The sequence below is a fragment of the Quercus suber genome, unplaced genomic scaffold, assembly GCF_002906115.3.
Source record: "Quercus suber isolate HL8 unplaced genomic scaffold, Cork oak 2.0 scaffold_568, whole genome shotgun sequence".
Lineage (NCBI taxonomy): Eukaryota > Viridiplantae > Streptophyta > Magnoliopsida > Fagales > Fagaceae > Quercus > Quercus suber.
The window spans coordinates 8,500-69,447 of NW_027070013.1; the positions used below are offsets into that span (position 1 = coordinate 8,500).

A 60,948-nucleotide genomic window follows, 5' to 3' on the forward strand; every position below is an offset into this window, starting at 1 on the left:
ACAGACAGACACTTATTGAGTCAAACAGGACACCATCACATTCAGATTACACAACTCACGAGCCCTCAATGTCATTTAATGCCTTTCTACTACGATTATAAAATTACCTTTGGTCATGGTGTGTGACATAAGAAACTGGCTACTAACAAGTTTTGCAAAACTGTACACTAAAATATCCACTGCATAAATTATACAACGCCTTTGGTCCAGACAGCCAGAACTGCATGGTTGTCACACAAAAATCTTTCCCATAGTTTTAAATCAAAGGCAACAAGAAATTGCTTTCTAGTTTCTACTATACATGCTTTTGAAATAATCAAGATTGTATCCCGTTTCCAGCTGCTGACCACAAAGGAAGCACTCTTCCATCGTTCGAACTAGCCTTTGTATTTGAACCTTTCATTTCAAAATCATAATCATAGAAATCTAGGTCATCATCTATGCATTGGTTGTAGGAATCTGGCTTCATACCATTAGAAATCTCAGTAGTTTTCTTCTGCTCCGTTACTGCTCTTTTCTTTGATCTACCAGTACTTCTGGAAAAGTCATCATCCTCAAAGTTAGTATTTTGGTTGCTATTTGAATTCCTTCTCCTCTTCATTGAATCAGTACTGTCATTGCTGCCGCTGTTGTTTTTCTCTGTCTTGTAGTATTCGTGGATGGTAGACTCGACGGTTTCAAGTATCCGATCTCCGTACTTGCTTACCTTAGCCCTGAATTAAAGCCAGAAAGTTAGTAAAATTGACTCTGGAGTAACCAGGGCTTCCAACCTCACAACTTACTTGCCAATGCCATTGATCTCAAGAAGTTCTTCCTTTGTTCTGGGAATTCTTTTGCTGATGTGCTGCAGCGTAGCATTACTAAGTCGAGAAGGGGGGTAAAAGCAACTTATTAGGACATATATTAAAATAAAGTGGGATAGAGATGATGAACAGCAATATATAAATGTGTATAAAGACAAATATTGCATCCTGAAAGAATTGTAAAAAGTCAATGAAAATTTTAAGTTTGTATAAAGACGAATATTGCATGCTGAAAAAATTGTAAAAAATCAAATGAATTTATTTTGCTTCCATGACTTTTCCCAAGCCCTGCAAAAGTGGGAGTGGTGCACTAGGTACAACCTTTTATTCTCATAAACAAAAATAGTCATAAATGGAAAACATTGTGGAAGAATAGGAAAATGGCTAAGAACAAACCCAAATATGTGGTATGCCATGACCCCCTCCCCAGCTTCTTTGACAAGAATAGTTCGGAGCATTCGCAGAGCTGAATACAGTTTGGCTGAGAGATTCTGTTGTAGAACACGTTGGTAGAAAAATAAAATAAAACAAAACAAAGAGTTGATTTAGCAGTTAATGAAAGTCATAAATTTCATAAAGCAGAAGATTGCAAAGGATGATGGGTATATGCATATATATTGTTAAATTACCAATTGACCCACAAGCTTAAACTGTTAGAAAATGGTGAGTTTAATCACTTAACTATAATTTTAACACTCCCCCTCACTTGTGAGCCTAAACTTCCCCTTAGTAAGTGGGGGTCCAACAAGTGGAAATTTAACATTTTAAATGGGAGGTAGAGCGAAGACAGAGATCGAACTAAGGATCTCTTGCTCTGATACCATGTTAAATTACCGATTGTCCCACAAGCTTAAGCTGTTAGGAAATGGTGAGTTTAATCACTTAACCATAATTCTAACATATATATATATATATATATCTATGGACGTGTATGCATGTATAATATCCATCAAAAATACCAAGTCTACTTCAGGTTGAGGCTCAGCAGGAGTGTCAATTCGAGGAGGACTTAGCTTCCCAAATGTCAATGAGCCTTTTGCTGGAGTCACTCCAGATTTGCTCAGTTTAACCACTTTCGCAGAGGAATGGAATCTACAAGGTATACAAGGTGTCAGTGCATGAGATTGTAGCAATGCATGTCGGTTAAACAAAACTTTATTGGAAATTTGCTTAGGAAATAATCAAAGAGGATAACAGATCGCAGATAAGCACAACCAAAAACATTCTCATCAAAACAAGCTTTCTCTGATCTAGTAAGTGTTAGATGCATTTTTTTGTCCTTAAATATAGCTTTTATTAATCTAATCTTTCAATAACAAACTTAAGTCTTCACCGAGACACACGAACCAATTTGCTAAACTCACAATAGTACTCCAAACGACATGATGTAGACACAGCTGATCAAGGAACAGAGCAGCTATGGCCCTATTTCCTGGAACCCAACAGAAAGCCTACAGGAATTTGGCCTTTCAGAAGGCCCAAAAAAAAAGAAAACAACAGGATACAGAGACAATTCATCTACACCATGTCTTGGTGATTACAAAACATCCAGGAGAGGATCCAAGCAAGAACTTTATTTGAGAAACTAATATGATAACCTGGAAATCAAACTTTTAAAAGGTTGAATTATACCAACATGGCCATAATTTGTTAAACCGTGTAGGATAGAGTAAAAATATTTGACGAGAAACGAAAAATAGAATAACAATAAAGAACTAAATTACAGTGATGAAGGCATAATAAAGAACTTCATTTCACAGTAAAAACCACACCTTCACCATTACTGCCTTTCAGTGTAAAAAAAGCCATGGCCCCTTGCTCTCAAAATTAAGGTCAATACCCCATTTTCTTTCCCATACAGAAGTATGTTGTGAAACATACAACACATTCCCAACATAGAGACAGAGTCCAAAATTGCACAGCCTAGTAGCAAAAAATTTTAGTAAAAATAAACAAAGAGGCATCAATATAGATTTCAATCAGCTGTTTGCGTGTGTGATACCCTCACACCCCAGATTGTGCAGATTTGATTGGATTAGATTGTTTGAGTGTGTGTTGTGCAGGTGCGTGCTGAGTCCCGCATCGGGTGTTTACTAGATATATCTTGGGATTATAAGTGATTACAAGGAGCTCCAATTGCAATTTTACTAATTCATTTCCGCATGTTACTTGATTACAAATCTATCATAAACCAAAAACAACTAGACCCGGTCAAAGACTAAAGTGCCTTTATCATGAAGAGACAATTGAGACAAGCAATAAAGATGGACACAGAAGCAAGTTTTTAAGCATTCAGAGTCTCGAATGTACCATCAAGGAGACACAGCAACCAGACCACATGTGAAACATATAATATGTTAATTCAACTGCATTGGTGACTTGCAGCATATATGAATTTTCTATGGACAAGCCATAAACAATTAACTTCATTATCCATGACATCTTATCAAAAAAAAAAAAAATTTTTTTTTTTAAATCCCTTCATTATCCATGACATGAGAAACTAGCAACAGTATGACCAACATAAAATGCTTTTTGAGCAATTAACACCCTAATTAATTACATATAACCAAAAAATGAAATGCTAGTAAAATAATTATGAAAGGATATAACAGAGTCCACAGATTTCAGAAATAAAAGGTATTGGACATGGGTGCAAGTATGCAACTCAAATTAGACATTTACATGTCATGTTGGCAAGCATCTGACTGACAAAATTTTACATATCATATCAATACCATATTCACACGCAAAAAGACTTGCTAGACTTGGCATATATCAGATTTACAACTAAGCATGACACAACAGGGCTAAAAAGGACCTTAATATGATTGTCTGCCCGCCAAGGAAGAGATTTTTAGCTTTGGACTCGTTCACCTGAACAAAATTTAAAATAACACTAAACCTTAATACAAGAAATTAAAACAAAGGAAGAAATTTTATATGCATAAACTAACCGTAGTGGGCAACATCAAGGAGCAATTTCTAACCCCTTTCAATCGAAGTCATCTCATATACAAAATACAGAATGAAAGTCTAAAGAAATTACAATTACCTTCAATATTGATGATACAGATCCATAAACATCACTTTTCTTGACATCTTCCACAAGGAAATCCTCAGTAACAAGATGACGCAATATACGGGAAGCTTCACCCTTGTCTAGATGTTTCCCAGCTCCATGCAGGCTTAAAGTCTCATGTCTGTGCTTCTTGACCTAGTCGAAATAAGCCGGACAGAATTAAATAATAGAAAGTGACATGAACATAGAAAGCAAAGCACAAGTTTTATAAGAACGTACAAATTGGCTTAAGGATCCCCTATAGACTTCTAAAATATGAGATGATGAAAACTGCTGCCCCATTAACTTCACCAGTTCAACCTAGCAAGACAAATAAAAAAGTGATTAATGAAATGATAAGTGAATTAAAATGAACTACAGTATCCATAAAAAGGTGTAACTAAAAGACAAAGATGCTCAAACCAATTGCTTTGCAATGCCTGTGACATCCTTCTCAATTAAACTTTTATTCTTCAAACAATTGTCACAGGTTTTTTTACAGTTTGCAGAATCGAACTTCTCTCCAAAATGAACAAGCTGTAGAAGACGTCGACAATCAACATCATTTTCACAATAACTGACCTGAAACAATTTGACATTAGTTAAGAACATTTTCATTCAAATCAATAGGGTATTAGTAACAGACAAAAAAAAAAAGCTACAATGCAAAACTTATATCAAGTACCATGCGCAAAATATTTTCGGTATTTGTTTCCAGTATCCTCCCTGAATTAGCAGTGTTGACGCGATTATATCCAGATGTCAATGGAGTTTGCTCTGCTACTCCTAGGCTAATCATATGCTTGAGTCTTATCTGCAAAAAAAGACAAGTGGGGAAAAAGAACCAATAAAGACAAAATGTTTAAATACAAACTCATTGTTCAAATATAGAATTAAAAAACTCAACAAGAAGTATGAGTTTTACTACAGTGACTTACATAGTCACTATAACTGTAATACAACACACAAGATGACCGCTGACCATCTCTACCAGCTCGGCCACACTCCTGAGACATAACAGTGAGACAATGAGCTAAAAGAATCATTAAGCTGAATTTAAAAAGTCATCCACTGTTGTGTTCAATTCTAAACTACTGACATAAGTATCACTGTCCAAGTAGTGGAATACTTGTTATTAATTACCTGGTGGTAACCTTCAATAGATTTTGGGAGAGAATGATGAATTACAAAGCGGACATCTGGCTTGTTGATACCTGAAATGCACACATTACTATTTACTACATTGTTCTTTGTAATTAATCAAAAGGCAGCAAGCAGCGAAAGTCAATGATACCCATTCCAAATGCCACCGTAGCACAAATTATATTGATTTCATCTTTGCTCCATTGCTTTTGGGTAAAGGCACGTTGAGCTGGATCCATGCTACCATGGTAGAATGCCGCTTTATGTCCACATTCCTGAAGAAATGATAGACTTAAGCAAACATGAATCAAAAAATTAAAAAATACATTATATTTTATCTTTGGCTCACCCCTTGGCCCTCCACACAAATTCCCTGTAGCATAATAGTCAATTTGATGGTTTTCAGGGGTTTGCCATTTGTTTCTTAACTAACACCTTTTATCTTATCACTATTTAAGTACTCCAAATTTAGGTCCTCCCTTTTTTTTTACCTTTCACACACAAACCAATTGCTCAAGAATGTGCAACATACAAAAATAGCACAAATTAGATGGATAAACGTCATTTAAACATGTTAAATACAGCAAGCACATTTGATGAACTCAAAAGATTGTTTCAATGATTTAACAACTATGATTATAATTTCCAATACTGGAAGAACTTATTAGTCAAAAATAATATAAAAGTCCCTTCATCAGAAGCAAGCACAGCTATAGCCAAATTTTCAAATAGGTGTGTCATGTTGCACTTGCACAGTCCCACATAGATGACCATAACATAAGAATGTATACAGGACAATCAATTTCAGTAAACACTAGAAAGCAATCAAGATCAATCTAGTATGACCATAATATCAAAAAATTCAATAACAAACAGATTCCAAGCAAGGCAATAAATTTGCAAAAATTTCAAAGCTAAAATAGACTAAACAAGCAATATTCAGACCTGCAATAAAGTAAATCAAAGAAAGGAAGACGAGAGTACTAATACGTTATTAAATCATTCATGGTATCACGCCCTTCTTAAAAGTACTAAAACACACACCCCGCCAACAAAAACAAAGTAATGATAAGATAGACTGACCTGTAACTTTTCAGCTACTTTTTCACAGTCCATTCTTGAAAGACAATAAATTATTCCACATTCATCAAAGTGGTTTTCTTTGATGAATTTGTCAATGTCTTCCACACACTTCTTAGTCTTGGGGATAACAGAATACCTGCAATGCTCACAGTGAGTGATGAATTCTATTTTCAGTGGGAACTTCTAATTTATTTTTCTTTTTTCTTTTTTTTTTTTGCTAGGATGTGAACATTTATTCAATACTAACCATAAATTTGGGCGATTAAAACTTTGCCGGAAAACAATGCAGTTGACAAGGCCTAGAGCCTGCACAACATCTTCTTTTACACTGGCTGTTGCAGTAGCTGTTAAAGCTAACACAGGAGTATTTTGGAACTTCTGTTTCAAGATACCAAGACCCTGGACATTTTGCAAAACAGCTTAGCACTAAGCAGCAGCTATATTACCTGCAGCATGAAGTTAAAAAGGTTTTAAAAGCCACAACCTGATAATCTGGTCTAAAATCATGCCCCCACTGGCTCACACAATGAGCTTCATCAATAACAACCCTGGCAAGCAATTCCCGAGCATGTAAACTCTCCAGGTGCCTCAAAAGAACATCACTTCTGCATTCAAGAAGATTGGTTTCCAAAATTAACAAAATAATGAAAAGCAAAGAAACAAAACTTCAACTGCACTTTTCAACTCCATACTTTGGTCTTTACAATGTCCCTTCTAAAGATCCAGTTTGTACAATCAACTCTAATCTATGAAGACACAAAACATGACAGCACAAACACAAACAAGACATGACACAATAAACCAAAAGACAAGGGAGACAAAAGAGTACAAAAATACATATTTATTTATATTCAAATACCACGTGCACATCAACACACGCATGTATAGAGTATCATGCATATAATATTTGTGCTACTTTGTAAATCATTCCCAATATATAATTTTAAATAAAATATTCTATATTCATTATTTATAAAAGGAAGACAAGATAAATCACATATAACCCAAGGTTGACTCAAAGAACCATTATTTAAGTGGCTTAGTTGATGTTTAAAAGTGAATTAGACCATCAGATCACGTTTAAGTGTTTAATATGTCCAATTCATTGCCAACTTTAAAGACAGATAATCAGATATTCTATTGCAGGTCTATCTTAAAAGTCTCCGGCATGTGTAGCACACAATAAGTGGGCACTTAGACATATCTGTGAACTGTTGCTCCATAGCTCCTAATTTTAGAAAGAATGACAAATAACCCTTCTCCTCCCCCCTCCCCCCCCCCCTCCCCCCCCCCCCCACCTCTGTCCAACCCACCCACAGACAAAAAAGAATGCCATCAAATGTATTGGCTTTTTCAAAAATGTAATTATCATGTGATTTTGGGCTACCATTTCAATCAAAAACACCCAGATTTTGTAAAAATAGCATTACCCTAATCTACACTGCACCCCCACCCCCCTCTTCAAATTCCACCATTACATCCTTTATCCAGCAGCACTCTCCGTATAACATGACAAACCTATAGCATCTTCATACCATAATTTTCAGTTGTGAATCCCATTGCTCCATTGCCTCGCTCGCTAACACAATAAGACCATCACTTATATTCCTAGCTGCTGCCATCTTTCAATTGTAACATAATTGAATTCCTATCCTCCAATCTAAAATCCAAGGATCACTCCATCTCCCAACTCTCCACACAACAACCTAGGCTCACTATCATTATTTTTCCTGGCCACCGCCATCATTATTGTCCATCATTGCATCATCATCACTTAACCATTTTTTTCAAACCCCAACAGTCAAACTACAATCATCAAAACCACCATCAACCAAATTCAAAAGTCAAAATGAAATATAATTCAAAAATTAAATCTGAAATGATTTTGGTTGTGCTCCCTGCATCAACCACCATCACATAAACTTATGACCATGAATATTCACCCTAAACCCATCAAAAACCCACAAACAAAACCACCATCACAATCCATTAAGCTACATCACTGACATGCCCTAGTCTAACATCCACTAACATTACCATTGTGGTCAACTTGCAACCACAATTGTGTAAACACTGAATGACACAGCAAACCATTATCACAGACCACTTAGTCTAATTTTAAATTCATATAAGATCCTTTGTTCTCTTCAATTTCTCCACTTCCTTTAATTGGAAGTGGAGGAACAAGTACCTAGGAAGTAGGAACTGTATTGAAGAATCCGTTAAAGAATTAGGATCTAAAATCCATATAATCAAGAAAAGAAGAGGACAAAGGGACACTGCCAATCACCAACATCCAATCATACAGAACCTTGAAGAATGGACTTCAGCTTTGCTTTAATTGGGTTTGTTAGTCATTGTTCTATTGGTTGTGCAAAAATGATTGAAGAAAAAACTAGGTCATGGCTTTAGCTAGTTTAAATCTTTGGAGATTAAAGAAAGCTCAAGAATGGTTGAGCTACATCAACAATTGGGGAAAAGATGGCTAGTTCATCTTGGACTACTAGAAGTGTCAATTTGTCCTATATTTGTTATAAATAGCACGCTTGTCCATTTCTAGTGTTTCTTCATCAAGCAATAGTCAAGTAATGCAGCTAAAGTAATAGGACATATCAGTGCATGGTTTTTTGCAAAATAGTAATCATGAAGATTAAAAAAAACACTCACCTGGCAACTTTCTCTGGTGTCACATATAATAGCTTGTATTTACAGTAATCAGAGCATAGCTCTCTAAGGATCTCCTGCTGTTCTGTCCATTCCATATTGCCACTTAAGTAAGCAGCAGGTATGTTCGCCTAAGTGCAACTCAAAGAGAAAAAAAATGTATATCATTCAATAAGCAGCACATAAATAGTCCAGATGGCATTGAAGGCTGCAGACGTCAGTGATAAAGCAAACATTACCTGCAATAGATGCATTATCTGATCTTGAATCAGTGACACGAGGGGAGAAATTACCAATGTTATACCTGGACAGATAAGAGCAGGGAGCTGCAAGGAAAAAAAACCAAACAAAAAATTCCGAAGTGTAAACTCCCATAATGCAAACGACAAAAAGTTAAATTTCCCAATATTAACAAGGGAACCCTACACTATACAAGTCGCTTGATCTAGAATACCACTAAAATGAAGCAAATAAGAAAATGAACAAGCAAAACAGGCCAGAATTATCAATTATGTACTGACCATAGATCAGAAAATTAGAAACAACAGATGACTGAAATCATTTTTAAAAAAGGGATCAGTAAGGTGGCACAATCATCAAGATGTACTGAGAATGAACAGGATCTTATTACCCAGAAATTGAAGAAGAACCATGATCCATAAGATCCTTGCAAGCTTTTTTTACCTGATATGTCAAACTCTTTCCCCCTCCAGTGGGCATTAGAACGAAAACATCACAACCACTCATTGTAGCATTAATAACCTCTCTTTGGTTGGGGCGAAAAGAGTGGTTCCCAAACACTTTCTTGTTATTGGCCTGAGATTGGAAGGATGTAAATAACCATCAGGATGACATCCATCATCCATGCAAATAAGAAACTTGAAAATAATTCAGATAAGCACCTCCAGCTTCTTTGCCCATGGGAAGTTCTGACTACTCCACTTTTTGTCATTAGAACCTTCAATATAATTAACTTCAACATACTTAGGAACATACGGTTCCCTTTCCAAAGGGCCTGATGAAACATCAAATCTATCTACAGAGGAGAATGAATTCCACCTTTCATTCCCTCCCAGCTCATTATTCAGATTTACCTGGGCTTCAAATCTCATTGGCGTCTTGAAAGCAGCTGCTTGAGGTGTTTCATATTGAAATGACCTGATGGCTGTTGTGGATGTAGAATAATGTGATCTTTGTCTTTCCTCGTCGACTGAATTGGCACGAAGATACCCATCAAGCTGCTGAATTTGCTTATTTAGCTGTGACCTAACAATAAACAAACATTAATTGGCTCATACCTCTTAGACAATGATGATTAGTGTATTACAAAAACATGAAAGAGTGCTATTATGAAACAACAAAAGGCAATATAAACCATTCTGCATGAATTCACGTATTCATCATATTCTATTATTTCTTTGTATATTCAGAATTTCACTTTGTCATTTCCTCTGAACAGATCCAATATATGTAGCAAATAGAATATTGAACAATAATTACAGATCAGGTGGGAAGCAAACCTATCTTGGCGAAGCTTCTCAATGTGCTCTGAGGTGAGTTCATTAACATTATCAAGCAGTTCATTTGATATAACGATTAGCATGTCCTTCATTTCCTGCAAATGAGTCGTAGCTTCGGGGCACAGTCCTAGCTGCATTACGACCAAAAATCAGGCATATGAAGCTGACAGTATACTAAAATGGAGTCACAATTGATAAGAAAAAATATGCTACACCTACCTTAAGACCATGACTGCAGTTTGAGCACAATTCCAGTGGCAAACTACTTTCATCTTGCCTAGAAAAATTATCTTTATCTATAGTTGGAGTAATGGGCGGCAGCTTAGAAATTGATGGTTGTGGTGTGCAAGTTGATTGGTACCGTTCCACTATATTGTCCACATCAATATTCTGAACCCAAAGGCAGTAAATGAGACAGGTGAATGCACAGAAATCAACATTGACATCAATAAAGCCAAAACAACATATGACTTCAGATACATAGAAATATGAGGACTACTTCAACACTTAAACCAGAAGTACATGAAATAATTTTTAACCAGCGACCTGGATTCACCAGAAACAACCTATGAAATCTTCATTTGCATACGTTCATAATCAAAACAGCAAAAAATAAAAATCACAACTTTCTTTAAAAATGTAATCCAACAGATACCATATTACAAACAAACTCAAATTTAGCTACTTGATAAGCGCTATTTGATGCACTTGAAACTATGCCAACTTTCTTTTATTGGTAAAATTTTGCCAACTTGATGATATTTAAACAATTAAAAACATAGAGTTCCAACATGAATTACTCCTAACCAAGTTAAATTGATTAGAGCTAATTCAGGTTATCCAAATTTCATTGTAATTCATAAACAACAGTGATATGAATTACCTCAAGTATGTCATCATCATCCAGGTTACCAGCAAAAATTCCTGCAGACTCTTTTACTTGGTCAATATGAACAGTATGATTGTTGAATGATCTATCCAAATTCTGAGAATGAGAATTGTTGACTATTGATGCTCTTATCTGACTCTTTTCAGCTTCCATGGCTCTAACATTACTTGATGAAAAATTATTGCCCATGGACCTTCCGGGTTGACTAATCTTGCTGTTGGTTTCGCTGAAATTTTTATGTGTTTGCATACCTTCCAAGCTTCTTTCAATGCTAAATGTGCTTTGGGAAATAGTTCTTCCTCCAACACTGTGAGATACATTATTATGAAGATCCTTAACCTGTACAGTTTTTCCAGGTTTTGTGTACTTCCTGCAAGAAATCTGAAGATTGGAAAGAGTATGCCAAGCCTGCCAAAAGTTTTCCATTGAAAATTTATTACCAAATTAGAAGAAGTTATGAACAAATATGGCCATTGAATGTCTATAAATGGATAAACAAGTTAAGAACATTATCTTTTGATTGACTTAATTATAAACTGAAACAAGAACTAGAGTTTGTCAACACCAAGTATAATAACAAGATCATAAACATAAGATTTTGTTATAAAAAAAAAATATAAATAAATAAATAAGAGCACAGGGCAAGCAGTTTCAACTACAAAATGAATTAGAAAAAGAACTACTAGCTAACACAGTTCAAATGAAACATTAAAAAACATATTCACTGCTATAAATCAATTTAATTAGAAAATTAGGACAGTTGAAAATGAACATAGATCCTGCCTAACAACTTTACCTTTTCCACTTGTGCCCTCTGGCTCTGCAACCTTGCAATATTTTGACTTTGGAAGTCCATTGCCCTGAAAAAATAAAGATTTTATTAAAACAAATATTAAAAGTTTAACAAAGTCTGAATAAGTCAACTTTGACACCTTTTAGTTATAGAAAAAAATTAAACAGCCTCGCATAAAATAAAGGAAATTTTTCCACAAAAAAAAAAAAAAAAAATGGTGATCTCTTTGTGTTAATGGAGTTTTTTTATACAAGTACTTGTGTTAGTGGAGTATTGTCTTACAGTAACCAATGAATTGTGAATTCTAAGGAATAAGAACTCAAGAATTTCGTATAAGGCCTTTAAACTTATAATGTCAATTGCAAACCATTAAAAAGCATGACCATGCAAAAAACAAGGAATCAGAAGAAAATGAGCCAACACGATAAAAATATTGTTATTAGGTAAAAGGTATTCACATTTTTTCTAAACTGCAATCACAGAATACCAAATGTGCATCAAGTTTTTGTATATATAGAATAACGTACTCTAACAACTGCACAGCCCCGATTCCCATCATAAAAATATGCATTGCATCAATATATAATCAATTGATAAAAATTCATTTTCTATGGAAGAGAGATTATAGAGTGCACTACAAAATAAAAATAAAACAGTGTGTTTAATGGTAACATACCGTGCCCACATTGCTCCTTCAGCACCAGGTTTTTGTGAGGACAACGAAAAAAGGAAATTTGAACTCAAAAACTTATTTTGGCTTAAGAAATTATCATGTGCATTAGCATGTTGTGACAAATTAACTTTAGGTAGGTTATCATCACATTTGAGCCTTTGACCTGAATTGCTCTGGCTGCATATAAATAACAAACAATTAACTACACAAGCTAGGAAAAAGGAAAGGAAATTGGTGCAAAAAAAAAAAAAAGAGAACAATTATAACTCTTGCCTCATGTGCATTTCCATAGTCATTGATAAGCATATTCGCCTACCAAGTTAACAGTTCCCCATTCTCAAAATCCACATATTAATACAAAAGCCTGCCATATAAAACCTCCTCAATAACAAATTTCAATGTACTACAAAATAAAGGAATTCCAGTCTGCAAGTAATTTTGAGAAGATACAAAACTAAAGTCAAAATTGAAAAACCCAAGGTAACAAACTAATTGAGCTAACCAAAGTAGACATAATGAAACGGGAATATTAAAAAAATTTACATAAAACCAAAACAAGAGTATTCAACCACTCCCACTCACATCCACAAATGAAAAACTGGAGAAGACATCCTCATAAATATCAAGTCAAAGAAACATGTTCTAAAAAGAAAAAGGAAAGAGCAAGTTGAAATAACTTCTAAGGAAAAGTAGTGATGTGCACTAGATAATTATGACTTGCAACATTATCATCAGCGATTCACAAATTCATGACTCATGCAGACATGCAGTTTTCACAAATCCAATGAATGAGGCAAGAGCAAGATTTTTTTTTCTTGGATAAGTAATAGAAATTTATTGAAAATGGAAACAACTACTCTATGTTCACAATTATGAACATAAAGCACTTTGAAAAAAAAATACAGGCAAATTAATCAGAAGATCTAAGAGAAAGTAGGAAATCAAATTACTGATTACCAAGAACTCTTTAGTCCAATATATCATTTGTGCATTTAACTTATGGATTTTAATTTTAGCCCTTGGAAGAACCAAATTACTGATTATCAATTCTTATCAGAAAACAAAGACCACAGGAAGATGATAAGATTTTTGCATCTTATCAATGATATGGTCGCAATATGGCATCTCTAACTAGTTTTACTCCAACAATTCTTCATTCAATTTCTGTAAGATTTGCAAATGCACCAAGCCTTCTTATCAATAACAAGACAATCTGGATCAAGTTCAGTAGGCCCAAAGAACACTAGTTTGTAAGAGTTTTAAACAACCCAGCCCTCACAAATTTTACCCTTAAATACTTCATCTTTTCCATCCGACAACTCCTTATCAGAAAAATTCATGATCATAGGTCAAGCCCATCTCCAATGTATATACAAACAGTTGGATTACACGCTCCCTTTGTTCTTAACAAGCACGCCAAATTTAAGGAAAGCTCTGGCTATAAAAAGTATTGGGTACCAAAAACAAAAACTTAAAATTTAAATATTTTACGATATAGTTACTGATTTCTGACCATTTGAATATTTTGTCAAGTGGTATAACATTCATAAAAGTTACCCTGAGTGTAACTCAAACCCAACCCTATATAAATTATACACTCATAACCACATTTCTCATTTCACATCCAAACTATGTATATATCCCACTTAGCATAGTTCACATCACTCTTCTTCTAATTAAACAAAATGGGTATTATAGAAAACATCCCTATACATTTTCATTTTCTACTAATCCTCCATTAAAACCAAGTTACCCACAATAATGACTATCCACAGAGATATACAAATTCAAAAAAAATACAGAATCAATTGGGGCTCTGAATCCAAACACGGCGTATTGAAAACCCTAAACAAATATATGTGTGTGTGTGATGTGAAATGAAGTAGAAACCCTAGAATTGAGGGATTGAAGTTGATTACCTTTGGAATGTGGAAAATCTTTGTTAGGGCTTATTGTGTTTGCTTTTTTTTTTTCTTTTTTTTCCTTTTTTATAAATAAAAAAAATTATATATTATTCTCAACAACAACAAAAAATTGTATTGGTTTGTGTTTCACAACCACAAAATTGAAGGTAGCCTATTTAGCATTATGAATATTGTGTTTTATTGAAATTATTATAGAAAAAAATATAAATGAGAAATAAAATAAAACGATTTTGTTTTTGTTTTGTTGAAAGTACTGGTAAAAAAAACTACTATCAAGGATTAAAAAAAAATTATCAAAATTTGTAAGGATCTTTTTTTCTTTTAATCATAAACTTTATATTTCTTAAACTCAAGTATTGAGGATATATACTTTGACCCTATATTCTATTGTCTTAAATCACTTATTATGTATAAAACGTTGGACCATATATTGTATTGTCTCAAAAATGAATTGTATGGTGATTTTAACTCTGAATAAGTTATATGTAATACCAATTTTTATCCACGAGTGGTCACTCATTATTATCCACAATCATAAAACCCTAGGGATCCCAAATAAAATTAATCATTTTCCCAAGGGAATGAGAAGATCAATTAGCATCCATTTTATTCTTGGAAACCCACGAATGGACCATTTCTCCTTATGGCTTTCACCACCTAACACCCTCCCTAATTTCTACTCAAAAATCCTAAAAGTCTACATCCCAAAACCCCAAATGAAAACCTCCATTTCTACACTACTCAAGATTAAAAGCATTTGCATTAGTCTTTGCAAAATTTGTTGTATAAGAACCCACTTTTTCTATTTTACACAATCACTTTTTAAAAACACCCACATCGGATTATCTATTATACATTCTACTTTATTTAAATACTCATTTTATTCATTTTGTTATTATTGTTTCACTCTCTTTAAAGATAACTCTCAAACTGCTACTTCTTCTGGTCTCTTTTCCCAAACCAAAACCACATCATCGTCATCGTCATTATCATCATCTTTTTCTTCTTCTCTAAACTACCCAGCAAAATAATGCAAGTCATACTCAAATCAAAACCATAACCTCACTGCCACCAAGCAACCCCAAGTTGTAGCAACCCATTACAAGCACCTTCAATCCCTTACCATTCGATGTTGCACCGCTATGGTCCTCATTTGATTTCATCTAGGTTTTGGTTAATTTGGGTTTTGATTTCATCTAGGTTTTGCTTGGTTCTATAATGGATTGTTGTTAATTTTAGTTTTGGGGTTTTTGTATTTGGGTGATACTTCCTTGACAAATGGTTGAGGCTAGGCCAAGCGGTGGTTTTGTTATTGGGTTAGGGCGGCAATTTTGTACGAAGAGAGGAAGAAGACAAAGGGTAAGAGAAAATTGAGGAAGAAGGCGAATAGAATGAGTCTGTAATGAAGTGAGAAAAAAAGAATCATTTGCAAATGAACAGTAACTGTGGATATATGCACAAATACTATATATCCATAGTTACTGTAGCAATATTGTATATATACACATCTTTATAGCCACTAATGTGGGTACCTTTTGGGCCAAAATATGTATATGTGTCCACTTTTTCTATTTGAGACTCGCTGATGTGAGTGCTCTAACATAAATCCCTTTTCCTAGCTTTTGGCTACCTCATCAAGCTCAAAGAAAACTCTTTCCTGTAATAACTTCCTTTTCCCCGTTTTTAGCCACCAAATACATTTACCACCTCAAACTCCAAATCAACCTTTCCAAAAAAATCCCCGGCAACAACAAGAGAGCAAAGCCACAACCAAGTGAACCTAACGGGCCAAGCTACATTCCAATCAACACTTAAATCCAACCCACTCTCAACTTAAGTCCAACCCGTGTGACCCATTGGTTTGAACCAAGCTCTCTCAAAACAAGCCCACATTCAATCTAACAAGCCCACATTATAACTTTCTTAAACTTAGTTTCTAACGTTATTTTCCCATATCCAAACTCTATAAACTCTATAAGCTAACATATAGTATATAAAAATACTATAATTGGTTGACTAATTCAAACATATTCAAGAATATTTAAAAAAAAAAATGTACACTTTTATTCCATAGAATATATGTAACATGTTACATTAAATTTAAATTTATTATATAATTTAAGAATTTTTGAATTGTTTTTTTTTTCTTTTCAAATATAAGCATTGTGGGGCCTGGAAGTCTGATAGCCTTGGCCCATTTTGCACCCGGCTCAAGGCCCATGCCGAGGATGGAAAATTGCCCGAGGACGTTGTGTCGAGGCCTGGGCTGTGAGGATCACGCCGAGGATGATCCTGTCCTCGGCAGACCGAGGACAACATAAAGTGGGAGAACAAGCCCAGTATAGGTTGTCATCTACACAATAAATGCACTCACCTAATCCCCTGACCGCCTTAATGGAGATGTGACTCCTGTACAGGGTAACCTTGGCCACTACAAATCACATGATTACTGATAACATAGCTGATGGGACGGATGGTCAGGAGTGAAGCTCACGGATGATCAACAGGTGGAAGAAAGGGATGGTGAGAAGATGGCTATATAAGGGGAACCAAACAAAACAAAAGAGGAGGCCCCTGAAAAAAGGGAGGATCCTCGGACGAATGCCGAGGAGGAGCCTTGGTGAATAATCTTAATGTGCCAACCTTCAATGGGGGAAGGGGGGACCTTTGGGCGTTTTTCGTTTGTTAGGGCCTAGTCCTTAAACTCACTCTCTAAAAATTTATTGTTTGGGCTTATTGGACCGTTTTTCCTTTTGATTTCATAAGACATATCCAAATTGAGTCCCTACAATTGGCGCCGTCTGTGGGAAGGACTAGGGCGTTAGCAGGCGCAATGTCTAGCGATTTCCACCATTGGGGGCTTGCGCAAGCTACCCCGAAAAAAAAAAAAAGAAAAAAAAATGAAGAAACAACTAACAAGAACGCTTTTGCACAAGAAACGATCATCGCAGGGAAGTAAGACATTCGGAGAATAGGAGAAGGAAACAAACACAACAAAATTTTATTAATCGAAAAGCAAATACAAAATATAAACAGAGGCTCAGACAGGCGTGTTTTAAAGCTAAGGCTACAAACAGAGGCCCAGACAGGCCTGTTCTAAAACTAACTTCAGGGAAGGGGGCTGAGGCAGGCTTGTTTTAAGGTTGCCAACGACCCCCGGGCCTGTGCGGATGGTGCCGACAAGAAAAGAGGAGCAGATGCATGGACACCTAACGATCCCTCCCCATGATGTTCCCTTGATTCTCTCTTAGCCCCACGTAGGTTGGCCGTTGGAGACGGCAACACCAGGGCACCAGACATAACGTGATATTGCGAGCTTCCACCGATGGACGGGCCAGGCACAGGTCGCTGCCGATCTGAGGGACAGGCATGGGTGCGCCTCGGAGGAGGGCGTTACATACTTCAGGGACTTTCCTCCTGACCGCCATGCATAGCACCATCGTGATGACGCCCAACCTCTGCCGCGCCGAAAGTCTAGCGCGGGCTACAGCCATAACGGCTCTCAGCCGAGGAAGGAGGACCTTTGGCCTGTGTGTCCTCATTCCCACCCAAGGCCGCCCCATATCTCCAAACCCTTGTCACAATCCTGGTAGGGTTATTGAAGGGGCTCAGGGAGCTGAAGGGACGTGTTTCTTGTTTTGTTAGAGGGTTCATGGAAAGTGAGAAGGACATTTCCCCCCAGAAAGCCTTATATAAAGGATGGAGGTTGGTGGGAATTGATCCACACGGAGTTCGAAGAAAGGTTTATCAGCGGTATTAATTCTGACCAAATTTCTAGGAGACTATAGACCGCTGGATCTGCATCGATTCACAAGGATATTGATGAGAACGCATCTCGTGCATCGAAACGTCAAGCGCGCAATGCGAACAGTCAAGGGACGCCTCGTGATTGAGGAGGACGGAAACTTGAGCTGAATGTGAGATTACTGCCACTTGTGAGATCAGAAGTCCGAACCACCCCTGCCCAGGGCACCGCGGGGTTAAGGGTCCGACCAGAGGATGAACTACTTCCGATGAAGCGCAGCCGAGGACGTCATCATGCCAAAAGTAAGATTCCGAGAGCCGAGGACAAACTCCTTCATTCCATAGAGAAGTGTTAGACAAAACCAAGGCCTTGCATGGTCCTCGGACCTAAGCCTATGGGAAAACTAACCACTCAACTATACCTGGGTACTAGATAGAACCAAGGTCTTGCATGGTTCTCGGACTCAAACCTATGGGAAAACTAGCTACTTATAGAAGAACAGAAGTGTTAGACAGAACCAAGGCCTTGCATGGTCCTCGGACCCAAGCCTATGGGAAAACTAACCACTCAAATATACCTGGGTACTAGATAGAACCAAGGTCTTACATGGTCCTCGGACTCAAATCTATGGGAAAACTAGCTACTTACAGAAGAACAGAAGTGTTAGACAGAACCAAGGCCTTGCATGGTCCTCAGACCCAAGCCTACGGGAAAACTAACCACTCAAATATACCTGGGTACTAGACAGAACCAAGGTCTTGCATGGTCCTCGAACTCAAACCTATGGGAAAACTAGCTACTTACAGAAGAATAAAAGTGTTAGACAGAACCAAGGCCTTGCATGGTCCTCGGACCCAAGCCTATGGGAAAACTAACCACTCAAATATACCTGGGTACTAGACAGAACCAAGGTCTTGCATGGTCCTTGGACTCAAACCTATGGAAAAACTAGCTACTTACAGAAGAACAGAAGTGTTAGACAGAACCAAGGCCTTGCATGGTCCTCGGACCCAAGCCTATGGGAAAACTAACCACTTAATTATACCTGGGTACTAGACAGAACCAAGGTCTTGCATGGTCCTCGGACTCAAACTTATGGAAAAACTAGCTACTTACAGAAGAACAGAAGTGTTAGACAGAACCAAGGCCTTGCATGGTCCTCGGACCCAAGCCTATGGGAAAACTAACCACTCAACTATACCTGGGTACTAGATAGAACCAAGGCCTTGCATGGTCCTCGGACCTAAGCCTATGGGAAAACTAACCACTCAACTATACCTGGGTACTAAACAGAACCAAGGCCTTACATGGTCCTCGAACTCAAACCTATGGGAAAACTAGCTGCTTACAGAAGAAAAAAAGTGTTAGACAGAACCAAGGCCTTGCATGGTCCTCGGACTCAAGCTTATGGAAAAACTAACCACTCAAATGTACCTAGGTACCAGACAGAACCAAGGTCTTGCATGGTCCTCGGACCCAAACCTATGGAAAAGCTAACTATTTGCGGAAAAACAAAAGCATTAGATAAAACTGAGTTGTGGTACGGTCCTCGGATTCAAGCTTAAGGGACAGCTGATTGCCTCATGAGACTAGGTCCAGAGCAGAACCAAGGTATTGAGCCAAACATTAAAGTATAACAAGTAAAAGGACGCATCAATCAAAAAAAAAAAAAAACTAAAGGCAAATTATTGAATATATATTTCAAATAGAAAGTATGTAGTTTTATTACAATGTCGCTGAGGCAAAAAGCAAAATGAAATGGAAAAGAGAACAAATAAGAGTGTCCTATGCCATTAAAGCGGGGTGGTCTAACAAGATGGCTTACTCCCCCAACTCGGTAGGCAGTCTGTCTTGAGGAGCCTGTTGAAAGGCTTTGACTAACACCTAGGGGCCCTGACTCGGAGGGGTTACTTCAGAGGACCCTCCCACGGTAGGAGGAATCTGAGGGACAGTGAAGGTGGCTTGGGAGTTAGCAAGAAGCCTCACCATATCTTGGGGCACTTCTTGACCGTCGGTTCCAGCCCCCTCCAACACTCCAAGGGGCTCAACCTCCTCAAAAGGTCTGTCAGCTGAAGATGTGTCCTCGGCAGCTTTGGTCTGACTTTCACTTGCCGCTGGTAATGTAGACTTCTCCTCAGAAGTAATGGGGATGACCTCGCAAATTGCGATGGGGTAATATACTCTCTCTGCCCGCCTAAGGTCAGACGAGGCATCAACCCCCGCTTGGTTGAGGGCTTTATTCTAGGTCTGGGAACAAAAGCGCCTGCACACTTCAGGGACTTAAGCCTTGAAGGTAGCTTCAGTCTTAGCCACCCCCTGAGCGAAGGCCTCCTCTTCGGCCTGTTCTACAAAACGCTCAGCATCTATTCTTGGGAACACAGCCTCGTCTTTGGCCCTCACGGCCTCGTCCCTGGCATACTCGGCAATACCCTTCGCCCCGACTACCTCGGCCAACTTTTTCTTCAGGTCAGCGATATCCTCTTTGGCAGCCCGCAGTTGGCCCTCGACATCCTGCAAGCGCTTTGTCTGATCCTCAGCCTGCTTCGTAGCCGTGGCTAGGTCAGAGGCCGCACTATCTCTAGCCTTTGTTATCTCCTCAAGATTTTCAATCGTCTTTTTGAGATCTGCCTTAGATCTCTTAAGGGTACTTATAGCCTTCAAGAACTTGTCGCGCTCCTACGCTAAAGCGTTACTCTAGCCATCGACCTCCTCATCCAGCCTGAAAATAGCCTGGATAGCCTGCCAACCGAAACTAATACGCCGTAAAGGGGAGGGGTGGTGCTAAGCAATAAAGTTCAAACAAAACAAACAAGTACTAGAGGTCTTACCATGCCCAGGTATCTCTTAAGGTTGCAGGCAACTTCTGGCCCACTCATGCTCCCCAGCTCAGCCATGTCGGCAAGGAGAAGAAGGGATCTCTCCAGGGCATCGGCTACGCGAGCTCTCTCACTACCTCGGGATTCCCGGATCGTAGCGTCATCCATCAAGGGTTCTCCGTGGAGCATGGCAGCAGGCAGCCAGGCCTGGGGCTCAGACTATTGAGCGATTTCTTTTCCTTTATGCCGACCACCAATCCTCAGTTGTTTAGAAGGTCGACTTGCTTCATCCTCCCCTGGAGAAGAGTGGGATCTGCCCCCATCTACTGGGTCTTTGCCCTTACAGGATCTCTTTCTTTTTGGGTCGGAGGATTTGGGCTGAGAGTCTGAAATTGGAAGGATAAATGACGACTTGGTCTGTGCAGGTGAAGGCTTAGGTCCTGGGAGAGGAGGCTTGGACTGTAACTCCCCGGGCACACTTCTCTCAGATTTACCCTCAAGCAGGTCAAGAAGGCTGATTGGGGGCTGCCTCTTGAAACCCATCTCAGTTTGGGTGCCAACCCTCGGGGGTTGAAGATGGACCTCGGACAGGTGGGGATCCCCTAGGTCACCAGAGGGGTCCTCAGACTGGTAGCTCGGCCAAATACATCAAATTCATCTTCAGATGAGCACAGTTCGACCACTTCTTCCCCCTTCTCCGAGCTCCCTTCCTCGGCCTGTGCTGCTTGATGGGATGAGGAAGAACCTGCTAATGGGATGCCTACCGGAATAGAAGTTCCTTCGGAAAATGAAAATTCGTTCTCTACCACGGTAATTTGCCTAAGCCGAGGATCTCGGGCCCTGATAACGTGCTTTGGGACCAGAAACAACTTCTAGGCCGGATTACATCCGAGGATCTTATGGGCAGCTCTAACCTGATTGTCGGTCTCGTTCAGAAAAAGCTTCATCCTAAGAATAGCTTCCAAGTCCTGCTTGTTAACCAGGCGAAAATGACGAGTAAAGGCGTGCGGATCTGAGAAAAGATGAACAAAACTCCTATAATCAATCAAGCAAATGAGATATACGACAAAGAAAAAAGAAAAGAAGTTAGACCATCTTCCACCTCAAATGCCCTACTGGCTCCCCCCCTCTACCGTCGGGTAGTGGAGATCGTCGTGCCACTCCCCCGACACTACGAGAAAATCTTGAGTCAAACCCTTACTAGAATCAAGGAGGCACTGGATAAGCCGAACCCTATCGTCCCTCATCTTCATGTAATATGACTTACCTTTCAGGTGCTAAAGATTGTAACACCAATTCACATCATGGTGGGTTAACCTCAACCCCATTGTCTCATTCAGGACATCTACACACCCTAGTATCCTAAACATATTAACGGCGCACTGGGTAGGAGCTAGCCGAAAATGCCTAAGGTAATCTCTCATCACTGGCCTCATAGGGATTCTCATGCCTCCCTCTATGAAAGCTACTATGGGAATCACAACTTCGCCCTCGTTCCTTTTAGCGTACCACTCTCCTTCTTCGCAATACCTCAAGCCGACATTACGGGGTATCCCGTAATCAGCCATGAATTTCTTTATCATCTCTTCAGACTCAACTAATTTCTTAAATTTACCCATCCCTAGCAACGACTCAAAGACCCAAAAGAGAGAGAACCAAAGGGGAAAAAGGAAGTAGAGAGAGGTTTGTGCTACAGAGAGAAGGAGACTTACAGAAGTGGGAAGATTCTCCTCGGACAGACTCTTTATGCCAAAAAGAGGCACTGGTCAGTGTGGAGATTGGACTAGATTCAGAGTGTGCGCGTCGAAGCTCTTGAATGCACTAATAAGGGGACCAAGCGGTTCAAATGAGTACTTATACTCTCAGTCAAAATTAATCAGGCGGAACTTTCCGGCCATAAAGGCAAAGAAATCCCCACCGATTGATTGCCATCACACCGCTGGACGTGGGGAACATGGAGCCGCGAAAAATTTAATGCGAACGCGCGCCGAATATCGAGGCGCTGTCCATTGGGCAAGCGAAAAGACTCCAATGCTAACGTCAACCGATGTTAAGTGAATCACGAAGAAGGCCTAGGGATATCAAAACCCTCCTCCCTGTCTGAGGATGCGGGCAACAGGGTTTTGAGGGGCTATTGTGGGGCCTGAAAGTCTGATAGCCTCGGCCCATTTTGCACCTGGCCCAAGGCCCATGCCAAGGATGGAAAATTGCCCGAGGATGTTGTGTCGAGGCCTGGGCTGTGAGGACCACGCCGAGGATAATCCTGTCCTTGGCAGACCGAGGACAACACAAAGTGGGAGAACAAGCCCAGTACAGGTTGTCATCTCCACAGTAAATGCACTCACCTAATCCCCTGACCGCCCTAATGGAGATGTGACTCCTGGACAGGGTAACCTTGGCCACTACAAATCACATGATTACTGATAACACAGCTGATGGGATGGATGGTCAGGAGTGAAGCGCACGGATGATCAACAGGTGGAAGAAAGGGATGGTGAGAAGATGGCTATATAAGGGGAACCAAACAGAACAAAAGAGGAGGCCCCCGAAAAAAGGGAGGATCCTCGGACGAATGCCGAGGAGGAGCCTTGGTGAATAATCTTAATGTGCCAACCTTCAATGGGGGAAGGGGGGACCTTTGGGCGTTGTTCGTTTGTTAGGGCCTAGTCCTTGAACCCACTCTCTAAAAATTTATTGTTTGGGCTTGTTGGACCGTTTTTCCTTTTGATTTCAAAAGGCATATCCAAATTGAGTCCCTACAAGCATCATACCTATATTATTGAAATTTGAATTTTAAGATAATTTTGTGAGTATTTATCATTTTATTGCTTAGGACCCAATATCGATAATTTCTGAAGAGTTTGGTCAAAATAGAATAAAATTTTATACTTTTTCAACCCAAAAATTTAAGAAAAAAAATAAAAAGGCAATTGATAAAAAGAATTAATTTAAGGCTCAAATAGTCCAAAATATACCAAATGGACTAAAGTAGAATCAATTGGACCAAAGTGCACTGAATTGACCAAATTGGATGGAATTGACCGAAATGCTAGGCTAATGTAGTTTAACAGGAGAGTAACAATAATAAATACTGCATTTAAGGTTTTAAATACTATATAAATATGGATATATGAAATCAAAAAAAGTTGTGCCATAGACGTAACAAATTATCAAAAAATTTTCATAGTAACTGACTCTTGTAGGTTAAAATAAAATAAAATAAAATAATAGATTGTGATCCATCGTAACTAAAAATAAAAGTATTGTGAAAATATTGTAACATTTTATTGTGTCGGTATATATACTTTTTCGAATAGAATACATAATCCTATACATAGGCACAGCTATTACTAACTTACTATTATTTTAGGATTAGATCAATGTTATGAATATCGTTTCGGAACCCGTTTTGATTTGTTCAACGAAGCGGAATATTTTGGTACCGACATATTTCAGCGTACCATTTCAGGGTGTTTCGAGGTTCTTTAAAATATATATATATTTTTTATACAACATAAAATTATCAATCCAAAAAAGTATTACTAAATATAAAATATTACAAATCATTCAATATTAAGCCTTAACATCAATATCACATCCAAGATTTATAACAAGTCATTACTTACACAATAGTAATTAATAAAATAATCCCATAAAAAATGAAATAAAATAATACCTTTACTAATTGCTATTAATATAGTGATTTAAAAAGAAAATCTTACTAAAGGGATTTAGAGCCCGTTTGGTAGAGGAATTTGAGTAACGTTGCTTGTAATTTTTTTAAATACGTGTGGATGAAAAAGTGTGTGAAAAAATGTGTAATCTTGTTTAAAAACTAAAAATATGTTACTTAGATAGTCTACCAAACAAGGCCTTAGATTGTTTATTTTTTTAAAATGCATATTTGAGCTATTAGGTAAATAAATGAATTTTTTTAAAGCAAAATTTATTAAACAAATGAATATTTTGAGAATTTAGGATAATTATAATCATGATTCATGAAGCTTCTAGGAAGCTCCTCTCCCATCACTTTTCAAAGCTCTATTATTTGTCATTTACAAGTCTCATAGATGAAACTCTCTCACTTTGGAACTCGTCCTAGAGAGTAGAGACAACTCAGACAAGTTTGAAATAGTCTATCATTTGCAAATCTATATAAATTCCTACACAGAACTCTATACTCTATGTACGGTCCACTGTCTGCTCTTTCACTCATCACTTAGACTTTGATCACTGTCTCACTGGTTTCAACTTTCAACCTCACTTCTTACTCTGCTTTGCTAAAAAAAAGCAGCAAAGCATGGAACAATTCAAAGGTCAACCTCGGCTCCCGAAATTCGTTGTTCCAAAACGCTACGACATACGGCTGAAACTGGACCTGAGCGCATGCAAGTTCAGTGGCTCCGTGGCTATCGAGCTCAACATCGTGGCGGATACGAGGTTCATAGTCCTCAACGCCGCCGAACTCTCCATTGATACCACCTTCGTATCTTTCACTCACTCTTCTAATTCTAAGGTATATCACCCTAACTTTACTTTTGTGGTAGTACTAGTAACATGAAACTGCTTTAACTTAACATTATCCCAAATTATTCTTGCTAACTTTGTATAGTTTTGCTGAGCTCTAGCTTATATGTGAATGAACAATGAATGAAGTTTTAAATTTGGGTAGGTGTTAAGGCCTTCAAAAGTTGATGTGGTTGAAGAAGATGAGATTTTGGTTTTAGAGTTTGTTGACACGCTTCCCATTGGGATGGGACTTCTCACAATCCGCTTTCAAGGAACTTTGAGCGACAAAATAAAGGGCTTCTATACAAGGTACTACAATGAGTGATGCTTGTTTTCATAATATCTTGCAAATTTTACTACATGACTCTTATAAACTAGTACTAGGCTCTTTCAGTCAACATAAAATAAATAAAAATAGAAGGGAAAACACTTTCATACTCACTCACAAAAGACAAGAGGAAACGTGACTTGAAGTTGCAATTTATACTAAAGCTACTGTCATGTTTATTATAAAAACTTTACAAATTAATGTAGCATTGAATGTCATTAGTGCACTTTAACAATATAATAAACAAAATCGCATAAGTTATTTTTTTTTTGTAACTAACGGTACATCTAGTTTTGTAAAATTTATATAGTTAAAAGATGGGGTCAAGATGTGTTTGGGCCCTTTTATTTTTTTTTAGAGAGGCTGATTCCTAACTTAAACCAATAACCTATCACTTTTTGGGGAAGGCAAACTATCAACGCACCAAAACTTGACCTCTATATATTAAAAACAATAAAAAATAAAAATAAAAACAGTGCTTTCAAATATACTTAATATGATCTTTAATGGGATTGAAACCTACGATTGCATGCTTCGCCATTTTACTTATAAATGGAGCTAAATGTCTTCTGTTTTCAGCTAAATGATAATTTTACTGGTAAGTAGTAATGTGTATATATTTAAGTTATTATTTTGCTTTCCAGTACATATAATCACAATGGTGAGAATAAGAATATGGCAGTTACACAGTTTGCACCAATTGATGCTAGGCGATGCTTTCCGTGTTGGGATGAACTTGCTTGCAAGGTGTCGCAATCGCTCTCTCTCAATTAATTTAAATTCTTATACTTCTTTGCTTCTTTTGCTTAAATGAAATCTTATATCCGACCACACTTCATGCTGCATTTTTGAAGCTTGTGTACCTCTCATGAAGCTAGTGTTTTGATTATTGTGACCAAATTATTTTTGGATTGGAAGTAGATTTGTTTGATTTTGTTTCGGATGAATGCAAACAAAAGCTTATTGGATCCTTCTTTTGGGCATTTAAGTGTTGCAGGCTATGTTCAAAATCACATTGGATGTGCCATCCAAACTGGTAGCTCTTTCCAGCATGCCAATTATTGAAGAAAAAGTGGATGGGGATCTAAAGACAGTTTCATACCAAGAATCACTGATAATGTCTACATATTTGGTGGCAATTGTTGTTGGTTTGTTTGATTATGTGGAACATCTAACATCTTATGGTAAAACAATACACTGTGTTCACTGTTTCCTGTGGTATTATGATCCTTGTTCTTGATAGTGTAATCTTATATCACTTTACAGGGGTTAAAGTTAGAGTATATTGTCAAGTTGGTAAAGTAAATCAAGTGAAAGTTGCATTGGGTGTTGCTGTAAGGACACTTGAATTATACAAAGAGTAAGTTTTACTGTGAATCACCACCAAACCATCAATTATGAGACAAAGTATACAAGCTTTAGCTAAACAATGCATTTAAGTGGACACTGGATCATGATTATTGGCAATCCCTCAAATTGTTACATGTTGGCACTTATGTTGTATTATTTAAAATTCCAATTAACCATGATCATTTCTATAGCTACTTTGAGGTACCTTACTCTTTGCCCAAATTGGATATGGTTGCAATTCCTGATTTTGCTTTTGGGGCCATGGAAAATTATGGTTTGGTTACATTCTGTGAAATGGCTTTGCTCTATGACGATCAGCATTCTAACACAGCTAATAAGCAGAGGGTAATGTGCATATTGTGAACACTACTCTTTTTGTCACAATTTACTTTGGCTAATGCAGTATGGAGCTATTGTTTTAATATGTGTACACAAAATGTTTAATTATTATTTTTTTTGCTACTGTAAAGGTTGTGATTGCCATAGCACATGAACTGGCACATCAATGGTTTGGAAATCTTGTAACAATGGAATGGCAGACTCATTTGTGGCTAAATGAGGGGTTCGCAACATGGGTATTTATTACATCGGATGTTAATTGATTTGAACTGAGCTGTCTGTTAAAATTTAAAGATTGGTTTATTTAGTTGTGTTTTGAACATGAGAGCTCAAGCTTGTCACCAAGCTACGTAACATGTTTACGCTTACATAATTTATTTTGTCAAACAAGCTGAAGCTTGTTCATGCGTTTTTTTATTAAATTATTTCCTTCTTGTATAAAGTCATAGTTAACTGTTCATAACTTGCTCATATATATATATATATATATTTTAGTTATTTATTTATTTATTTATGCTTAAGGTGATCTGATCAAGTCACTTGATAGATAACTTCTCTTTATTCATGGACCTATAAAAATTAACTTCATCTACCTTGTATTCACACATAACTTTTAACCATGAATTAGACTATTTATAAGACCAAGTAAAAAAGTTAAAACTGGTAATATATATCGTATGGTCTTATAATATATACAAGTCAAGCCTCAGGTTCATGAGCTTGTCCACTAACTTGTTACAATGCTTCAACTTGGCTTGTTTATCAATCAAGCTTGGCTTGAGCTTGGGATCATTGTTAAATAAACTAACATAAAATCTTTCTTTCTCTGGAATGTAGCCTGAGTTATTTGTAAGGGTCCTATGTCTATAAATTATTGCTTATTTCATTGCATTCTTGTAAATTATACATTGGTTATTTGAATGTGTTCAGGTTAATTATTTAGCAGCTGATAACTTGTTCCCATAATGGAAAGTGTGGACTCAGTTTCTTGATGACTATACAGAGGGTCTTCAGCTGGATGGGCTTGCAGAGTCCCATCCCATTGAGGTAATTCTATATGCGCTATTTTTTTTCTTGGTATAATAATTGCTTTAAGAAATTATATTATTACTTTTTTGAGTATATCTCAATATAAGCATGCGTTTTTAGGTGGAGATAAATCATACTAGGGAGATTGATGAAATTTTTGATGCGATAAGTTACAAAAAAGGTGCATCTGTTATCCGGATGCTGTAGAGCTATCTTGGAGCTGAATGCTTTCAGATTGGTTGTTAGAGTTGCTACTGGTATATGTTTCTTGTCCAAATAAAAATATTTCTTATGATTGAAGAAACTCCTTTCTCTCCACCCCAAATTGATATGAAATTTATAGGAAGTAACCAATAATATTATGAATACTGTATAATTTATATTTTGAAAAGTGTTCATTTCTATTTATATATAGAAACAATGGTAATGCTCATCTAGATAAGAAATAGTAGAAAGTATATCTACTTGATATCTGGTGAGTGGTGACATAGCCTTAGCTTGATTAACTTCCAAAGTCTTTCTTGGCCTCCATTTATTACTTAAATGAGTGCAGTTAAAGTTCGATCTTTTAAGGTTCATCTTTGTCAACCAGATAATTTTTCTAATTTATTCATTGGATTAAGAAGTTCAATTTGGCTTTCTCATTTGTAAAATATTTCTTATGTAATTATATGTCAATTAATTATCGTTTTCCTCACATATGTAAATTCTTTTCCCCCCTAGTTTTAATTAACTGTTTTATGCTCTCTTTTCTTTTTTTGGTAATTAGAGATCACTTGCTTCATATATAAAAAAATTTGCTTGCTCGAATGCAAAGACAGAAGATTTATGGGCTGCACTTGAGGAGGGATCCAATGAGCCTGTGAACAAGCTAATGAATTCATGGACAAGGTAAAAAGGGTACCCAGTCATCACTATTGAAGTCAAAGATCAGAAATTGGTGTTTGAGCAGGTTTCTTGTGTTTGGTCTCTTTCACCCACTTTTTCTTGAAATAGCATATCTTAACCCTAATGCATTCTGAGTTATTTCATTTTGTAGCGAGTTTCACTTAATAATATTTTGAAAACTTACTGACTTCTGACAAATCAATGTAATCATGGCAGTCGCAATATTTGGCAAGTGGTTCTCATGGGGATGGATAGTGGATTGTTCCAATAACATTATGTTGTGGCTCATATGATGTGTGCATGAATTTTCTATTGGAATCAAAGTCTGGAACTCTTGATATGAATGAGTTCCTGAGTGATAAAAGCAATTTGGCATCTGCTTGGGTAAAACTTAATGTTGATCAGATTGGTTTCTATATGGTAAAATATGATGAGGACCTTGTAGCTAGACTCCAAAATGCAATAGAGAACAAACACTTGTCTGCAACAAACAGATATGGTAATTTTGATCTTTTTACTCATACCTGCTATTATCTTTTGATGGTACGTATTTATGGTAGAAAAAGCACTTAATACAACTCATTTGTTTAACAGGCATCCTAGATGATTCATTTGCCCTTTGTATGGCTCGCCACCAGTCTTTGAATTCATTGCTTACCTTGATGGGTGCTTATAGGGAGGAACTTGAATATACTGTGCTGTTTAATTTAATCAATGTAATCTTCACCTCTTGTTTAAGACTTAAGTATACTTCAGTTGTGCTCTTAGTCCTAATTTTGACCCCTCTATTAACAGATAAGTTATAAAGTTGAAAGAATTGCAGCTGATGTAACCCCTAAGTTACTGGAATACATTAAACAATTTTTTATTAGCCTTTTCCTGCATTTAGAAGAGTAAGTTGTCTTATATACAAATAATTGAAATTCCTATGGTGGCCTTTGTTCATTAGCATTCAGTTTGCTCTGTCTACTAATTTTTCAACATAAGTGATATCTTTGAAGTTGATTATACCATTTGTGAAATTTTGGTTGAGTAAGCCCTATATGATGTTAACTATTAAGGTACTGGAATGTATGACGTTGACAATACATTTCGACAAATTTAGAGCATGAGAGTATCATTTCTTTATTTACTGAATAATTAGAATATTAATAGGTGCTTAATATGTTACTATTGAGTATCAATTATATATATATACACACACACTTAATTCAGGAAAAAAAAATGTCATATATATATATATATATTTGCTTTCGGCTGAAATGATTTTTCACCTGGGTTAAAGCATTTTACCCCTCCGAATTTTTAGCAATCTTTAGCAGGATCCGATGCTCCCTTCTTCTATATAAGGCAGCCTCTCCTCCAGTCTGAAGTAGGTCCATTTTGGAGAGAAAATACCTCCCTTCAGTGCAAGGTCCAAAATTTTAACTACCTCAAAAGTCTTTTAGCTTAGATCAGCAAAATACTTCACAGCCCTCTCCTTTACAATCAGATGGCACTAGTTTATATCCCAGCTTACACTTGTATCCACAACTGTAACCTGTATCTTTTTTATTTCAGCAATCAGATGGCATCTCCCCATCACTTGTAACTTATCCCCTTTTTGGTATCAGAGCCAAGTTTTGGCCGATTATAGTGTTGTAAGTTACATTTTATTTTGAATTAACCAAGTTGGCCGACACTGCCGCCATAGTTATCCATTATTTTTTGCATTATTATCATTATTTTGAATATGTTATCTCCTGACAGTTTTATTTTGTTTTACATCTATTTTTTAATAACTCTTTCATTACCATATATCACTTTCTACTTCTATTATCTCTTGTTCAGTATTATTCTTTTGTTGGAAGGCTGAGCCTCCTTCTTTACCAATCTATTTATTATTCTGTGATTCTTTGTTCTTGTTGCTCAGTTATATCTCAGTTATCTGCTTCTTCTTGTTTCTGTGTTTATCCGTCTCGTTTGTTTCAGATGTGTACTGTTGAGACATGTAAGACCAAGATCTATGCTATTGTCAACCCAGTAAGACCAGTAAATCCCAGGTTGAGTGTGTGTCCCGTACCAAACAATAAGTCCCGACGGTAGGGCGTGAGCGGAAGGGAGTTATCTCAGACTAAGGATCGTGGCGGTAGGAGATTGAGTTTGCACGAGATCAGGCAATAGTCTTGTTGTACCCCTGTTTCAGATCTAAGGATAGATCTAGAAGTTTAAGGTTAAAGATAATTAGGTTGTGATTGTTTAACTAGGCTTTTAATCCAGAACAATGAATAGGTTGTTTAGAAGTAACTCTTCTACCAGCATTAGGTCATCCAGTACATCCCTCCCAGAGATACCGCAATCAAGTGGAATTCTCAATTCTGAGAGTTATGAGTTATCAGATCTTGATCTAAAACTAGGAGATTGGAACATCCCTAAGGTTCCCACAAACAAGATTTACAAATCTTCATGGACCCTTAAGAATGCCTTTAAGACAAGTTACCATGTCGAAACCATAGAACAAGTCTACAGCATCAACAAGGAGTACGAGACGTGCTACTTGTTGCCTGAAGCAACCTTGTTAGCACATATGAATGAAGGACATAATTTCATCCACATAGGTTTAGTCCAGGTCGAAATTAAACCATTGATCAGAGAAGGATTAAATGCTTCTGTCCTTATGGCCCTTAGAGACACTCATCATATAAGGTTTAATGACAGCCTCTTAGGAACCATAGAAACCAGTCTTAGCAATGGACCTGTCCATTTTGACTGCTTTCCCAATTTTTCAGTGGCTCTTAATGACCCACATGTTATGAAAACCCTCACCCTTAATATCAAGACCCATAGCACCCTCATGTTGCCCGGAGTTAAGCAGTTGGCCTTGATATACAGAGTTTATTATAAGTACATGAGAACGAACTTCAATGTTCAAGCACTTGACAAAAGAGTAAAAGGAGCAACGACCCTCATCCAGACCACAAACACCAGATCTAACATTCAGGTACCCAAAACCCTGAAATGGTCAGAGGTTACGTTTCCTAGAAATTGGACTATTGAGAATGAGAATTTCACTCATCAAATCCAAAACCTAGCCTAGAATCCAGACTTAGATTTTGTTCAACAGCTAGCCGACAGTTCAGTTAGACTTAGTTTTGACCATTCTAGGCTTAGACCACCCATAGGTTCATCCTTTTATTCCCCCTAGCAAGGACGCTAGTGGTAAACCCAAACCCCCAGAAGTTGTTAGATCTCACCATCCACCTCAGGAAGCCATAGTCTTCAACCACCATGGAAGTGATTTAATTGCCTCACCCTTCAAAACCCCTACCACTCAAGAAGAAACGGTAGTAAAGAAGGTCATAGAGCAAAACAACTACACCAACCAGTGTTCAGGTGTTATAGGAAAATAGCTTGATAGGATAGAAGATAGAATAGATAGCAAGGCCATTCCCCAACAAGGAAGCCCTAGCAAACCTGTTAAGACCCTAGAAAAATCTTTAGTCAAGCTTCCCACATCTAAGCAACCCAACCTTAGATCTAAGGATAAAACAGCCTTAGAAATAGTCAACCAAAAGCTTGAAGAACTAGTGAAGAAGGAACCAGTCACCCCTCCACCAGTTAGCACTTCAACCAGTGTTGATCCCTGTCTAGAAACTAGATTACAGGTTTTAGACTTCCACACAGCTTCTAGCAGTTCTAGCAGAACCCCCTCAGATAGTGAAAAGGAGATAGAACACCTAGAAAACCAGTTCAGGAATTTAGCGGTAAAAAGGCTTACCAATCAAAAGATAACCCCTACTAGCCTAACCAGGAATTGGTATCCCAGACCAACACCCCCTGACCTCCAGTTCGAGGAAAGGAATGTTAACAGCCAATTCTCAGTCTCTTCAGGTAAACTCTATGAATGGAACATAGATGGTTTGTCTAAACAGGAAATTCTGAATAAACTTCAGCATATGACCATGGTAGCCAACAACTACATCAGTGAAGGACATCCCCATATTGAGGTCATAGAACTCATATCCTTAGGATTCACAGGTAAACTCCTCCAATGGTGGAACAATTACCTTACAAAAGAATCTAAGGAAGACATTAAGCATGCTGTCCAAAAAGATAAGGAAGGACTCCCCATCTTTGACACCAACTTAAGTAGAGGTATCCCAGACGGAGTTAATACCCTGGTCTATACGATCATGAAACACTTCGTAGGAAAACCCAGCAACATTACATCTAGGATTTACGATTAGTTGAGTAACCTTAGATGTAAAACCCTTGGTGACTTTAGATGGTACGAAGATGTGTTTACTACCAGAGTCATGCACAGAAGTGATTGCAACTCTCCATTTTGGAAGGAGAAGTTCATCAATGGTTTACCTACCCTTTTTGAAGAAAATGTTAAAGAAACCCTGTGTAACCCCTTAGGTGTTATAGATTATGATAACTTAACGTATGGAGACATCTCTAGCACCATTCAAAGTGAAGGAATGAAGATGTGCAGAGATCTCAAAATCCAGAGCAAAGCTAACAAAGGAAAAGCCAAGTACGAAGTAGGAAACTTTTGTACACAATATGGCTTACCCTCCATCCTTCCCAAGAGAAAATCCAAATACAGAGGCAAGGAATCCTCTGAGCATTTTCATAGGAAGAAAACTTCAGCCAAGTATTATAGAAAACAGAAGTACAGCAAAAATGATTTCTATAAGAAAGGTAAATCCAAATCCACATGCAAGTTTATACCCAAAGCATCAGGAAAATACTTCAACTGTGGAAAAAGAGGTCATTTCAGGAAAGAGTGTAAAGCTAAGGCCAAATCCCTTATCAATACCCTCATTAGTGACCAAGCCGGTAAAGATGAAATCTTTAAGCTCCTAGAACTTAATCACTCAAAAAGTGAGTCCTCTAGTAGTGAGATTCGTCAGATCTACTAGTCATTCTCTGAACCCTCTAGAGTTTCTTCTAGCACCTCTAGTAGCCCAGATGAACCCATACCTTGCATGGATAGTTGTTGTAGAAACAAAACTATCAATTTTCTCTCTAAGCAAGAAGAGCTCCTCTTAGATCTCATAGAACAGATCAAAGATCAAGTCATCAAAGCTCAGAAGCTTACAAAATTCAAGAAAACCTTATTTAGGGAAACTAGTAAGCCCGAACCTAAGCTTTAGGAACCCAAAGTTGATTTGGAACAAATCTACAAAAGATTTACCAAATCCAAGAAGGAAGTTACAGTCAACAACCTTCAAAAGGAAATCAAGGAAACCAAGTCTGAGGTTAGAACCCTTAAGCAAGAACTAACCATCCTTAGAGTTGATCACAATTTCCTTGATCAAAGATTGAAAAATTTAGAAAGTACTTCTCATCAAGGCAATGAGGAAGGAACCTCATTTCAGAACCTTTCTGATGATGAAGCTGAAGAAACTGTTAACCCCATTGCTGATATGGTTCAAGAACAAGACCCTGTCCCATCCAATGACAAGTTCTTGGTAACCATTAGTAGGATTAACTTCCAGAAATGGCACTCCAAAGTCAGGATTGTCATTAGCAAAGATTTTGAATTCGAGGTCATAGACTTAATGGATTCAGGTGCTGATCTCAACTGCATTCAGGAAGGAATCATTCCCACTAAGTACTTCAGAAAAACCAGAGAAATGTTGACTTCTGCAAGTGGTGGTAAAATGCAGATTGAATTCAAAATACCCAAAGCTCATGTGTGTCAGGACAACACATGTTTCAAAACCACATTTGTCCTTGTGAAAAACATGATGGATAGAGTGATCTTAGGAAATCCCTTTATGTGTCTGTTATACCCTTTCAACATGGATAGTGAAGGAATCACTACCCATCCTTTTGGTCAAACAGTTAAGTTTGAGTTTCTCAGAAGTCCTGAGCCAAGTGAGATTACCAGTCTCCAAAATGTTTCAGTTTCTAAGACCCTCAACCTTATCTATTCCAATAATCACAATCAAGCCAAGAACCTTGATTTGTCCACCATAGCTGATGATTCTTTTAATCCAATCCAGTTCCAGAGATCATCACAACATTCCAACTCTCATATTTATCATAAAAGTATTTGCTCTTTAACAATGCATGATTTTAACAAAAGCATTTTTGAAAACAACGATTTTCATTTTGCTTATTTATGCAAAACTTTGCAGGAAGAAAAGCAAAAAACTTTTAAAACAAGCCCCACTAAAATGTGGAGGAAAATGACTTCTTCGGCAAAAAAGAGGAATAAGGGGAAAGCACCTGCACAGGGCTATCCTCAAGACAAACGGCTCCCAGCTGCAGGACAGTCTTTTGTAATGCATAAAGGCGTTTCCTCTAAGGGAAACCAAAGAGGAACAACATCCCTTTAGGATTATGTCCCGGCAGAGGTGACATACTCCAGTTGTGACATGACTGTTGTTTTACAGGAAGTTTTATCAGAAGAACTGCAATGGAAAAAAGGTGCATACAAAGACTTGCCATTTTCCATCAAATTTATCCTTGATAACTTCCAAGCAGCATGGACCCTAAACAAAAAGGCCTTTTCCAAAGAACCCTCAAAGCTCTAGAAATGTACCTAGTCGACCTTGAGGCAAGAAATGAAGCCATCACTAGTCAACTCTTTGGCAAAGAGGATATCCATTCAATGGATAAAATGACTATCATGGGCACTGATTATGCAAAGTTTAGCCTTAAAGCTCAAACTATCTTAAGAAGTGTCATTGCCAACTTGCCCCCAGAAATACAAACTAATATTTTTGGTTGCAAGGCTATGTTCAAATCATTTGATCAATGGTGCGAACACTTCAGAATTCTGGTCACCACCCACTTCGCAAAACTGATAGTGATGTTGACACAGAAATTGATCGTGCCCTTGCACAGTCTCTATGGGAACAATATTTTGGAAGCAACCACAGAGCCTCCTATGAAAAGAGGCATCCTTTCCCTGGTCTCATAATCAATTATGAAGATGGATTAGACAACGGAACAGATGAAGAAGAAAGGAACTCAAGTTGGCTTTCTAGGATGTTTGTATATGGGTTTGTTAGGCTAATCAAGCTAACACGCCATGACCAAATCATCCAGATCCCCCAGATCATACAACAAGTTGTCAGAAAGATAAAAAGTCCATTTGTATCCATTAGATGTTGGAGCACACTCCCACAATGGGATGGTAACAATTGGATGACTATCATTCCTTCAAGACACTTTGTTCTCATTAATGGTTACACCTACCAAGGTCCTTGGTATGAAGGAGACTCTTATTTATCTTACAGAGAATCTCATAACCTTGCAGATTGTTGGCGTAACTACTTTAACAATGAAATCCTCACTGTTGCTCAAGAATTATGGGCAAATTATCATTTTGTTGGTAGCACTGGAAGAATTTCAATATCCACCACCAAGCCATATTCCGAAGTAGCTATGGATCTCTAATGGATTAATTACAATAATGATCCAAGAAGATTCATCACTAAGGCACTAGAATATGAGGCCCTGAATTGGTGTGGTGTCTGTAATCAGTTCGCTACTTTTCATGAGCATGATTACCATCATAGTCCCCCTTCGGATTATTATGGTACAGACTAATATCCATCCAGCAATAAAAGTTAAACCCAAAGAAGGATCCAGAGGTCCTTCACTAGTTCAGGATTTTCACTCCTCCAGTTTAGAAAGCCATTACTTACAATACAAGATCACAGTCCAGCCTAGACTCTGTCCAGATCGTCGAAAAATCTAGCAAGGAATTAAAAGATCTTACACAGCAATTGCAAATCCAAGCAGAAAAGCTAGAGCCAGTAAAAAGAGTTTCTCCTGCCTCCTCTGCAGACTCTGCCAACAGATATCCATTTGACCCACTCCAGGATTCACAAGAACCCTACAATGGTTACAATTTGGATAAAGATTAGATTCTTCAGATAGCACTAGTCATTATTTGGAACAGTGTTCAAACCCGGTTACTATTCAAAGATTCCTGACATGAACAATACCCGCACTCTTCGACAATTCACTATTCCTCCAACAGTACTGATGAACAGTGAATCAGAAAAAGCAAGGGGGACAAAGCACTATTCATGTACAGTGACTGTTATTGTTCACTTTACAGTGTCCGACAAAAATCATGGAGTTATATTTGCTTTTAGCTAAAATGATTTTTCACCCGAGTTAGCATTTTACCCCTCCAAATTTTCAGCAATCTTCAGCAGGATTTGATGCTTCCTTCTTCTATATAAGGCAGCCTCTCCTCCAGTCTGAAGTAGGTCCATTTTGGAGAGAAAATACCTCCCTTCAGTGCAAGGTCCAAAATTTTAGCTACCTCAGAAGTCTTTTAGCTCAGATCAGCAAAACATTTCACAGCCCTCTTCTTTACAATCAGATGACACTAGTTTATATCCCAGCTTACACTTGTATCCACAACTGTAACCTGTATCTTTTATATTTCCGCAATCAGATGGCATCCCCCCATCACTTGTAACTTATCCCCACCAAGAGTGGTCATAATTTATGTTTTGGTAAAAAATGACTTTCTCAAAGGCGTCAATGTAGTCAAAATAACTGTAATGGAGTTTTGAACCTGTGAGACTTTTAAAATCCTTGAGAACTTTCAATAAAGAGGGATGATGGCCCCAATCTTTGTAGCTAACAAAACCTGTGATAATGAATTTATGGTAGAGAACCTGGGAAGGGTCTCCTTTGTTCATGATGTTTTCTATTCAAGCAAACTTTTCTTGAATAAGTATGCTCTTGTAAAATCTGATGTTTTTCTCTAGGCTTTTTGGGAGGAAATGCCATCCATTGGGTAAAACTTCCATGGCTAGTGCTAGGGGATCTGTTATATGGATCAAGTGAGGCTCAATATAAGAGATATGCTGGACAAACTGTTTCCTGATATGGGGAGAGCTTGATTTCCTAGATTGGTAAGAAGGCTTTTGGGGTACTATGGGGCCAAAAGGGTCTTCTACTGTGTATGGGGTGACTATCCTAGAAGGAAGGGATGCTAAGGCTGAACTATAACTGGGTTGGCATTGGGTTGGTCTTTGGTAGTTGGGTCTTGGGATTGTGGAGACAACATATCTGTTGTCTATAGAAGTGGGCCTATTACAAGCAGGAGTGGGCTTGGGCCTATTACATTGGGCTAATATGACTAATATATATCTCTAACACCCTCCCTCAAACTCAATGCGGAAACTTGATGAAGGCTTGAGGTTGGATAAGTATGAGAAGATCACTTGGAGATGCCTTGAAGAATGCCTTTGAAGAAACCACAATGAAGAATGTGCCAATTCACCAATTTTGGAGTTTCAAATGAAGAAACGGAGTCCAAAATTAGAATCTACGCTAAAAACTGAGCAAGACAAGCCCTTTCGAAAATTTTGACTTTTGGTTAAAAGGTCAACGTAAAAAGTCAAAGTCAACTGGTCCAGGGTCAAAGTCAACTGATACTGGTCCGGGTCGGTTCCGGGTTTTCGGGTCAGGTCACAGATCGGGTAGCAAAGCTACTGACGTCATTCTATGACGTGTCGCTGACGTGGACTAGGGCTGATGTGGACGTGCTGCGTGGCTGCTGACGTGGAGTGATGACGTCATCTGGTGACGTCAGATGACATCAGCAGAAGTTTTAAGGCGCATGTTGCATGTGCGGGAATTCCACCAGCGTGTGCTGAACTCCGGCAGGCACGTGTGAGCGCATGTGAAGGAGATTGATGCTCGGACTTCTGGGTTTGGCAGATCGACGAGCTACGAGGCCATCATGGCGGCGCGTGTTGCTGGAGGAGGATCTGCTCCTAAGGAATCTGAGGCAGCGCGTGGATAACTACGCCGCAACAACGGAGCGCGTAAGGACGCGTGAGCTGTTTTGGGGAGACCAACTTCTTGGGTTTTGATCGCGAGAGGCTGTGGAGCACGTCTGTATGGTTGGTTTCATCAGGTGAAGCCTCGATTTGCACAGATCTGATATTAATGTCACGGGTATGCTTGAGTTTGTGGATCTTGGACACAGCACTGAGCCACGGTGGCTGCGAGATGTTGTGGATTTTAAATCCAGCAGATAAGCATGTTTGACTTCTGGTGGCGGTGTGCACGTGATAATCTTCTTTGCTTACTAGAGATGTTTGTTTGATGCCAAGAACGAAATTTGGCTCTGATACCATGTTAAATAGACAATATTATTAGCAACGCGATGTGATATACCATGTTGTGTATGCTAGAGTGGATGCGGAAGAGGAAGTATAGAATAGGAACACTGAGAACACGAGAGTTACGTGGTTCAGCCTTGACGGCCTACATCCACGTAGGAATCCCTTAAGGGCTACATCTTTATTGTATAAGAGTGTAGTACAAAACTTGTGTTACAATGAACCCTAACATGAGTATATATAGGCGACTAAACCCTAGACTACTAGTACAAGCAGGAGTGGGTTTGGGCCTATTACATTGGGCTAATATGACTAATATATATCTCTAACAGTAATATTTATTTCTTTTATTTGGAGATATTCTATATATCTTAGTTAAAAAATTGTCATACATATTAATAATTATCTAAAGTTGCTAATGTAATATGTATAAAACTATCTAAGGAATAAGGAAGCATGTAGGATGTTTGAAAAAGTTTAGGGAAGGTATCTTTGACTTGATGGTTGCAGACCACCAACAATTTATATCAAACCTTACATGCTAATAGAAACCTAGTGTATCACTGACCCAAATAATGAGCACTCAAAACGTTGAGCAAGGCCAAGAACCTTATAGCTAAGTAGCATTGCTTGCTCTTATTTATAAGGAGAACCAAGGTTCAAATCCCCCTCCCTTTTTTGTTGTAACTATCGAAATATACCCAATGTGTATCACTGACAAATATAATGAGCACTCAAAAACTTTGAGCAATGTAAAGAGGCTTATAGCTTAGTAGTATTGCTTTCAAAAAAAACTTTGAGCAAGATTAGCTTTTTTCTTTTTTTTTTTCTTTTTTTTCTTTTTAATATATATATCATTATTCATTTATTTTTGTTCAATGTTTGAATTTATTTTGCAGTAAGCTTGGATGGGAGCCTAAGACAGGCGAGAGCCATCTAGCTGCAGTGTTGAGAGGAGAGGTTTTGACTGCCCTTGCTGTGTTTGGGCATGATTTGACACTAAAAGAAGCAAGTAGACGTTTTTGTGCATTCTTGGATGATAGAAATACACCACTCCTCCATCCTGACATAAGAAAGGTTGGTAAAAAAAGAAGAAGCATTAATTAAATCACTAGAATTTCTTCGTCTACAATACCTATCAAGTATTCTAATGGGCTGTGGTTGCAGGCAGCATATGTGGCTGTAATGCGTAAAGTCAACACCTCAAACAAATTTGGTTATGAATCACTTTTAAGAGTGTACAAAGAGACTGATTTGAGCCAAGAGAAAACACGCGTTCTAAGTAATAACATATCATTATTTAAAATGCTGCAAAACACTTGAATCTCTCTAGTATGTTGGAGACATATCTCTTTTTGTGCTTGTAGGTTCATTAACATTTTCTCTAGATCCCAACATAATTCTTGAAACTCTCAACTGCATTCAAACATAACCATCTAAACCCATTACATGCACCTCTGATCCCTTCCCACTTGATGTCGCATCGCCATGGTCCTCATTTGATTTCATCTAGGTTTTGGTTATTTTGGGTTTTGATTTCATCTAGGTTTTGCTTGGTTCTATAATGGATTGTTGTTAATTTTAGTTTTGGGGTTTTTGTATTTGGGTGATATTTCCTTGACCGGTGGTTGAGGTTGGGCCAAGCAGTGGTTTTGTTATTGGGTTAGGGCGGCAATTTTGTACAAAAAGAGGAAGAAGACAAAGGATAAGAGAAAATTGAGGAAGAAGGTGAATAAAATGAGTCTGTAATGAAGTGGGAATAAAATAATCATTTGCAAATGAACAGTAACTATGGATATATGCACAATTACTGTAGCAAGATTGTATATATACACATTTTTACAGTCACTAATGTGGGTACCTTTTGGGCTAAAATATGTATATATGTCCACTTTTTTTATTTGAGACTCACTGACGTGAGTTCTCTAACATACATTCTTTTACCTAGCTTTTGGCTACCTCATTAAGCTCAAAGAAAACTATTTCCTGTAATAACCCCTAAAATACATGAAAATCCTTCCTTTTTCCCATTTTTTGCAACTAAATACATTTACCACCTCAAACTCCAAATCAACCTTTCCAAAAAAATCCCCGGCAACAGCACAGAGGCCAAATACATTTACCACCTCAAGCCACATACCAATCAACACTTAAATCCAGCCCGCTCTCAACTTAAGTCCAACCCGTGTGACCCATTGGTTTGAACCTAGCTCTCTCAAAACAAGCCCACATTCAATCTAACAAAGTTTGGGCCCCAACTTTGTCAAACCCACACACTCAACTAACAAAGCCAGCAACCTTAGCCCAACATGCTCACACAGTCACACTCTCAAATAAAATCCAGCCAACCCATTTTCAATTAAAATACCGATACACACTCAAATTCAAGCCCAACCCTATCCAAAATACCAACCTACACTCAAACTATCATTTTGTATGCTCAAATTATGATATTACTTTGGTTATCTATATGAAATTAACTCTGGTTTGATTGATTATCCAAAAAAAAAAAACCTCTTATTTGGTTAGCTAATTCTTTATGTTATGTATGTAATTCATCAAATTAACCTTGATTTGGTTAATATTAAATATGCTTAGCGGAGCGGAGATGAGTTTTGCTCACCCCATTCCTAATGTATATATATACATATTTTATTTAACATATATTTAAAATTTTTTTTAAGTATAATTTAATCATTTATGTACATATATTAACAATAATTTATTAATCTTTAATACATATTTCATTATCATTTCCAAAATACTTGTTTCACATTCTCTCATAGTACTCTTACGGTCACTCTTTTACTTTTTATTTCATGTTTTTCTTGTCAATCTTAGTATGATTAGTGAAACATTTTGAACCCACCCCTAAAAATTGATTTGCCCTACACGTGTTTTTCCTGCCCCAAAAAGGATCGTTGGATGGGGCACCCATGGTCTAACCCAGCCCTGATCCCAACCCCATTGTCATCCCTACACGGGGGGATCTGGGTGGTGGGCTCATTGGTCTAGGGCGTGATATAAATCTGAAAGTCTTAGGTTCAATCAACCATATTATCAATTAATAAGATTTTTTGAGTGTATTTTAAATATGACGTTGAATAATATGACCAAATATTGAGACATCATTTTCTTTTATATATAATAAAATAAAAAATTCCACACAAACAACAATAGGTCTAATATATTGCAAAGCCTCGGTGTCTATTACCAATCATAATTGGACAATACTATAATTTCAGTTTTAAACCGAACATAATTCTCAATAGTTGGCACAATTTAAATAAAAGTGACTTTTTTTATAGATAAGATAGAATTTTAAATCTACTTCATAATAAATCACCTAGTTAAAGATATCAACCAATTTTCCGTATAACCAGAGTTTGAACTCCAAAATATTTATTTAGACTCGTTAGCTAAACTTGAACCCATGTTAAGAAAGTTTACTCCAATGACAACAGTACATGTCAGCAATTATAAACAAAAAAAAATAGGTGCGAGATAATAGATTTTCACTGTTTCAAGCCTACAAAAAAACAGGTCCTATTTCATGGCCTACGCTCAGGGCCTCTCAAGTTCTTGCCTCTTCGTCTCCCACAAGGTACAGAACACGACAACGCATTCTCTCCTTTTGTTTTTTAAAATTTAAATTGTCCATTTCAACTATTTGATTTTAAATACTTCTGTCAAAATCTTTATTTATTTATTAAATTCCGTTTGGTTGCTCAGAAAAAAAAAAAAAAAAAAAAAGAATCAAAATTTTCCATGAAAATATTAAAAAATGAAGAAGAAGAAGAAGAAGAATACGTTATTAAGTTATTGATAGTGTTCACGTTTATATCGAGTGAGAATTGACTTGCATGAATTGTAGTAGAATTACGGTTTCTGGGTTGAGTTTTGTGGTAAGACTGTTGTGTTTGGTTGCTAAGAAAATGTGGGAAAACGAAACGAAAGATTGACTCTGAACTGTGAATTGCTCAAAGGGTTTTCTCAATTAATTTACTAGAATAATAGTTAAATGATTAAATTTAAATTCACCATTTCCTAAAAACTATAGCTTTTTGGCCAATTGGGTAATTTATCTGTCATGGTATCTTAGCAGATAGTATTGAGTTCAAAGTTCGAACCTTGTCTCCACTTTACCTCTCATTTAAAAAAGGCTGAAAAATCACAAGCTTCAGGTCTTACTTTTGAGGAGGAGTGTTAGAATAATGATTAAATTTGTCGTAGCTTTTGGGATAATTAGTAATTTATCAATTCCTATTTTGTTTGGGTTCTTAATTGGATTGGTTTCTCTTTTCGAACATAGTTCCAAACTGAAGAACATCAAAAAAGGCTGAAATTTAAAAGGTTGCAAAAAAAATTTCATCAAGGAAAGATTTAAAAGGTATCTATTTCTTGATTGGTTCATTTATTTTATGTCATGTTGGATGGAGGGATGAAATTAATACTTTTTAGATTTTTCTAGGACTAAATTGCAACCTTTTGAATTTGAGGGAAAAGAATTGTACTTGGATCAAATTTCACCCCCACAAATAAAAATACAAAATAGGGTTTCTCTTAGTTTCTTGGGAACCAAACAAAGGATTGTATCCTAGGACTTATCAACAATACTACAAACGTAACAAATTTCACTACTTGTTGAGGTGGCAGATTGCGATTTATAATACATTACTTCCACATGAGACCACCACTGTTATCACTTTTACTGCACATCAATCACAAACTGCCACCTCAGTAGTTGTGAAATTTGTTGTGCCCCTAGACTTATTGAAGACTTGTTTTGAGTTTGGACTGAAACTTTTCTTTGAAATTTTTTGGCATTGAACCTATTGCAGGGTGCTCCACAGGGGCTTCAACAATCTTTGGGTTTGAGCTTACCGTTTACGAATTCAAGAATCAACAGTAGCTTACAAACGCGAATTTTTGTGGAGATGCGTGAAGACAGTGCTCCAATGACTAGTGATCACTCTAAGAAGATGAAAATTCCCCACGTACTAACTGTTGCTGGCTCTGACTCGGGAGCTGGTGCTGGAATCCAGGCTGATCTTAAGGCCTGTGCAGCGCGAGGAGTGTACTGTTCCACTGCGATAACGGCTGTCACTGCACAGAACACCGTTGGGGTTCAGGTTGCTGTTTGTTATTGTCTTTCTGAGTTATGCTCCATTTGTTTCTGTGGAAGGAAATTATGTTTTGTTTTATTATATAGGTCTGTTAAAAACAGAGGCTCAATTCTACTTTAGCGTGATATGGAAAATCTCTGGCTTAATTGTTGAGAGATTAAAACAACATTAAAAACCAACTTGTCTTATAAAAAAATTAAAAGCTAAAAGTTTATAACTGTCTTATTTCTTTGTGTTCTCCCCATATATCTCAGTGAATGTAGGGTTTATAATGTGGTGTCTTCCTATATATGACAGTTCTCAGACTTGCACATGTGTTTGTGAATTTTGTTGCAATTGTCAGGGTGTAAGTGTTGTGCCTGAGGATTTCGTGGCAGAGCAGCTTAAGTCTGTGTTATCGGATATGCAAGTTGACGTGGTAAGTCTGAATTAATGATTACTGTAAGTTCTACTTTCTACTAGATCTATGAGTCGTATGCCAAGCCAATCTTGTGGGAAGTACTGAGTCAAGACCTGTTTTTATCATTATTGGAGCTCACGTGTTTGTGTCTATTAGATTATTCTAAATCTTATGTGTGACTATTTAATTTGCCTCATCATTTTAAACTAGAATGACTATCTTTTATGCCACTTAAATCTTGAATGTTTTAATAAAATTATTTGGTTTTGTTTTTGGTACACAGTAGAGGGATAAGTTGACTCCCTTCTGATTTTATAGTCTCTTTTATCTTGTACATAGTTTTGATTTTTCTTTGTACTTTTCTAGCTGCTTAGTGCCCTTTTGGCATGAAGTAGTCCTTTTCAATAAAATTTTGCTCACTAGAATTCCAAATGATTGTATAGCAATGTCTTTCCTTGTCAAAAAATAATACTATGGAAGAATAAAAAATAAAAAAAGTTTGCCGTTTTGGATAATTTGATGTAGGATGTGGTTAGTTGGTCAGCTTGGGTTTCCGCTTAACATGTCTTGACATTTGGCTCAATGTTTGATTAGTATCATTTCAAATATGATTTTGTTAAGTTTAGTAATAATAAATTGATTCTGACATAGTTGTGAAATGTACTCAGGTGAAGACAGGCATGCTACCCTCTATTGGCATTGTCAATGTTCTTAGTCAAGGTCTAAGGGAGTTTCCAGTTCGAGGTATAAAGTAGTGTCGGTAATTAATGGTGAATATTTTAGATAAAATTCTAGAGGCTTTTTATTTGACTAAATCCTATCAATGAAGGCAGCTTTAGTGGTTGATCCTGTTATGGTATCTACAAGTGGAGATGTACTAGCTGGTCCTTCCATTCTTGCTGGATTTAGGTATGCTAAACTTTTCTGTGTAACATTAAGTGAAATTGATTCTCCCAACTGATTCTGCAAATTTTATGTGAACCACATTAGCCAATTTGACAACCTTTTCAATTATGTGTTTTGCGGTTAGTGTGTTCTCTTTTTCACCTAAGTCCTCTGCATAGACATTATTTTTTGCCCCTTACATGTTCACACATCTCCATTGTCTCTCAAAGCTTTCCATCTTTTCTAATTCTATGCCAATTTGAATCAGAAATGATTGCATTATCTTATTCATAGTAATCATTCAAGAAAGGAAGAAGTCCCATGTTTGTTTTATTTCCTTCCAAAATCATCTCTTTTGTAAGTCATTGATAATTGTGCTTTCTGGTTCCCAAATGCAGAGAGCAGCTTCTTCCCATCGCTGATATAGTCACACCAAATTTAAAAGAGGCATCTGCGTTACTTGGTGGTCAGCAACTAGAAACGGTTGCTGACATGCGTTCTGCTGCAAAACTGTTGCATGACATGGGCCCACGGTTAGTTATTAGAAAATTCTTTTTGAATTTTTAGTTCTCTCTCTCTCCTGATTAGTTGACTGTTGTATTTCACAACTAGCTACACGGGCACATTACAGTTTTCTTATGTTTCTGGACATCAATCATACCAGAAAAGATTTATCTATCCCAAGTGATGCTCTGCCAAACAGGTGTAATACTTGAATATTCAAAATGAGTCAAAGGACCAAGTTGTCATATCTGCACATTATTGCTGGGATGGGCACGAAATATTATTACCTAATAATACATTAATACCAACCCAAAACATTTAAGTTGTTCTGCACTAATTTTTTTTCTCATAAGAAATTGAATTTCATAGTTCTATTTGCTAATTTTGCTTATGTCATGGGCTTTGGCTTCATAAGGCAAATCTTTTTTGACAAAATGGATGCATTAGCTTGAGCTAGGAAGGAATAGCTAAAATTAGTCTTAGTTGAAAAATTAGTGTGTTTAAACTTTACACAAACTGTTAATTTGGAATTCAGAAATGTACTTGTCAAAGGTGGTGACCTCCCCGATTCATTGGATGCTGTTGATATTTTCTTTGATGGTAAGCTTAAACTACTTAGAATCCTTCAGAATTAATGGTAATTTTGCTTCCTCTAATGTAATATATGTCCAAGTATTTCATATTAATAACAAACTCAATTTTTATAATTGATTATGCAGGTAAGGACTTCCATGAGCTGCGTTCTTTGCGCATTAAAACTCGCAACACTCATGGTACTGGTTGCAGCTTGGCATCATGTATAGCGGCTGAGCTGGCAAAAGGCTCTTCAATGCTGCCAGCTGTTAAGGTGAGTACATAATTTTTGTTTTCTAGTTCCAAGTTCTGTTACTTAATTGATGCAGGGACTTTGGTTTGCAAGTGAATTTTCTACGCTGAGCACTACTTAGCAAGCATCATTTTATGAATTAGTGAAACATTGTTAGTTTCTAATCTTTTTCTATGGTCTAGCCAGTGAGACAAGACTTGCTGTGTGGAATTAATGTTTGGCAATGAATGTATGAAATGTTTTTCAAATAAATCTGAAATGTGTTTGGCCTTTTGGATTTTGCTTTAACATTGATGTTTGTCAGCTTAATTTTATTTTCCTGTCATGCCTTATTGTTGATGCTGTGTGTCTGTGTTTTGTTTGAGAGAGAGAGAGAGAGAGAGAGAGATAAATCTGAATTGTGTTTGGCCTTTTGGATTTTGCTTGAACATTGTTGTTCGTCGGCTTAATTTTATTTCCCTGTCATGCCTTATTGTTGATGCTGTTTCTGAGTTTTGTATATGAGAGAGAGAGAGAGAGAGAGAGAGTTTAAATAAAATGGAGGATCCATATACAGTTCTTATTCACCATCTTTTGACAGGTAGCTAAACACTACATCAAGACGGCTTTGGATTACAGCAAAGACATTGCCATTGGAAATGGGCCTCAAGGCCCCTTCGACCACCTACTTAGGCTTCAGAGTTACGTTCAAAATTCTTGCAGGCAAGTGGGATTTAATCCAAGTTACTTGTTCTTGTATGGTGTTACAGACTCTAGGATGAATAAAAAGTGGGGCCGTTCCATTACAGATGCTGTTAAAGCTGCCATAGATGGAGGTGCTACCATTATTCAATTGAGGTTTGTTGCTCTCTATATACTTTCGCAACTAGTCACATCCTAATTCTTATCTAGTTTAGGCTTATTAATAATCCTAGTGATACCTTCCAATTTACAAATGTGAATACCAACTGTTTTCTCAAAGGATTTTCAGCAATATTCTACAATCCCTTCAAATCTAGTTCTTGACTTATTTTATACAATTAGTTACAATTTAGCCTTGCTCCCTTTCAAATCATGTTCTTGACTTTTTTAATAGAATTACAATTAGTCTCTCTCTCTCTCTCTCTCTCATTTTTCAATATATATGAGAGAACATTTGTTTTTGGACTTGATCTCTGTCATCTGTTATTGGTTGATGTATCGTTTAGTGGCTGTTTTATTGTGTTTTGTAATGCATTAATAAAATCTATTGGCTGATGTATTGCTTAGTGGCTTTTTTATTGTGTTTTGTAATGCATTAATAAAATCTATACTGTTGTAGTAAAAAAAAAAAAAAAAAAAAAGCTATATATATGACAAATCAGCTTTAAGTTACACCACCTCTTGACCTCTTAAGCCTTCATGGGAATCAGTCTTAGCTTAGCTTAGGGTTGGGCTTAGCTTAGGGTACATCTATAAAGCCTTCATCTATTCATTTCCTTCAAAAATAATTAGCAAAGAAAAAAAAAAGATGGGGGAAGGGGTTTTAAGTTATACTTAGCATAACTCTTTGTTAATGTTACACAACTCAATAACTATCTTCAGCAAAAAAAAAAAACTCAATAACTATCAAATGTTTGACAATCTCATTGTTAAATTACAAGTTCTCTTTGTATTTAAGATGCATGTCAAATTTCATATTAATCATACATTGTTTAAGATTATATTTTTTTCGCATAATTTAAAAAAAAAAAAAAATTAGAACATGTTATAGATGAAATAGTTCTTAATCTTTAATCATCTTGATATTTTGCTAGCATAAAAGGCAATGGAACAATGTAATCTGGCAGTTCATTTGTTAAAAGTATTCATCTAGTGGTGTGACATTGAGAAAAAGTTATATTGAGTGTGACTTGAACTTAAAAAGTTATTTTATTTAGATTTACAAGTGATTTTGTTTCTCAAAAAAAAAAAAAAAAAAAAAAAAAAGATTTCCAAGTGATTTGTTAAACCTCAGTTTGGTTTGAACTTAAAAAGTTATTTTATTTAGATTTACAAGTGATTTTGTTTCTCAAAAAAAAAAAAAAAAAAAAAAAAAAGATTTCCAAGTGATTTGTTAAACCTCAGTTTGGTTTACTAATTCAGAAAATTTTCACTTCACAAAAGAAATTATCTAGATCTAGGATGTGATTAGTTGAGCAAAGTATATCAACTATAATGTGACTTTCTACAGTTTGCTTTCTTTTTTAATAAAATATTCAATTGGCTGTTTGGCTGGCTAGCTTTATTATGGTTTAAGAACTCTGTGATCTGCTCCACACTCTTACATCCTCCCAAGAGGAAAAACTAAACCCTTCTTTAATTTAAGTAGCAAGCTTCAAACCATCAGTTATTGCTGCAGCTGCAAATTCTGACTATAGAATGTAATCTTAAATTTTCACAAGTAGCTAAAAGATGCCTTATACTCTAATTTCAATGAATTTATAACAGTGGCACACAAATTTGAAATGTTTCATTATTGCTCTTATATGTTCTCAACTTGAGTTGTTGAGTGGAAATGGCATTGTTATTTGTTCACTTTCTTCTAAGAGCTTAGGAGGTTCCCTTGAATTTAAATGTTTTATACTTTCTTAGCTTGACCTATCCATGAAGGAGGTTGTCTGTGCAAGATATTTTGCTAATGAACACAATGTTTTTGTTATTGACATTATTTGACTTGCTTTATCAGGGAAAAGGATGCTGAAACACAGGAGTTTTTGGAAGCAGCAAAGGCATGTCTCAAAATATGCCACTCACATGGAGTACCTTTACTGATAAATGACCGCATTGATGTTGCGCTTGCTTGTGATGCTGATGGTGTGCATGTTGGTCAGTCAGACATGCCTGCTCGTGTGGCCCGTACTCTTCTTGGCCCTGATAAGATCATTGGTGTATCATGCAAGACACCCGAGCAAGCCCATCAGGCATGGATTGATGGTGCTGACTACATTGGGTGTGGTGGCGTATATCCAACTAATACAAAGGAAAACAATCTCACTGTTGGTCTGGATGGGTTGAAAACTGTTTGTGTAGCTTCTAAGTTACCTGTGGTTGCGATTGGTGGTATTGGTGCTTCAAATGCAAGTTCTGTGATGGAAATTGGTGTGCCGAATCTGAAAGGAGTAGCTGTTGTCTCAGCTCTTTTTGATAGGGAATGTATTCTTACAGAGACTAGGAAGTTGCATGCGATTCTAACAGAGTCAATGTCAATGCAGAGAACTAATTGAAGCTAGTTTGGATCATGCTCTGCAGATTTAAGGTATCACACCAGTAGAGAGATTCTGGGGCTGAAGGTATCTTTCAATTATATTAAAATATTATACTATTGGTAAAAGAGATCGATCACGTTCATTTGATGACCTTTTGTTTTCTTGACTACTTTAGTTGGTTCTTCTAGTCCAAATGAGAACAGTTGATGTGGGAAAGGCACAAATGGACATGCTGTTTGTATTATACTTTCATGGCCTTCAATAATCTTTAATAAGGGTCTTGTATGGATTGCCCTATGGTTTTTGTTGCAATCGACAATAGGTAAGTTGTTGCCTTTGAGCCAACCATATGTTGTACTTGTAAAAGATGAATTAGCTTTTGAGGATTACTATTATGGGTTTTGCTTGGATAGTCCATCTAAAATTTGATGAATATGTTGCTTTTCAGTTGCTTAACTGTGTAGAGCCTGTAAGCAAGCTGCTGCTGCTGCCTTTGGAGTATGATAAATATTATTTTGCTAGGTAAAAGAACGTAGAAAATATATAGACAAGAGTCCACAAATCCAACCAGAAAAGGTTGCTAGTACAACGGGCACTTTTTGTTACCAAAGTGGAAAGCATTATTTGAACAGTAAATCAAACCTTTTCCCTTTCCCTACCAAATCTTCCATTGATATTTGGACCATAATCCACTAAAATTATAAATCTTAAATTCCAAAACTACATTAACCTAAGCCATCACAAGCAAATCCAGAGAAGTTTAGAACTTCAGAGAGACTCATTAATTTGTCAACTGCTCCCTCTAGTGGAAGACCAGCACTGACCAAGGGGCTTATTTTTGTTACATGAGCAATAATCCAGAATGGTAAATTGCAAATAATATTCGACTTTTGGCACAGCCATAGGAACAGAATTAATTACATGTTGAAGGTCAATTCATGACAGTTATTAATATTATTTTTTGGATGAATAGAAAATGGTATCTAGGGTCGGCTCTTCGATTTTACGTGATTTTAAGAGTAATACCATGTGTTTTATGCCTTAATAAGGTTATCGTTGTAGACAGTACATTTGTTGAAACGCCACATATTTCATCAAAGCATTGATAGGAGCATCGTTGTAAGCACAACACATTTGTTGAAGTGCCCTAAACCACTCAAATTTTGCCAAGAATAATATATCAAACTAGAGGCGTTCACAAAACCACAAAAACCGCACAAAAACCGCTTACAAAATGGCATAACTGCACTGTATTGCAAGTAATAGTATATCACACCACATTGTGTAGTGCGATTTGCGGTTTTATAATAAGAAAACCGCACAAATCGGATTGCACTGTACTCTCTTTATATATTAATTAATTTATTTATTTTTAATATTAAATATATTATTAATAGTTTAATAACCCTAGTTTAAAAAAAAAAGTTTGATAAGCTAACAAGTGTTGATTAGGAAAGTCAGCCCAAAATAAAGAAAAACTAGTTCAATAGTTTAAAACTTGGCTCAAAACAAAGGGAAAAATTAGTTTTGAGTTGAGTAGGAAAAATCCAAAATTTGAAAAATATACCAATTTCAAATCGTTCAAATCACATTTTATACATTATGCTACACATGTGACCGCAAAAATGAAATACAGTGCAGTTATAATTTTGGTTAAACTCTAAACCGCACATGTAATTAGGGGTGTCCATTAGAACCCAGAAACCAACCCACCCGCCCAAACCTCCCGGGCCGACCCGAAACCCGGCCGACCCAACGCCGGTGACGGGTCTCCGCCACTGAAAACCGATTTAGGCGGGTCGGATGGCAGGTTTTCTTCATCAAAACCCGATATACCCGATCCGACCGACGAAACAGAAGAAAGAACACCGGTTTTACCCAGATCTGTTTAGATTCATTGATATTTCGGTGAGAAGTTTGGTAGTTTTTGGTTCGATTGTGCTCAGATCTTGGTTTTCTCTTTAGATCCGGTGAAGATCTTGGTTTTCTTGCTTAAATCCGGCGGTGAGATGAAAGATTTGCTCAGATTTTGCTTGATTTTTACTTAGATCCGGCTTGATATGGTGCTTTTGCTTTGATTTTTCTCAAATTTGGGCTTGATTTTTGCTTCGATTCTTGCTTGATGTGGTGCTTTTGCTGAAATTTGGGCTTGATATAGTGCTTTTTGCGTCAATTTTTGCTTAGATCTTGTAATTTTCTCTGAAATCTGGGCTTGTGTGGTGGTTTTGATCTTCAATCCGGCGAAGATTCAGTGGTTTACCTCAGTGTCGAGGCCGTCCGACCCGACTGTCATTCATCGGAGACCGATCCGACTTGACCCAAGGACGTTGGAGGTCGGCGGCGGGTTGTCCAATCGTCCACCCGATGTAAGCAGGTCGGTTGCGAGTTGGGCATAAATCCGACCCGAACCAACCCGTGGACACTCCCTACATGTAATACAGTTATGATTTTAACTAAATCACACTATAAAGTACAATACTAAAAATGATTCAAAATCAAACGATACAGAATTTCTTCCACCAAATCAAACGGCATTATTTATGGCCATTAATGTCTCTCTTTTTTTCCCAAAAAGACACGTCAACACGCCATGCCATGCAATTAATGTCTCTTTAACACCACACGTCATGCCAAACACAAGGTCTGACGTTAACTAGGACGACCACAACGACACGTTAACTAGGACGACCATAACGACTAGTAAAGGAAAGACCCAAGACTAAAGATCCTTCTTTATTTCCAAGTCACTTTCTTTCTTTCATTGCCTTGCAACTGGCAGGCATGGTCGGGAGAATATTTCCCATCTTCCACTATTTCTTCTTTTTTTGGGGTCATTTTGCCAAAAGTTGATAGCTAAAGAAAATAACGTATTGTAACATCAATGATCCACCATGAAGAAGAAAAATTAGTCAGATGGAGGAAAGTTCATATATTTTAACTGGCTGTAAAAAAGAGTAATTTTCTATTTACAACCAAACAGATAGATAAGCTTGAGGTCTCAAGTAGTGCCTTTTATTCTTTAGTTATTTAGTTCACCGAGTGTTCTCCAAAATGTCCAGGACTTCCCTCTCTTACCACGCAACATTTGCGTAGTTACTCTACAAGTGTAAATGCATGTGAGGTGAGAGGTAAGAACTGGAATTTAAGTTTTCAAGAAAGAGCTTTACACACTTATATTAAGGTTGAGTATAATTTCATCTCAAATCAAAAAACTTCCCTCTCTATTAATAAGAATGTATCTTATGCACCAGTCTTCTCACATTTTGTAAATTTCACACAAAATAAGATAATTATTTGGGGTTTGGCTGATGCGCAAAGTGGCTTTCTAAAGCTCAATTCATTGCTTTGATTTATATTAGGGGTCCTTTTTCTTTCAATAAATCATGCATCAATTCATTTGTTGGTATAGCGTATCCTGGAATTCAAAGTCCACAACAGATAAACATTATACTTTTCAATTGGCATATACTAACAGATTTTTATCGAAGTAGTTACTTTTAACAGCCAAGCATCCTTACATTCAACTTATGGGAGTTAAATAGTCTTACAACAATTTCAGGTTCTTTGGTAGAACCTGCAGACCAAACAAAACCTTTAAGGTTAACCTTACAGCTCAACCCCTTCCCCCCTCTCCAAACCCCAGTAGAGAAGGGGGGGAAGTAAACAAAATACTAAACCTGTTTTTTTGAAAAAAAGGGGGGGTGTTTAAAAGCCTAATATACTCGAAGATAAAATTTAAATTCAGACTTTACGACAACTATAAATTTACAAACATTTATTCAACACCATGTGCTGAGTAGAAAACTGAATTTTATACAACACAAAACCATTCTGAAATCAAGAGATATTCAAGAACCAAAACTCTTTAGGTCTCTAATAATTAAGAAGCAATAGAGTAGGTCCTCAACTGACTTGAACATCTCCATTTTCCTGTGCCTCCTTGACTTTCTTTTCATATTCATCTTCTTCTTCGTCCTCAGCTGCAGCATCATCTTCCTTGGCATCACCATCTTCTTCTCCTCCCCAGCCAAAGCCTCCAACCGATCGGGAAGCTGGTGGAGGAATTCTGGCCTCTTCAACAATTTTTGTTATATCTTGAGCACTTTGGAGGGAAAAGCTTGGATTTTCTTTCTTGTAGTACAGTGCTTGAGCTGGTTCTGTTAGCTCCCTTGGCAAGTTCTTCAGAAACCACGGGTGGCTCTTGATATCTTTAATAGTGATCCTCTGAAAAGAAGAAGAAAAGAAAAAATAAAAGGAAAGAAAGCAAACATGATATAAAGTATAAACCATAATTTCTCAATATATTTATCATAAATGATGAATGACATCAACATGGGCGACAGGGCACTTCATCAATAACAATAAAATGATCAAGAACATGGACCAAATAAAACAATTATTCCCACATAGGAGCCATGTCTCTCTTACTCATGTTAGACAACAATATCTCTCCTATACTCCATAAAACAAGTCCTACACACCATACTTGTGCCTGTTAAGTTATATAACTTTTAAAAAAAGAAAAATTGAGCATCTTTTAAAAAAAAAAAAAAAAAAAATTAGATGCACACTGTGCACTTCAAATGATCTTGGATTATTCTCAGTATAGTTTGATCAAATGGAACAGCCACATGCTTGTCTCTAAAGAAATACCAAAAAGGCACAATACAAGCAGACCTGATTTTTAATGTGATGAAGGGTTTTAGGTTCTTAGTAGTTAATTAGGTTAATTAGTATCTTATTTAATATCCTATAGTCAAGGGTACTTTTGTAATTCAACAAATGGATTAAACCAAGTCATTTAGAATTAAGTTTCCTTAGTCAACTAGAATTAGGATTCAGGTTTTCTATGGAGGAACGAAGTTCACAGTTTGCTTGTTTCTCTTGGAGTTATTTCCTCGGTGCTGATTCCTAGGTATTCTATCCCATTAGGTACTAACTCCAAGCAATCTTAGGTGCTGACTCCTAGGTTATTCTTATTGTTGTTCTTTAATTTTTTCACATTGCATCAAGTTCTGGTTTTGTCTTATGTCAGAGAGAGAAATGTTTCTGTTCCTAGAAGGGCAGAATTTTTCAAGAAACTAAAACCTCAAATTTTCTCAATACATTTCAGATTTATTTTAAGGGGGAAAAAAGCAGTGTTTGAGAACAAAGTATGAATACAAAATAGTTTGATGTCATTCATGTCTTTCCAATTAAGTAGATCAAATTTCTTAGCAAAGATCAGCAACTCAGTCTCATACGTACCCTTGAAGGACTTGCAACGAAAATGCGTGAAAGGAGATGTTTACATTCTTGAGATATGTGAACATAGTCGGGTATCTTGTATTGAACAGCCATTATTCGCTGCATAAGAATGATAAAAGAAGCTATTCAACTGCTCAAATAAGAAACTTATAAATATTAAGGACGGCCAAAATGAAGATATATTACATTAATGGTTTTCCTGAAATTCTTAGGGTCTTGTGGATCTTCAAATGGGTATGCTCCCACCAGCATAACATACAGAGTCACTCCGCATGACCATACATCTGCCAACTAAACAAACAAAAAAAAAAAATTATATATGACCAGCAAAGTAAATGATATTATATCCTTTGCACACACAAAATAAATAAACAAAGATACTTGTCAAGCAAGAGAGCAGAACATAGTTTAACAACTTTTTGTACTTCACAGGCTGGAGAAGAGTTTGAATGTTTGCCTTCTGAAAGTGTCTAATATGTGAGTGGGCTTTGTAGTGACTAAAGCAAATATTTGATGACAAAAAGGATGGCCTTAATTGATCCATAACTATGGTGGGATATTTTTCTATTAAAAATTTAAAATCAACAATTTCTATAACGCATTGACAGGCAAAACTATATGCCAGAAACAAAAGAAGTAAACATAAAAAGGATCACATATGACTCCACCAGCCCGCCAGGGGGACTTAAAGGAGACACAAATGGCATAGGTGGGGGAAGGGACGCCAGGTGGCAAACTTCATTATGTACTCTGCTATTGCCTTTTCATTGAAATACACAAAGATCATGACCATAGTCCTTAATGCTTTTAACTAAATGCATTATTATTTGTTGCTTCATATGGGTGGTGCCCTCCTCTTCTAAAAAAATCAAAGTTGTGGGAGCAATAGGTGATTTATAATTTACTTAAACAAGAACACGGGCAAGCAGAAACTCAATGGTTAAGATGCTCAGCACAAGGCTCATGCATCAGGCCTTCAAAGCAGAATGTAATCTGGATATGATATGGAGCAAGTTTGAAGGAAAATGGTTCAGCTGAAAGGTTGATGGGAAACAGGATTTGCCAAATGTAAATGTTTATCATGCTAGTCTGTAGCATATCAATAAATTCCTTATAGATAAATACTAATGTAGTCAGCAAAGTGCCTCAATTATCAAATTTACCGATTCTTTCATATAACCATTCTCCAAAAATGCTGAAGTGTACACAGCTGCATTTTGTTTGCTTATTTATTTTGAAGGAATGTAGACAAGACTGCACAAGCTTTAGCGTTATGGTGCTGAAATATTCAGCCTTGTTCAAGAGGTTACTAGTTGGTGAAACTTGTATAAATAATTCGTTTAAATGAAAATAGTGCCAGGAGAAATTAACTTGTATTATTATTACTTTCATTATTGGGTCAGGGGCATCTGCAGATAGCAGAAAGTACATTATAATGGTTTTTTTATGCTTTAGTTACAGGGCTAAAGTAACTGGGTAGTGGGTTCCTTTAGGGTTTTGGGCTGACTATAACCAAAGAAAGAGCATGACATATATCTTACAACTTCCATTGTATTCTTTCAGGCTTTGACTCATCAAAGCAGTGATATAAATCCCAGTCCTTAAAACACCATTCTAGCTCAAACAAATATTAAATTTTTATAAGTTTAAAGGGAAACTTTTCAACACATAACCACACATTGTTATTGAATTGTCTCAGTTGCCTAGAATTAGAATGCATGAATCATCTAAAGACAAAGCAAATCCAAATCCGACTTATTAACACAAAAAAGAAAAGAAAAAAAAAAAGAGGCATGCAACAAGGGTTAATGCACGATGTAAGGGGACAACAAACCTTGCCATCATACTCTCTCCGAGAAAGAACCTCGGGTGCAATATATGCTGGAGTTCCGACAGTTGACTTGGGTCTTGAATGCAGAAGAGATGACTGCACAAATAAAACTAATCAGAGGAAAAAAATTTCACACATACCCAAGAGAAAAACTTCCCATACCAAGTTGAATCTGTAATTAAACCTTTGAATAACCAAAATCACAAATCTTCAGACGTGGAGCAGGGCTTCCATCCAATAAGGTGTTCTCCAGCTTCAAATCTCTATGGCATATTTGCTTCAGAACAAAGTAAATTAAAGGAAAAGTCAAAACCAAGCAGAGAAAGGAAAAAGAAATAACTCTAAATATCTTTGTATTTATTACCATAGAGTGACAGTAGCAAACTCCCGATATAAGCTGCTGGAAAAAATATCTGGCCTGATAAGATGCAAAGGAAAATACGTGAATTTTATTCATAGCATTGAAACTAAAGGGGAATATTTTTATATTCTTTTCCTACACATTCTCAGCAAACAAACATGATACTACAAACCCACAATCACAAAACCAGAAATTTACAAAGATGGAGCTTGCTATCAGTCAAGAACAATGATCAAACCTCATCTTCACTAAACCTTCCAGCAGAGCAAATTCGCTCAAATAGCTCTCCACCCGCAGCATACTCCATCACGATGGCAAGATGGGTCGGAGTCAAAACCACCTACGAATCCAAAAAACACCCCAAATTTCACCACTGAAAATAATTATGATAGAATCCAAACTTATCCTATGTACTCAAACAAAACCCACATATATATATATATATTTATTCATAAAAAGCAAAAGTGCAACAAGCAGACAAACCTCCTTGAATCGAATTATGTTGGGATGGCGAAGGGATCTGTGATTTATGATTTCTCTAGCCACATTCTCATCAATCTACAACCAAACAAGCAAATAAAACAACCAAACAGAAGCTATACAAACACATACACATACAGTGAAATTATACAACGACAACCAAGCATTAGTCCCAAGACTTTTTGGGATCGGCCACATGAATTATAGGGTGGATCTATTCATAATAGAGTGGCCGTCAACCTAGCTCAACCCTCCTCTTTTTCCGAGCCGTAGACAAAATATATGACACTAAACACATACACACAGAAGTGAAGTTATATTGGGTTGTTCCTTTTGGTCTAAAAAACCAAACTTCTGGTTTGTTTTGCAAAAGCAAAAAAATCTAGAATTTTGAGGCAAAATCTAACATGGGTATTTTATATTTTTCAATTTTATGAATTGGAAAAAAAAAAAGCACGTACCTTGTGACCACGCTCGATGTATTTCATGGCAACGAGTTCTTTGGTCTCTTTGTTCCTCATAAGCCTAGCCACCCCGAAATTCCCAGCACCTATATCCTTCACAAGCTCGTACTTTTCCATTTTTTTTCTCTCTCTTCAATCAAACCCAGTGATTATAATTGTATTCACAAACCCTAATTTCAAATTTGGAATTTTTTTTCAAAAAATTGAGGCTTAATTCATGGTTTTGAGCTCAAGAAGAAAATTGGGTGGCAATGGTGTTTGATTTTAGAGACTAAAATTAATTTGGGAATATAAGAAAGAGAGAGAGAGAGAGAGAGAGAGAGAGAGAGTGTGGATTAGAAGCGAAGCAAAGCAAAGAATCAGAGAGAGAGAGAGAGAGATTCGAAACTGTAATTGTGTGCGTAATGTTTTTAAGGTGTCCTTAAGTAAGAACCCTATTATGTATATGTATAGGACAACAAATACTAATAAGAAACAACCTCGGAGAGAGAGAGAGAGAGAGAGAGAGAGAGAGAGATAGCGCGTGTAAAACACGCGGAATATAGAGATGGGGGAACACGCGCCTAGCGGGATTATCTGGACGGGAAATGCGGTACACGCGCCTATCGGCGGGGTGATTATCATAATGCTAATGAGGGATTGCCCAATGTATTAGTAGTACTTTTTTGATTCTCAAAACTTCTTCTCAAATCAATCCAAAAAAAAAAAACTTCTTCTCAAAAATAAAAGTAAAATAAAAATTTTGATTCTCAAAACTAAAAAAAAAAAAAATATATATATATATATATATGTATTTATGTATATATTCCTTCTATTTTTATTGGGTACCATAAATAATTATTAGTGAGTGATTTGTGTAATGTATAATAATATTTAATAGAATGTGATCCCTTTTTTTTTTTCTGTTTTATTTTTTCTAATTATGGAGTTTGATAAGTATTGAGTATTGATAGTTATTGATAAGTATCTATTATTTATTATAATTGCCTTTGTGTATATAATTATTTATTGTTACTATTTAAATAAAATATGATGTAACAAGATTTTAATAGAGTGTATAACGGGTTTAAAAGGGATTCTTAGAAAATTTAAACTCAATTAATATATATATATAATATTAGAATAATGAGATAAAAATGTGAGTTTTGAAAACTTGTGTGACAAATTGAGGAAAATTAACAAAATAAAAATTTTCATTTTATATTATATTAGTTGGTATTTACTATTTAGTAACCCATGCACATTTAAATTAAATCAAGTTTGATTTTTTTTTTCTCTATTAGATTATTTGTCTTAATATAAAATCGATAATTATGATAGTTATTAATTGGCATTTGTTATAATTATTATATTTTTTTAGAAGAACAACTGTTATAACAATTATGTTTCTATATAAAACTATCTATTGTACTAATTAAATAAATGATATCAACAGATTTTAATAGAGTGTTTAAATAAAGAATGGAATCTTATAAAAAATACAATTTAAACTCAATTAAAAATATATTATATTATAATAATTGTAAGGACGCAATTTGGGTCCCTAGCCCAAGTGATGGATGAACTTAGTCTCAAAAAACCTAATACAATGAATCTGTAGAGAGTCAGTTGGAAAAATGAGTTTTAATGAGTTGGACAACAAGTAAAATGATTTCGGATGACAAGAAAATAAAGATATACTAATTTGAATTAAAGAAAATTGTTATCGACAAAGTTCGAGGAAATCAATTCATAAATATATCTCTCAAATTTGATTACAAATTCAGTTCTTGATTGCTATAGTGCTTTTCTCTTAGTTTCTCGATCCCCTTCTCTCATTGACTCCTTCTTCTTTTATATTATCTTCTTCTTTCATTTCTAACCTTCACGTGCAGGCCAGACAGTTAGTGTTGATACTTATCCCATCAACACCTTCTTGAAGTCTTTGTGTAGTAGCTGTAATGCTAAAAACCACTGTTCAGGT

General features: G+C 36.7%; 4 protein-coding genes across 6 annotated transcripts; 2 read left to right on the plus strand and 2 right to left on the minus strand.

Moving 5' to 3' along the window:
• Positions 1 to 123: 123 nt before the first annotated feature.
• LOC112008948 (ATP-dependent DNA helicase Q-like 4A) lies at positions 124 to 14,594 on the minus strand. The gene is made up of 26 exons (XM_024041310.2): positions 14,549 to 14,594; positions 12,903 to 12,993; positions 12,633 to 12,806; positions 11,960 to 12,023; positions 11,158 to 11,571; positions 10,494 to 10,664; positions 10,275 to 10,405; positions 9,657 to 10,020; positions 9,439 to 9,570; positions 8,994 to 9,080; positions 8,758 to 8,885; positions 6,575 to 6,695; positions 6,338 to 6,489; positions 6,091 to 6,226; positions 5,159 to 5,282; positions 5,008 to 5,078; positions 4,803 to 4,871; positions 4,550 to 4,678; positions 4,288 to 4,446; positions 4,105 to 4,185; positions 3,859 to 4,020; positions 3,625 to 3,680; positions 1,763 to 1,895; positions 1,200 to 1,294; positions 783 to 860; positions 124 to 713 (listed from the first exon to the last, which is right to left on the minus strand). The coding sequence occupies exons 2-26, from the start codon at positions 12,923 to 12,925 to the stop codon at positions 317 to 319; spliced, it is 3,651 nt and encodes a 1,216-aa protein (XP_023897078.2). The 5' UTR covers positions 12,926 to 12,993; positions 14,549 to 14,594; the 3' UTR covers positions 124 to 316.
• A 10,595-nt stretch (positions 14,595 to 25,189) lies between these two features.
• On the plus strand, positions 25,190 to 41,070 carry LOC112019908 (aminopeptidase M1). Its single transcript, XM_065764537.1, is given in 15 exon segments — positions 25,190 to 25,631; positions 25,788 to 25,933; positions 26,597 to 26,699; positions 26,950 to 27,136; positions 27,219 to 27,312; positions 27,494 to 27,647; positions 27,773 to 27,877; positions 28,572 to 28,688; positions 28,791 to 28,940; positions 29,440 to 29,622; positions 29,775 to 30,057; positions 30,153 to 30,274; positions 30,354 to 30,451; positions 40,555 to 40,732; positions 40,823 to 41,070. Coding segments are annotated over 15 exon segments (2,292 nt in total). The 5' UTR covers positions 25,190 to 25,415; the 3' UTR covers positions 40,979 to 41,070.
• Positions 41,071 to 43,158: 2,088 nt separating this feature from the next.
• Positions 43,159 to 51,035, plus strand: LOC112009060 (thiamine biosynthetic bifunctional enzyme TH1, chloroplastic). 2 transcript variants are annotated; one of them, XR_010625349.1, is made up of 11 exons: positions 43,159 to 43,259; positions 44,497 to 44,787; positions 45,125 to 45,199; positions 45,850 to 45,925; positions 46,015 to 46,090; positions 46,465 to 46,599; positions 47,106 to 47,170; positions 47,290 to 47,417; positions 47,977 to 48,233; positions 50,083 to 50,686; positions 50,778 to 51,035. XR_010625349.1 is itself a non-coding variant. In XM_024041405.2 (10 exons), exons 1-10 carry the CDS (start codon positions 43,209 to 43,211, stop codon positions 50,618 to 50,620), a joined length of 1,692 nt encoding a protein of 563 aa, XP_023897173.2. In that variant the 5' UTR covers positions 43,159 to 43,208; the 3' UTR covers positions 50,621 to 51,035. The 2 variants fall into 2 exon arrangements, 1 of the variants encoding a protein (XP_023897173.2); XM_024041405.2 differs by having other exon boundaries at positions 50,083 to 51,035.
• Positions 51,036 to 54,093: 3,058 nt separating this feature from the next.
• LOC112008910 (serine/threonine-protein kinase SRK2A) lies at positions 54,094 to 59,406 on the minus strand. 2 transcript variants are annotated; one of them, XM_024041286.2, is made up of 9 exons: positions 58,983 to 59,404; positions 58,525 to 58,599; positions 58,280 to 58,381; positions 58,045 to 58,098; positions 57,865 to 57,957; positions 57,684 to 57,776; positions 56,036 to 56,140; positions 55,850 to 55,948; positions 54,094 to 54,826 (listed from the first exon to the last, which is right to left on the minus strand). In XM_024041286.2, exons 1-9 carry the CDS (start codon positions 59,100 to 59,102, stop codon positions 54,506 to 54,508), a joined length of 1,062 nt encoding a protein of 353 aa, XP_023897054.1. In that variant the 5' UTR covers positions 59,103 to 59,404; the 3' UTR covers positions 54,094 to 54,505. The 2 variants fall into 2 exon arrangements, with proteins under 2 accessions (XP_023897054.1, XP_023897044.1); XM_024041276.2 differs by having other exon boundaries at positions 57,865 to 58,098; positions 58,983 to 59,406.
• Positions 59,407 to 60,948: the final 1,542 nt, after the last annotated feature.

Coding starts and splice junctions, on each gene's coding strand:
- LOC112008948 (XM_024041310.2), bottom strand. CDS start 12,925: ATGACTATGGAAATGCACATGAG. Junction 4,679..4,802: donor ATTACAGTTATAGTGACTAT/GTAAGTCACTGT, acceptor CTTTTTTTGCAG/ATAAGACTCAAGCATATGAT. Junction 4,021..4,104: donor GGGGATCCTTAAGCCAATTT/GTACGTTCTTAT, acceptor TATTTCGACTAG/GTCAAGAAGCACAGACATGA.
- LOC112009060 (XM_024041405.2), top strand. CDS start 43,209: ATGGCCTACGCTCAGGGCCTCTCAAGTTCTTGCCTCTTCGTCTCCCAC. Junction 46,600..47,105: donor TTGCATGACATGGGCCCACG/GTTAGTTATTAG, acceptor TTTGGAATTCAG/AAATGTACTTGTCAAAGGTG. Junction 47,171..47,289: donor TGTTGATATTTTCTTTGATG/GTAAGCTTAAAC, acceptor TTGATTATGCAG/GTAAGGACTTCCATGAGCTG.
- LOC112008910 (XM_024041276.2), bottom strand. CDS start 59,102: ATGGAAAAGTACGAGCTTGTGAAGGATATAGGTGCTGGGAATTTCGGG. Junction 58,600..58,982: donor ACATCGAGCGTGGTCACAAG/GTACGTGCTTTT, acceptor GTTTGGTTGTAG/ATTGATGAGAATGTGGCTAG. Junction 55,949..56,035: donor ATTTCAGGAAAACCATTAAT/GTAATATATCTT, acceptor ATTCTTATGCAG/CGAATAATGGCTGTTCAATA.